The sequence below is a fragment of the Amphiura filiformis genome, chromosome 8 (genome assembly GCF_039555335.1).
Source record: "Amphiura filiformis chromosome 8, Afil_fr2py, whole genome shotgun sequence".
NCBI classification, from domain to species: Eukaryota; Metazoa; Echinodermata; class Ophiuroidea; order Amphilepidida; family Amphiuridae; genus Amphiura; species Amphiura filiformis.
The window spans coordinates 29954597-30015544 of NC_092635.1; the positions used below are offsets into that span (position 1 = coordinate 29954597).

At 35.8% G+C, this 60948-nt stretch overlaps 1 protein-coding gene across 1 annotated transcript; it reads left to right on the forward strand.

Annotated features, from left to right (window-relative positions):
- Nucleotides 1-28761: 28761 nt before the first annotated feature.
- Nucleotides 28762-60297, forward strand: LOC140158928 (uncharacterized). Its single transcript, XM_072182204.1, is given in 7 exon segments — nt 28762-29361; nt 43127-43259; nt 46513-46600; nt 47838-49606; nt 49609-51678; nt 52714-52835; nt 53930-60297. Coding segments are annotated over 6 exon segments (4623 nt in total). The 5' UTR covers nt 28762-28887; the 3' UTR covers nt 52803-52835; nt 53930-60297.
- The last annotated feature ends 651 nt before the right edge of the window (nt 60298-60948 follow it).

Sequence of the window (60948 nt, forward strand, 5' to 3'; positions counted from 1 at the left end):
ATTTAGTATGATATATGATCATTTATTGTTTAATATCAGTAGATTTATTGTCTAGTATTAGAGTTCAGTTCAAATTATGTGGGTAGATCTAGAAGCAACATGGTTACCATTTGAAAACAAATTATGAATAAATGCAATAAAATTTGAATGATTGAAAATGAAAACAATAATGATTTACACTCTGTCAACCTGCTACTGTGACTCGGTTATGAAACATTAATGAATTCATTTTAAATCATTAACTCTTATGCTTCAATCCATTGTCCCATGTTTACGAGAAAGAATTGCCAAAGTCGCGGCTCGTTAAGTTATGAATTTTGCATTGTGATCAAATTTGATTTTGTCATAATAAAGATGAGGCAAGAGGCATGTAGCAGCAAGTCGTTGTACGATGAAAGAAACACGATTCTTGTTTGATGTAGGCGTAGCCACCATACAAAACCCGGAATCATAGAATTTTAGCAGAATAGGTAACAAACCTGTTTGAAAACCATTTAAAATCATAATTAGCTCCAGCGCTAATCATGTTTTTACCGATTTGCATACATGTGGGTGTGTGATCCAGTTGAATTTAATTTTTATAACAGAATGTTTTCTAATAATAAGAGAGCATGCAGTCGGTTAACAATGGTTTTGAACATTAATGAAAATGTTAACATGTTACTTCAAGGCGTATCAGCCAGCCCTATTAATATTATGACTAATTATACCCCGCTGATATTTAAAAAGAACACGCCGTCAGCCCTGCCTTTTTAAACCACGCACTATACAAGCTACAAGCATTGTTTGTTGTTAAGGGTATGGATAGATTGGTTCATAGGGGGACGAAAAGAAGGAAATGACTGTCCGTGTCCAGATAGAGGTTCCCGTCATCAATATTTAGCAGTGATTCGGCTGGTCTGATTATGAAAGCTGAAGCCTAGCTGAGTTGGCTTACAGCCTGGCTCGCTCGTTGTGTGCGATCTGATCTTAATGGAGTAGTTGGGTGGTGGCCATGTTGTTCAATGATTGTGTGACCCTTAAGGGTATCCGTAGGGAGAACACTTTGTTTTACGGCCAGGTCTGGCCAGATGCATGTTTGTTCGCAGTCTACAGGTGTAACTAGGTTGTTGTATATTCTATAATTTTCCTGGTGTGTTAACTGTGATTACATCTAGACACCAGTTTATTTTTTATTTGAACGGGACCCTAATTTAATGAGAAAAACGCCGAAAAAGAGAGGCCCGGCAAAAGCCGATTTGCAGACAATTTTGTAGCTACATACAGCTCATATTCCATATAACAACTACGGAAACCAATCAGTGCCAGAAGTGTTGATTTATATTTCATCCACTTAGGTTTGGCTTAACCCACTAAAAGGTAAAACTTTAAGGCTGATCATTTTAATTATAAATGTAGTGTGTGTGTAAAAGTATATTTCTCAAAATGGAGGAGAGCGCCTATGACTATTGTCCGTTCTGTCTACATGGTCTATGATAATTATTTTCTTACCGAAATATATTCACTTAACACAGACCACGGTTGCCAAACAAATGAGGGCAAACCGCTGGGTCAAATCATTGAAAAGTCGCCTAATATTTTTTTTATCAACCGTTGGTTTCTATGAGATAAAAAACTACCAGAAGTCGCGTAAGCCAATGTTGAGAAGTCATGCAATATTTTTCTTAACCATCAATTGGTGTCTATAGGACAGGAAATTGTCGCGAGGAAAATCTTCAAAACTCATCCTATTGACCTAGGCCTATTACATCGCGGGTTTGGCAACCCTGCAATATATACAGTTATATAACATCGCACCGCATTGTGAGGTGAACGAACTGAATGTTGACATTGTATTCAGTATTTAAAACAAGAACTGTCTTTAACCAGACAATGCGGTTGGTATAAAACATAGCGTGTGATATCATGATATCAACTTCACAAATCTAAAAACAAAAGTAAAGAAATAATTTAGGGCGAAATAAATAAACAGCGTACAGCAGGTGCTATCTTGTCAATAATGATAAGAGGAACATGAAAAAAACCAGCAGAGAGCATGCACCCCAGTAAAGAGTTAAATAAAGCAAGGAAAAATCATAATGTGCAGAAGGCCTACTTTTCGGATGATATTCACAGAAACAAAAATAAAGAACTAAAGATCTAAAAACAAAAGTAAAGAAAATGAGGGCGAAATAAATAAACAGCGTACAGCATGTGATGACTTGTCAATAACGATAAGAGGAGCATGTACCTCAATAAAGAGTTTAAATAAAACAAGGAAAATCATAATGTGTAGAGGCCTACTTTTCGGATGATATTCACTGAAACAGAAAAAAAGAAATAAGTTTAAAGAATTATATATGTTAAGATTAGATAATGAACAATCATACATAAAAATGTGACAGGTGTCTGATGATATTTATACACTTCGAGCAAAAAATAAAGAACTACTTAACACGCGACATAAATAAATAGCCATATTTTATGAACGAACTGAATGTTGACATTGCGGACCAGGATTTGAAACAAGAACTGTTTTCAAAAAGAAAACGCGGTTGGTATAAAAACATAGCGTGTGCTATCATGATATAAACTTCAAAATCTAAAAACACAAGTAAAGAAATAATTTAGGGCGAAATAAATAAACAGCGTACAGCAGGTGCTATCTTGTCAATAATGATAAGAGGAACATGAAAAAACCCAGCAGAGAGCATGCACCCCAGTAAAGAGTTAAATAAAGCAAGGCAAAATCATAATGTGCAGGAGGCCTACTTTTCGGAGGATATTCACAGAAACAAAATAAAGAACTACGTTAGTATGCTTAAAAATTATATAATTTGAAATTAAATAATGCAAAATCATACATAAAAATGTGACATGTGTCTGATGATAATTATACACTTCACCAAAAATTATAAAAAAATACTTAACACGCGACATAAATAAACAGCCATCTATCAAGAATGACAAGAGGAACATGAAAAAACCCAACCTAATATATGAGAGCATGCACCCCAATAAAGAATTGCTTTAAAATAAAACAATGAAAAATCATGACATGTGAAATGTATGTTGATACACTTATAAATAATACTCAAGGGTGAAATAAAAAACACCTTATCTACCGATATTTCCACAGTTAAACATACTCAGTGATCACTTGTACTAAAACAAAAATAAAGAAATACTTCACAAATGATAAGAGGAACACATAAAAAATAAATAAGCGAGCATGTCCCAAAAAAAATTAGTAAAAGATAAAATAATGATAAAACGTACAAGAAGGGGCAAAATATTTGTCGCAAAAACTTATTAAATGCTCATTTGCTCTAAGATATTTAATGTTTGCAATATACTCCTAGTTTATCATTTATTTATTATTTATCTAGGCTTATATATCTTTTATTTATTTAGCGTAAGTGAAAAACTGTCAGGAGAAAGTGCTCAATTCTTTATTGAAGAGCGTTCTAGTAGTTGTACAGAAAATAACAGTTAAATGTTACATGTTTTAGTAGTAACTGGCAGTTTCATGCTGCACACGTCCATATAGGATGGCAACAATCATCAGACTGATAAAACAAGTTCATTTTACAACAAAAAACATTATTGATCAAGAGAATACATAAAATCAATTATTGATTACAACAAATCAGTTCTGTGCTGGAGGTATTGCCAGGTGAAAAGTTGCTAGGTGATGCTGAATTGTTCCAGTTTGTGCTTATTTCTGTGCCTGCAATTGGAGATGAGTTCGGAGCGCTTGTTAAGAGTTAAGTTTCTTTTATTTATTTATCTATTAATTTAGCTATTTATCAATTTATTTCAATATCATTATTATTAAGTGCCTATTTATAATGATATTTAAATCTATCAACATTATGCTTACGTCATCCAGGAGTTATTATCCCACTTGAAATCGCCATATAAACACAAATTAATAAAGAAATACCCAATGGGTGAAATAAAAGCATGATCTATCTTTTCAAGAATGAAAAGAGGATATAAAATATAACAGAGCATGTCCTATAAACATGATAAAGAATTATTTAAAATCGTACAAATGTGAAACATGTAATATGACATATACTTAAGGGATCTGGAATGAGCGTTTTGAGCGTTTATTAGTATTTTTGTGGAAATGAGAGCACATCAGACATATCGAATTGCATTCTGAATACGAAGAATGTCTTTCTCATATCAAATAATTTTCATTTTTTGAAATTCACGATATAATGCAAATTTTATGACAAATTATTAAAATTTGATATTTTTCAAATTTTTGATATATAACAGTCCTCGAAGTAAATTTTATAAATCTAATGACATATTCTTAAAGTGTATGTAGCTGGGAGGAAAAGCCGACGATCAATTGAAAATTTTGACCTTTCATATTGAAGATATGGATTTTATTTCCCAAAAAGACCTTTTGGGGGAATCCATATCTTCAATACGAAAGGTCAAAATTTTCAATTGATCGCCTGCCTTTCCTCCCAGCTACATATACTTAAAGAATGTATCATTAAATTTATAAAATTTACTTCGAGGACTGTTATATATCAAAAATATCAATTTTTAATGATTTGTCATAAAATGTGTATTACATTGCTAATTTCAAAAATCAAAATTATTTGATATCAGGACATTCTTAGTATTCAGAATGCAATTCGATATGTCTGATGTGCTCTAATGTCCCACAATAAATACTGTCCAAACGTTCATACCCCAGCCCTTAACATAAAACAAAATAAAACGGTCATGATAATATGACATTAAGGGCTAACACCACTAATGAAGCGCCTTGGTTGAAATGCACGTGAAAATTAATGTCTTTCTTTGCTCAATTTGAGGCCTTTTTGGCTCTCATAGTTGCCTGATATACCCCGTTACATTTTATTAAGAAACAAGGTAGTATAGTTTCTCTCCATTGATTTTGCAATAGCGTCTCCAGGAGGGGGGCTCAGAGGGGCTTTCAGATTTATGCGGTGGGGGGCTTAATGGCTAAAATCGCCAAAAACCGCCTGATTTTACATATCCTCTAGCGTTGGTTGTCAGTAGATTGCAGTCACTCCTCATCAAGTGTTGACAAAGACAACAGTGGTTGTTGAAACGCATACACAGTAAGTGCATTTTCTTGGATCAGATACTACGAACTCTGGTTTACTAGTTTACTCTACCGATCCTGATGAATTTGTTCAATCAATAACGATCTCTGGGGACCAATCACAAGCCAGATTCATTTAAAGATGCATTACATCATGACCAATTTTAGTTAGGCCAGAAATTGGCCTAACTCTCCATAGAATCCCGTGTTAAAAAGTTATCCGCAATCCAAAGTCAGTAGTCCACTTGGGAAGCTAACAAACAGAGGGCGACGGTGACTGAAAAGATTAGATGTGAAAATCTATCAATTGTGCACAAATAATAATCAGAGTTTTAAGCTTAAATGCAATAGCCAGAAGCACAATTGGCAAGTGGAGTACGGAGAAGTCTAGCTACACCCTGGAAGGGAAAAAAACAGTATTTGAAACGAGGAAATGTGCAATATGACTTAATGTAATACATTAGAAAAGGCTTAAAAGGCAACTATTAGACCCTGATTCATATTTAATCATCATTTAGGCCTGTAAATTAGATTGTCTGTGTAAATTTAGCAGGATCCGACTTTTTATGACGACTTTCAAAATGTGTTACATTTCAGAAACACCAAGCTGTTTGTGAGGTGGCGTTAGCTGTATGGGTTATAGGTTGAACTTTTTACAATATTTCTGGAAAAAAATCCTGAAATCCATATATTAATTTTTACAATGGATGTCGTCATCTGACCTTCTGCTTGCAGAAAGGGGAAGTTTTGAAGAACTGAGTTGTTTTCCCGGCCCCTGTCTGTACAGAAAGTCGGTGGGGGTTATTTACTGGTGTGCACCCTAAAAGGCCCTTGTCATAACCAATGGTGGCGGCATGATTTTTCCCGTGCATGAGGGTTTAGGGAAAATTAAATTATATGTCTAAACTTGAGGTTGCATGTGTAAAACATGGTCTTTTTTTAACGCATGTTTGGGGTATTGAAATGATATTTTTTTGGCTTGCACAATCATGGGAAAGATCCATGTCATACATAAGAGATTATAGGACATACAATACTTGGTAGGCCTAATGATAATGCGTAAACTTTGTACCTGTGTTAGGGAACTGAAATCAGACTTAAAACACAAACGCGTCATTCGAGGCTCTGTCTCACCAGTTGCATTTACAAGGCCCTTGTTATAACCAGTGGTGGCGGATGATTTTTTTCTGGGGGGAAGGGTCACACAAGGTTCTGAACAGAAACGTCACATACGGACCAACCCACACTACCGAGAACCGCGAATGCCGAGAACCGCGAAAGCCGAGAACCGCTCTAGTTTAGTTTCCTGTTGAATCCGTTATGAGGTTTATGTGTTGAGACATTGGTCGTATTATGTCAATTCACAGTGGGTGTAAAAGAGTTTAAATACCTTTTGAAGAAGTGTGCATAAAATTGAACTGCTTTTCAACTCTGATTGACTTTATAAACTCTGATTGACTTTAGGATGATAGTTGGATTGACTTTACTGATTATAAATATTATCAAGTTGTGATTTCGATTGAAGCTGTTCATGTAGGCCAGGTTACATTCATGGATGCACAATATAAAGGGGCTTCTGAACTCTAATTGACACTTTACTTGGCCCATTTTGGTATCAGTTGTGTCAGACAGTTATGAATATTCCTGAGTTTTTGGTCGAAGTTTTGCACTTGAATTTGACCTGTAGATCTAGCCTATATGCACACCCATACTTTTATGAACCCCATGGCTAGGATCCACAACATGCTCATCTATCAGGGGAACAGTTCTTAAACCCCAATACATTTGTACATTCATTGAATGACCTTTGAAGATTTGGGTACAAAAACTCATACTCTGCAACTTGAGGTCAAATTTTGCACTATGATTATGTAATTGAGGTTATTGTACTATGCCATTGGGATGAGGCTCTTGTGATCCACCATAGTGCATGCACTTTGATGGTTCCATGAAGTATTTGTCATTAACATACCAAGTTCAAACGTAGCAGCCATTTATAGGACAAAAGAATTGGTGAATACATTCTGAGGTCTAAACCCTCCACAGGGTGTGTGCACTGATTTTCCAGCTACTGATTGACAAAGAAATACTCTCAATTCAGTTGGAATGTTACCTGACAAAACTTTTGTATCACTATCAAATCAATTACTGATGAACGAGAATGTATAAATAATCACAATTATTTTGGCATGCATTTAAACTTGGAAATTTTATTGATTGAAAAATAAGTTGTCAGTCTCTTGCTTGAAAAAATTGGTCATATTTACATTGTATCAAGTTTGTGCTGATGTAGTGCCAAATGGTCATTGTGTTCACTCAAAATTTTAGTTGTTAATAAATTTCCATATGATAAGGGCCTACATGTAACATAAAACCGGGGTGATTGCAATTTTGGATTGGTCGGCTGGGTCTCCTAAAAAAATTGCTGAAAAATTCTGGTAAAATTGTCACAAATGTTGCTAAAAAAAGACCTCCCCTCTTCCAGTGATAATCCTTCTACGTTTGAGATTTAAATCACAAGAAGTCAGTTTAACACAGTTTTCCATGTCAATTTGGAATAGGCCTATATCATGAACTGTTCTCATATCCATTTATATCACCTGCCATGATACACAGATGGTTAACTGGTATAGGCCCAATAATAACCCTAACCTCAAACTTCATATAAAGTCTCCAATTTCTGCCATTAACAAAAAAATAAGCCTTTATCCAGAAAACCAGCATGAAGCTTACAATCGAAACTATCAGTCAACGTACTCAACGCTCTTTAAAAATGGTTAAAATGGTGAAAAAATGGCTGGCTGTGTCTGTATGACTTGCTAGTATTAACCACTGGAATGGGGTCATGAGCGGTTGATGTCGGGGAAAGTGCAGGTTTAGATCAATACCCAGTGTTCCTGTGATGTTTGTCTGAGTGTACCAAATGTCTCAGCATGCTGGACTAAATTGTCAACATCCTTGTATGATTGTTTTCCCTATATGGGTTCAAGATTTCCTAAGTTTTACACAAAATCTAAAATGGACGATTATATAAAGTCCAAGAATTAATGTAGAGGCCTAGGGGATCGTTTGTTACATGATGGATGGTTAAATGATTACTAGATATGTAACTAAGTTAGTATAAATACATTTTGTTAAATGACAACTTTAAAACATTTCATGATATGAAAGAAGTGACATTTATCAAAGATTATGATGCATGACATCTGTGAAATTGTTTTTATTAAAGGAGGATTTCGTGATCCTAGCATCCTCGTTTAGTTTTCTTTTTATGACATTTTTCAGTACATATCCACAAAAAAAGCCTATTCCCAAAATTTCAGTTGATTCCGATTTTGTGTTTGCGAGTTATGCATGATTATGTGTATTACACTGCTCCATAGACAATGTGTTATAATTCAAATTTCACGATATCTTAGCTGAACGAATTAATCTGCAAGAGATATTTTGTACATAAACATAATGTAGCCAGAGGTTTCCAGCGATATAAAAATCTCAACTTTTTTTGAGAAAAGTGGGGGGATGAGGCTGTGGATCACGAAATGCCCCTTTAAGTTGTAACCAAAAGAAATGATAAATTTCTTCATTGTAGGGCTGGTATATTTTATTGTTTTAGTAAAACAAATATCTTCACATCTCGGAAATAATATGATATTATTTTATTTACCTGTGTGAGAGTGAAATGTAACAGAATTAATACATCAGAGGATATGTATTTTTATCATGTGTGATGCGCAGAACAATGGGAACGAGCGAGAGTGGCTTCAGGCAGTTGGCAGTTACAGCTCTAGTTACAGTGTCAAGCAAGAGAAGGAAAACACACTTGTATCAATCAAATCCTACCAACCAAACTATTGTAAACTGATGGGTTAATTTGCTTCAACACAATATACTATCTTCCATGTACCCAGAGTTGCCAAAACATTTTCTCTTAGTAACTAACAATTTTCTACTCTATGGGACAGGAAACTATCAGAAATCACAGGAGCTAATGTTGAAAATCACCCAATTATTGTTTCTTATTAACCAAATGTTGGTTTCTATGGAAAAGGAAAGTTGCATGGAAAATCTTCAAAAGTCACCCAATTGGACTACCAAATCATGGGTTTGGCAACCCTGATCTTACCTCTGCTGTTTATACAATTGTTGTAAAGTGAATGAAAATCAAGACCTGTTTTTTTTTTTTGGATTGTGAGAATTTTATACAGAGATGGTGTGATCAAAGTATTGGTGTGATGGCATACTGTCTACATGTATGCTGATGGCAAGATTAATGGGGAGTCTTGTTTGTATGTTGACAGTATAGGAGGTTGAATTTCATGTCAGTGACATGAGTCATGTTGCCAAAGATTGAAGATTTAAGATCATTGTTTTGATAAAATTTACAAATTTTGGTTGGAACAGGCAACATGATCAACATTTTTTCAAAATAAATCAATAACTTCTAAGCATATCAACAATTCTTTTTCAAATAATGTAAAATAATTTGTTGAGATTGACCCACCCTGTATAGTAATTTAGTGGGTCACCTCAAGAGTTCAGAATTCCATTGCAGACAGCTTGTTCCAATATGCGCATTATAATCAGCCATGTTTGAAAATCTTTCAAGATATGATATTTTCAAGAATCACTGAACAGGTATTGTATGTTTATTCTAATTTGAATGTATTTCTTGGTTTTAAATTCATAGTATCATAACAAATTTTTGATAAGTTAATTTTGTTACTAGATATTCACTTGCAGAAATGGAAATATATTTTGTGGATATTCTGCTGATAGGAAGGAAATGAGCAGCCTTACTATATGGGAGGTGTATGCCTGGTAGATAGATACCGAGGATGATGATGATTACGATGAGGAAGGAAGGCCAATGATTGGCTGTGAGAAGGCAGCGGCAGGCAGGGCTGAACTATGGAAGTGATCTCCGTTATCGAGAAGCCCAAGGCGTCAAATTCAACGTACTCTAATTGACAGATAAAACATAAGAGGTCTTGAGTTTGATGGAACATGTTGTTTTGATTTATGCAAATACCAGGCCAGGCATGTTAATTATCAGCGAAGGGAAATACTTGGGTGTCTTTGCTTATTAATGGGAGTGAACCTACTTGGTGATAGGAATTGAAAGGTGTATTGTTTTAATAGTATCATTAATCAAGCTCTCCTGTGATATTGTTTATTATTTGAATCCTTAGAATTGTTATCATTATCAGTATGAAGATGTTAAGTTTGATATTACATTGATACTGTTAATATTAAATTTTAATCAGTGATGACAATGTTATTGAATAACTGCTGAAATATCATATTAATGTCCAATAAATATTTATATTAAGATAATCTACTTTATTGTGAGATCTGAAAAAAAAATTTCATGAGGTAATTGATCATTGAAAGTTAAAAATGCAAATGCCACTTTATATCCTGGTTCTAAGGCTAGCTTCAGACTCCGTATTGTACGTACAATATTGTATGTACAATACTTTTCGTGACGTCAAAAAGTATTACACGTGCAATAAATATACGTGCCACGACGAGTTGAATCAGATTAAATAACGCGCTATAACCCTGACGGTTCATTGTTTGCTAAATCCAAGCGAGGTCACCAGCAAATCTATGCAAGAGAAATTTCTACTGCTGCTGATGAAAAATCCTAGAGTGCGTTTGGAGGTTCTTTCTGCACTTTACCAGTAGCCTAATAAATTCATAAAACAATAAAAATCAAATAAAGATTTAGGGCAAATGTTTTTACTCACTGCTCATCTGATCCACTTTCCCAGGAAACTAAATACCGATACTCCTTAGTTTTTCCCTGACTTTCCAGACATAATTATGAGTAAACATCAAATTTAATGTTTACAAAACAATCAAATATATATACATTCTTTTGCATTTTGTACATAAATATTGATATCAATAATGTAAGAGTATGTCTATTTTTAATCATATACTAATTCCGCCATACCCAAACATATCTTATTATGAAATCGTGTAATGGAAGTGGAACCCAAATTCCAATCAAAAATAAAAACAAATTTGTTATCAAATACACTAGGCCTATACATTGTATTATAGGAATTTAATAGATGGTTCATTTTAATAAATAAATAGATTAACACGGGTAATGGACAAGAAATATTTGGCAATACCGGATTTACCAGAGAGCCAGTGGATAAAGAAATTAATTAAAATTAAAACAAATTAAATGAGAAAATGAAAGCAAGGACATTTGGCGAAGTATTGTTTTAGAATTCAAGGAGTCCTAAATGTTATCCTGGCCCCAGGACACTGATTAATGTAAATTCGACCCATAGTTATTTTATCTACTTTTGCCAGCATTCAACCTGTTCAATGTGATTTATGCCTATTTTTAATAAAATTCAAATCTGACGTATCAACGTTGTATCGTGCACAAATTATGATTCGAGACTATTTCATTTGACACGGTTGTATGGATTTCAGAAGATCGGTCCTATAATAGATATCGATTAGAGAATTACAGCAAGAGGCTTTGAGGATGCCGTATCCTCTTGACCATCAACCAATCAGAGAGACATATTTCAGAATTATGTTCGTAGGATTGAAACTCTTTCAACTCTGAAATATATATTTCAAGTAATCTCGTTTCACATTAACACGTTTATGGATGTATTGGGATGATCATAAGTAGGTCTATAACATACACCATCATAACATGCCTCAACGATATCAACATGTAAAAAGCTGTTGCAAATTCATAACACAACGTGTTATAATGTATTATGTTATATGCCAAAACTTTAAAAAACAATGAAAATATCAGTATCAATCAAATCAAAACCATAATAAATACATAGGCCTACAAATAATACTTAAGAAACTGACTAAATCAATATATGACTAAATGTCAGTATAACTGAATCGCTAAATCAATTAATCAATCAGTAATCAATCAATCAATCAATCAATCAATAAATAAATAAATAAACAAATAAATAAATAAACAAATAGGCCTAAATAAATAAATCTATAAATAAATAAATAAATAAGAACTGAATGTGCCATTTATATTATTATTACAATTTTAATATTATTAATATCGTTAGTATTAATAGGCCTTTTAATATTAAGTACAGTTGAATACAAAAAGACATGAAAAGATGTTCATCATTCCGTTACACGAACACTCACTAAATTTACCACTCTTAGAAATTTGGCAACTACGTATCAATTAAGCAACCAATGATTGTAGCACAATATATTTTTTCACGGTACATACTATTTATTGCACGTGTAATAATTTTTGACGTAACGAAAATTATAGTACATACAATATTATACGTACAATATGGAGTCTGAAGCGCGCTTAAAGCATAGGCTAATAAATTATAGCCAGGTTATATATGCCTTCATTCAACAGCTATAAAGGGTAACTGAAATATTCATACTGAAATGTATAACACCTAGCTGTACACACATACATCACTGGAGTCAATAATTTGACTTGTCAAGTGATGTCTGAATTCGAAAAGTCTTGTTTCAGGAATGCTGGTCTATTTATATAGTGTTTACCACTGATCAGATGACCTATAACCACGTGAACAATGTCTGATATTGTCCAATGTTAACCAATTCTTTCATATATCAAATACTTCATCATCATCATCCTTGTCATTTGCAGTTTTTAGAACTCTGATATGATATTCGGGTGTTACCTTTCAGATTTCAATAATGCAAAAGGTCACTTGAAAATGGAGAGTTCTTTCTACAGCTGTGGACCAACTCCCTCACTTCTGTATACAAGAAGGTATTTTAGCTATGAAATGACAAAACAAATAGCTACATAGGATGCCGGATGCCTTTCATTCAATTGCAATTTAGAATTTCATAGGCTTTCTTCAATGTACTTTGAGTAGATATAAAAATAGTAAGTTTCATATCATATGTAAAATTTGTTTTACTGTAAGTGAATGTAGTCAAGTATTTGTGTGGGTGCAAATCTATGGTGGGTGGCAGTTTGTTTCACCGAAGGGCCTCTACAACTTACAAGCGTCAATATAATCATGATAATTATTGTAAACTACATTATTCTTTTATGAAAACTAAGCCTATACTGATCATGTTTGTATGGTGTAAACCTGTAAGGCAACTCTAACCTCCCACCCCCCTCCTTGGTTATGCCACTGGATTTTACTTATGTAAGCATATCCTTCAACTTTGAACTTAAATTGTGATATTTTATGCTGCCACGCCACATTCACCACACACGCCCATCTCTGACATATCAGAAACATAATCGAGCTCCCTGGCAAGCATGGCCTGTTTTAAACTGAGATGATCCCTGCGTTGTGATAGGTGAAGAAATAGTAGAAGTCAATTTGGAATTTTGATCCGTGGCAGGAGAGCGTTAGTTACAGTTGACTTTTAACATACTTTGTCTTCCGTTTGCTACAGCATTGGATTAACACAGGATAGGTTGTCTCCATCTTGATTCTGTACTTTGATCAATTGGCCTGCTGTGCCGATTGGGAGGTGAAGAGGTTTTGATACATATGTTGCAATGTGCCTTTTCTTTGAAGTATTGAATTTTGGATTGTATGAAGCTTTGCATAATAGCGATCCTTGATTTCAGGGTGTAGCCAGGAATTATTTTGGGAATAACCAAATATTTAGATAAATATTCAGACTTTTTTAGGGTGCGCATAAAATTTAAGGGGAAATGTTTTGTGATCTTGGGCCAGATTTAAGGGGATTTTTGGACCATTATTTGGCCGATGGAGCATCTGCCCTCACCCCCCCACCCCCGCCCCCTATGGTCTTGTGAAACCTATAGAAAAGGATCTCTAAGCTTAGAGCCAAAACAGTCCAGTCGATGTCCAGAGCATCCCTTAATAATAATATAGGGTCTATGTCCTGCGTGTCATCAACATACAAATGACTGATACGGAGTAAAATGTGCATTAATGTTTACTTGTCAATTTATTGAGACCTTTGATTAATGATTCTGGTTGAACACAGAATGTTTCACAATCATTTCCTTGACATGCCCAAATGGTTCTCAAAATCAAATTAACTATGCCTCGTCTGCGATTGTTTTTAACTCTTGATTAGATAGTATTTTTCTAAGTGACCAACAGGAAGTGACCACTGACCATTCAGTGATGAATATCTTTCGTAAATATACTCTTTCATACCACCTCCAGCAATATTCATATCAATTGCCAGATGCCCTTGCTTGTCTCTCTATAACGCTGCGCTACCCGCCAATAACAAACAATGAACAAAATTACACATAGTATTCCTATTCATCAAATAAAGAAGAATTTACCATACCGTTGAATTGATCCAGAGTGAATGTCATTTCACTCAGGCAGAATGCCAGAAATGAAAACAATGCTTTGGCCATTTCCTCACGTGCACGCTGTGTCAGCAAGGTGAAATGAAGTATAAAGGTATATAAAAAGCCAAATCTATCTGACTTAGGGTTAGAAGCGATGTGTGAATCTGTGCTGCATGATGGAAATTAAATATAGAAACTCAATAGCCACCTGCGTAAATGCTACTAGTAAGACAATTCTGTGCGGCCTTTTATTTTTAAATATTGTTTAGTATGTGTAATGCACCCATGACTTTTATTGCATAGTTGGCTAAATTGTTAATACAAATACATTTCTCATTTGTCACTGAGATAAAGAAAACAGGTCTTCTCTATTTATATGTATTCAAACCAAAGTAATAAGAAACCATGCTGCAAATAAATTGCTATATTTGTTGTATGCACGTGCATTGTACATAATGAGGAAGCCTGGGAGCTGTCCCTTGCTGGAGGTAAGTCCGACTTATTTACCGATAAAATTGTAACCTGCTAGACAGGTACTACTCACTAGGATCCACAACATGTTCATCTATCAGGGCACAGTTCTTTAACCTCAATACATTTGTACATTTATTATATGACCTTAGAAAATTTGGGTACAAAAACTCATACACTGCAACTTGAGCTCAAATTTTGCACTGTGATTGTTTAATTGAGGTTATTGAACGATGCCATTGGGATGAGGCCATTGTGGTCCATAGTGACTGAAATTGTACTCATCCGGCAGCAAATTTATCTGACATACATGTACAGGAATAGGAGGATGTTCAAACAGACTTGCATGCATGCGTGAGGAAGAGGATCCATATACATCATTTATGTATAGTTGCGATTATGTAAAAAACAAACTCAGAAATGCAGAGCACAGATCTGTGCTCAAAGCACTTATACCAAAATGAAAAACAAAATAGTGACAACACATTAATAAAAGATGACAGAGTTGAGCTGTTATGATGAAATTGACCTATATATGCTTATTGATGTAATTGATCCATTATCGACACAGTTAGACATATAATTTGTATAGATATATCTCTCTGCATGTACCTTTAAATGAAAATTGTCTGTAGATTTTGGGTCTAAATGCTACATACTAATATCCCACTGGACTTGCTGTCAGACATATATTCATATCTATTCCCTGTGTGAGATAACATGGCTACATTTTGTACTTCAATGAAGAATCACTACATGTAATCCCTGTCATGTAAAGAGTTGACAAGACCTCTTGGGGGAAAGTTTGATGACGTTTCAGGATATTTTGAGGTTTCCTATGTTGGTGGTATACTAAGTGAGGCTTACTGAGAAACCGGAAAATGTAAATTGACGATGGCTTTGTTGTTGATAGGTTAGGTTTACAATGAGAAGAGGCATCATGAAAAATTGAAAGGTTTAGATCTGTACAGCTAATTAGCAGGACGGAGGGCGATTTATTTTTTCGTTGTAATGACTTCATTGTAATGTGCATGCAGGATGTGACGGACCTTGCAACATTTAAGTCTTGTATCCATCCAAACACGTTTCTACATCATGTGTCTTATATATATAAATCATCTTTATTCAACATAAAGAAAAACACATATAAAGCCCAGATCTACTGCAACCCATTCCGGTTGCAGGCAAGGCAGGACAAAATACAAACATTTAAATAAATAAACAAAGCTGGAAATACTCATGGCGGGAAGAAAAAGTTAAATAATTTCATTTACATTCCAAGATGTTTCATATCTGGCGATGAAAATGGAATAAGATGACATTAGCGCCGATTTAATCAACTGGGTCTTGAGATCAGAATACTTTGTGGGAAGATTGAGATCTTTTGACAGACGAGTCAGACTATTCTTGTTGTCGGCGTCAATGAAGCCTCTTGAGCCTACTTTGTTGTTGATAGGTTAGGTTTACAATGAGAAGAGGCATCATGAAAAATTGAAAGGTTTAGATCTGTACAGCTAATTAGCAGGACGGGAGGGCGATTTATTTTTCGTTGTAATGACTTCATTGTAATGTGCATGCAGGATGTGACGGACCTTGCAACATTTAAGTCTTGTATCCATCCAAACACGTTTCTACATCATGTGTCACATATAATTGAAAATAGAATGAAATGATAATTTGTTGTCTTTTTCATGTAATGATATTTGGAATATGAATTGAATAATGTTTAATATGATGTGTCGTTTTGTGAAACAAGCGATGAATTAATATAATGCCAAGCAGAAGACATAACACCGTTCATTATACAGGGAATGAACAATATAATTTGTTTTCCAGTACAAATCTGCATTCCTCACTCCCTCGGTTAAGATATCAGACTCACTTCCTTCAATATTGTGAAAATGTATACTGTTTACGTGCACAACTGCACGAACTCCATTCAGCGCTCAACTTATTAAAAGATTTTTTAAGACTTTCTTCTCTTTCACATCAAAAATTATCAGTGAATTTAATACGACCTATTGAAACATGATAGCTTTCATTTTCAGATATAGATTTTGCATTAAATTTGTTAACATATTCAAATAGCTTTTGTTGTTGACTTAAACCGACATATCAGACAGTCAACGAGGGAGTTAAAAAGTACGAGATTAAAGCAGCTACATCTCAACGTGGATGTGCAAAGCACACCGCATCCTCAACGAGCTACTTTCTGACAAAGTCAGGTTTAACAAAACTACATGTCTGCTCAAAATCCTACGAGTCGGGCTTAATTCCAGCGGGATTCAGCATCGTAGATTGTGGCTAAATGCTGCAAGTGGGAAACTTGGGGCTGATAACGCTTGTGCTGGCTGGCAGGCGACTTTGTGTATAGTCATAGTTTAGTCCCGCCATAAGCTATATACTATGGCTGATGTAGTAACATGATTTTTAAATGTTTCTCATGATGCTAGGCTTTCAAACATTTGTCAAATGCAGGTATAAGCTTTCATTATGGGAGATTCTCAAATTATGTGCTATATTAAACTTATTTCATAAAATCTATCAGTAGTAGGTAACTAGGCATGTTTGTTCTTGTTTTATATTTTCAATGTAGTAGATATCCCACAATCATTATGCATGTGTTAAAAATTATTTGATATTCTCTTCAGAAATGTTTAATTCAAATGTGACCGTCATGTCCGCTTTGCAAGGTTAACATCAATGATGTGTGTAACATGATTTTAACATTCATATAACATCCTCATGTTGCACTTTATACGATGTTCTTGCAGCATTTTATTTATCACTTAATGCTCTGTAAGTCATGGTACTTGAAGCATTAAGTACTTTTTATACAGTTTCCCACAAAATGGAGATTCGCAAGTGGCTTTTAAGGTAAAAAATGTGAAAAGTTCAACATTTTATGCTTGTTACTATATTTCTAACACTATATTCAAAGAGCCTGTTGCCTATATTTCTGCTTCTAGCAAAAATTGTGTAGAAATATTTTCGCAACGCAGATGCCAAAGCGCCCTCCCATTTGTAATATGCTCTATTTCAGATTAAAGCCTGGATTTTTAAACTTTGTCAACAATGCTCTCTAAATTTTCAGCTCAAGGGAAACTGAATCAGTTTTAACATTTCAGTAAACAAGGCCACTTTTCATCACCCAGACTTTGGTTTCCAACTTCCCAAAACCTAAATTTCACTCTAACCCCTTTCCATACGTCATGATACATGACATTATAGGCCTACCCTAAATGAAACACTTAATACAAAACATTGTTTGTGTGATATTTTGTTTGTTTGTTTGTTGTTTCTTCGCTTCCTCCAGTTTTACAATATTCTCTTTGGTTTTTGACATGCTGAAAATTAAGTCTTCTGTTAAGGCTCAAGGGTTTTAGATTTAGTAAACAGAGTCTTCCAGTTTTCTATTCTTATCTTGAAAAAAAAAATGAAGACAAGTTTTCTCTTCATTCCCATACAATCAAGTCTCTAAGTATTCAGTGCTGAAGGGCATCTCCCCTTAGTAACCAAATTAAACAACAAATCAAACTCTGTTTCCTTTCTAGCGCATTATCACTTCCGTAAATCACTTCCCGTAATGTTTCAACTCCTGACTTCTTGTGAACTTAAAGGAATATTGTAGCTGTGTTTGTATGCGTTTTTAACATGATACAACAGTGACATTGAAGTGGCTTGTTTTGTGGATAGAAAATAGTTATCATGGTTTAATCCAGCCCCAATATCATGGTTTAATATGATGACACAATGGTTTATAATCGGGAATGTGAATATGGAGACCCAAATATCATGAATATAGAGATGGGCATTAAAGAGACAGAGTGCATATAATTATAAAGACAATAAATCTGCCATTTCCCAAAAGCTTTTAACTTTTCCAAAAGTGCAATGTTTACCATTTTGCAACAAAAAAAAGTTACTTTTCAGTGTTGAATGACTGCAGCCTTTGGACATCTGAGGTCCAAGTCTTCAGTGCATTCCTGGAGTGCCATCAAGTTTAATCTTTACTTAAAATCGCTTGAATTCCCAATATATTTTCAACTGTTTTGGTTTGTCAATGCTGTGTTGTTGTTCATTCTTTATAATGCCGCCCATAATCACATTTTGTTAAAATGTTTGCTTTGAATATTGTGAAGTATCTTGACTTGTGTGGGTCATGACTGTATCATTGGATACTTACAGTAATCCAGTAATGGTTGCTAGTAATGTTAAGTAGGCTTAAATATGCTTTTCATAGGTTGTTGATAAGTGGATGATATTGAGAACCAGGCACTTGACTGGACAATGAAAGGCGCTTCCTTTCTTTGTTGGAATGTCATGTTACTTCCTCCATAAATATTTCTCCAGTGATGAATGGCTACAACATTAAGACCCCTCCAGTATTTTTTTTTTTTTTTTTTGTTGTAATTTCCCTGTTATGACACGCTTATAATAAATGCATGATGAGAGCGCTCACACGGTCAGCACTTCATCATCGTGTCGAAGTCACTTCTGGTTATACACATGCCATGGTAATTACGAAGTCTATTTAGGAGAGCACGGTGGCCGAGCAGAACGGGGTAGGACTCATAATCGGAAGGTTGCGGGTTCGAGCCCCGGCGACGCCATCGTGTTGTGCCCTTGAGTAAGGCACTTTATCTCGATTACTCCTCTCCACCCAGGTGTGAAATGGGGAGCTGTTATGAATACTGTCCATTGAGCGCCGCCTAAAGGTATGAGCATGCCTTGGGCATTGTATGGCAGCTGACATATTCTAATGACGGCGGAATAAATGTAAAGCGCTTTGGTACATGTTCACATGTGAAAGGCGCTGTATAAATACCAACATTTAACATTTTTTATTTTAGTAAACTTGATACAACGACAAAATGTGTGCACACAGGTAATTTTCATCAGCAATTGTGACACAATCGATATCATGCTACAAAGTACAAACTGGCCCAATGATGGAATTTCTTAGCATGCCGATTGATATTGAGCAGACACACAATACTAATTTCATAATACGTTTATGACACTATCATAATCAACAGGAAAATACATGTCCGTGTGGACCGGGTCTGATATCGCTTCATGCCTAGATTTACATGTTTGCTTCTCTACACAAGTTGAGTTACCCAACATTGGGTTATTTTGCCCAACATTGGGTAGACAAATCTTACCCAACCCAAAAGGGTTGCTCATGTGGTACCCAGCAGTTGGAAACAATGGCACTTTTATCTAAATTTACCCTAGTTTATTTAGGCTAAGTTTAAAAAAATATATATTCAACCTTTGATCTGGTGAGGCAAATATTCCACAAAAGCATTGGCAGTAAACAGATATTCACTTTGTTATTGAATAAGTAGTGCTCATATTTTTGAATTATGTGTCAAATATAATCTGTTTAAAAATAAAAGTGACTGATAACCTTGCTATTGTTTCATCCTATATGCCCAATCTCTTTGTTTGAAAACTGTCCTACATGCAGAGCCAAACAACAGAAGAAAACACTTGTTATTTCACCCAAGTTGAACCACAAGCCATTTGTCACCTTCCAATGATCATAATCATGATAATAAAACTATTTTACCAGTTCCAGACCTGCAGTAGATGATACCATTAGTACCCTTTTCTTTAGGTTCAATGAAAGTGTCATAGCTTACTTTTCTTAGGTATGACACCTATTTTAACTTCTGTATCAATGCAATATGCCACTGCATATTTAGACAAAATTTGGCTTTTGAAGCGAGAGTGAAATGAAGCAGCACACAGCTGAAATGCCTTCAGTGAACATGGTGTATAAACAGACCAATAAAACTGCAACTATAAGCAAGTTACACAGAGAAGTACATTTACCTGGCCCTGTGGATATTTTGAATTTATATAAAAGTAAAATATAAATCTCAAAATATAGCATAATTTCTTTGGGATTAGTGTTTTTTATAAAGGAAAAGGATATTTTATTTATGTCATCAAACCCATTTGATGACGTAAATAAGAATAGATATTCATTTCCCTTCTTACGAGAATTGGTAAAAGCACAGATATTGTGTTCCAATATCTGTGGTAAAACTTGTACTGTTGTCATGTTTGGGAAGCATGTTTCATTTAGAAATACTGTCTTTTTCTCCATGAAATAATGACGGGTAACCAATTTTATAGGGTTTTCCCACTTCTTCTTCTTCTTTGTGATACTGCACAACGTCCCTTTTGGAACTAGACGAGCAGGATACTTCGACACAATAATTTGCCACAAACATGTGTTTTCATTTTCAAATATTGGATTTCATTGCCAATACTGACAATTTTGAAGTTGCAATTAATGATTTTGGGAATTCTAGTTCAATGAAAACAACGCTGGGTATAATCTTGCCTATATTGATGCAGTCTTGAATGACCTGTCATATAAACCATCAGGTTCAATTTAAGTTCATCACCCAGAAAGAAATAACTTCTTCATTATTGAATTATCAATATCAGCAAGATGAGCACTGGCGTGTCAGGCTTGTAGTCACACACGCACGTACAGGAAAACATATAACTGATCAATATTATTTGCAATATCTCCATGTTTTGTGTGATTTCTAAAATGGAAAACGTGGCATTTCATTTACTGTACTTTCAGTATTATCTGCAGTTCTGCACATTGGCTGCCTTTGTATAAAAATCACTCTCAATTGGTTCTTCTTACATTGTACACTACCACTGTTCAGTGCCAGAAATGGGTAAGTAAGTGCAATAGCTGCCATGTTTTGATGAGTACAATGTACTGTATGTAAATTGCCAAATGTTCACAGGGCAACTATTGTACTTACCCACTTCTGGCACTCAAAAGTGTTTTCACTTTCTTTTTTTGTTTGTTTTAAAAAAGATAAAAACTGCAACATCCTGTAGTTTTATTTCTATAAAAGTTCTGTAAATTTGTCACTTATCTATTCCACAGTCCATGGTTTGTTCAAGTAAGTGACATTACATGTACATTGTAGGTACCTACAGCAAATGAAATTCAAGAGAAGTAGATAGATAAATGCAATAATTGAATAGTAATGCACAATGTGGTCATGTCAAGTACTCTTGTTGTGCTTCATTTAGATAACCAAGCAGCTTAACTATGATTTCCTTTTAGATAAACCTATGATTCAAGGCTTACCCAGAAACGAGGTGATCGAATTGGATTGAAAACGGACATGCAAAGGTCTTTACACTAAGGCCAAGTAAAAAAAGAAACAAGTTTCTCGTCCGGACTTTTTCAAAAAAGGAGGAGGCAGGGCTTTACTATTTACTATTTTTCATTTTTTGCTATTTTTAACAGTGAAAATGTACATTTGTTCAGCTTGACAACAGGCATATTCGATATACCAAATTTCCTGGTTTATACCGAAACCGATACCGAACAGTTTTTTTTTAAATTTTAAATTTAAAAAAAATGTTTCCCCTACCCTTACACAAATCTTACTACATATACACCCACCCAAGCCCAACTAACCTTTAACCTAATCCAAAACCCTTGCCCTTCTTACCCCCAAAAGGGAATTAGGGGAGAAATTGATTTCACCTGAAAATCGGACCTATATTTAATGTTTTAAAATGCATGAATGTGTTAACGTTTTAATTACTTTTGCCTCATTTCATCGAAATTGTTATTTTTATCGCTAACAAAATAAAAGAGAAACCTTTCACATAAATTTGGAAATTTAAATTTTTTTCTAAAATTCTAAAAATACCAAAAAAATACATTCGAGTACAAAAGCTTTTTTCTTCTGGATAAGAATTTTGTTCGTACATGCAACAGCTTTTTTATTGCAGGTTAGAAATTTGATAAATAGGTCATCATATACAAAATGCATGCATGGGCCTATTTATCAAATTTCTAACCTGCAAGAAAAAAGCTGTTGCATGTAAGAAAAAAATTCTTACCCAGAAGAAAAAAGCTTTTGTACTTGAATGTATTTTTGGGTATTTTTAGAATTTTAGAATTTTTTTTTAATTTCCAAAATTATGTGAAAGGTTTCTCCTTCCTATAATTGGCATTAAAAAAATTGCCATTTTGATGAGATGAGGCTAAATAAAGTAATTGAAACTTTTATAATATATTCATGCATTTACTAAGTTTAAAAGCTAAATATAGGTCCGATTTTGGGGTGAAATCAATTTCACCCATAATTCCCTTTTGGGGGTTGGGGCAAGGGTGTTTGGCTAGTTGGGCTTGGGTGGGTTTGTATTACATGTAGTAAGGTTTGGGGTGGGTTAGAGTTTGTGCAAGGGTAGGAAAAACAGTTAGGTCCAGATGCACAAAATAGTTAGCCCGGTCTAAAGTTAGACCTGGTCTAAGTGCAATTTAATACCAGGAGAAAGGACATTTTCTTTTACTTTTTCTTAAGTTCTTTTGTATTATCTTTGAACTTTGCATTTAAATCTTAAAAATTTGCTAGCTACTTAAGGAAGGAAATAAGAGTAAAGGTCCATTCCTGGTGGAACTAAATTCTGCTTAGACCAGGTCTAACTTTAGACCCGGTCTAACTCTTTTGTGCATACGGACCTTAATAACTTCTTTTAAAAATTTAAAAAAAATATAAAAAATAAATAAAATAAAAAAATCGATTTTTTTTTTTTTTTTTTTTTTTTTGGGGCGCCCTCACGGAGGCGTCCCACAATATTGGCATGTACTTGTGAGTAGCTTCTAATTTCAGTCTTACTAGATTTACTCCGTAATTGTTGTGCTATTTTGCTAAACTTATGCCCTTGCTCAGTAATAAATCCACAATATGCTTGGATTTTATTTTATTATTGTTTTCTGTTATGCATAGGATAAAATGGTGTGTGTATATTCGTTGTTTAAAAGACAAAATTAATGGATTTGTAAAAACACCAAATAAATCGAGACCTTTGACCTTTGTAACCACTTTGACCTTTGTAACCAGTTTACCGCCTCTTAGAACCCGATAGACGGTGACCAACACTTTGGATTACAATAGCCTAATCTGAATGGCATAGTCCAATAAGCTCAAATAAACAATCATAGTGCAAAATTTGACCTAACTTGCAGAGTATGAGTTTTTGTACCCAAAGTTTCAAAGTCAGGCATCTTATCAAGATCAAGATAGTGATAGTGACATAACAATTAACACGCTTATCTTACCAAGGTCTTATCTATCTGCATGGGGTAATTGGAAATTATGGTGTAGCCTATTTGTTTTAAGGATGAAACAACTGGCTCCTTTTGCATGGAAATTAGAACAAATTACTATACAAGCTGTATCAAAAAGTTTGGTACCCAGCAGTTTTGATAGTAATTGAAAAGCCTGGTTCTTCCAAATGCAATATCGGGTCCCCTTAAAATGATAAAATGATCAGACCATAAATCTTTTGTGACTGTTTATGACATTAATCAACAAATTATGCGGATCCTAGATGTGTCGAGGATGTTATGTTTATGAACAAAACGTTACGTTTGTATTTTCAACATTGTTAATCATTGCTACGTGTATGTTAACAAATGAAAGTTCTGTAATTATTTTAATTCTTCAATGCTAAGTTAGTAAGTATTCTTTTGGATATCATCAAATTGTAAATCTCTAGTCAGATTTTCAGTGTGTTAACAACTATGTATCAAAGATGTTACGTTCATGTACAAAACATTAACGTTCTTATCTTGTAAACATTGTATACCCATATAGCTACTTTTGAAGAATGAATGTTCTGTAATTGTCTTTTATCCTTCATCTCTATTAGATTTTCAGTGTATTAGCAAGTAGATGATGTATATGTATCACAGACGTTATGATGTATATGTATCACAGTCGTTATACATTCATAAAAACTTTTCTTTTGGTCAACATAGGGGTAGATCCTCTTCTATACTATCCATCATATACCCCCCTGCATAACGAAATTCAACAATATTCAATATCCAAAGCAATATCATCACTACAATATGCCCCAAAATTGAACTCCCCCACCCCACATAATCGCAAATTGACACGACAGCTTCATTCCAATTCAATTTATTTCATCCAAAACGGTCCTGTGATACACCTTCCCCAATCAAACACATTTGTCTTGCATTTGATCATCTTCTACTCTTCCCTAGAAAAAATCATTATGATACCAAATCCCGGGACCAAATCTAAACACCATGCCATGGAATTCACCATATCACGTCCAAGCTCACATAATTTGGGCGCCCCATTCCTTTTTTAAAGGAATTTTTATTTAATAGTAAATAGTAAATAAAAGGAGGCGGCGGCCAAAAAGGAGGCGGGCGGGGACGAGAAACTTGTATTTTATTTTACTTGGCCTAATGTTAAAGTAACAGATTTTTTCTACATTTTGTGCTTGATGACTGTGGCTTGTACTACTACTACTATATAGTTGTCTAATTTTTGGGCAATGTGCCTTGTTGGCATGTTTTCCTTACATGTTTGGATTTCCTTTAATGGGGAATTTAATAGTCATGATTTAGCTTAAAAGTGTAAACTAAAATGATTTTGTAACTGAGTTTGATAGTTCATGTGCCCATATTATATAAAGTTTAAAATGGACGGTGTCTTTGTCACTTATTGTCAACATCGGACCTAAAGACCATTCATACTCTCACTTAGAAAAGGAAAACCAATTAGAGCAAATGTTATAAAAATGCCAAGACTGAATGGTGCGTACTACGCTGTAAGCGCAGTGCTTTCAGATGTGCGGTTCATTTTTCTTGCCGGTTGATGCACTTAAGTTATATTTGCTCACAGTTTTCCAACATTTTTTCCAATGCGTTTTTTCCTTGTGTATGAAATTGTGCGGCTTGTGCTTTAGACCATAGACCCTAATATAGGGTCTAATATAGGGTCTATGTTCAGATGCATCAACATCTCAGTAAATGTGCATTATTTTGTACAATTTCACTCCCAACAAGTATATGCAGTTTTTATTTAATCTTCTGTACTATGGCCAAGGGGAGCAAATGCCACATTGTTTAAATAAGCACCTATCCGATTAAAATAAAATGGATTTATTTTATCAGCGGAAAAATACAATTTAATACAAATCATAAAAATCATCACAAAATAGCCTGTTCACCGATTTTGTCCATTAGATGAAACTCCCTTTGGGATTGGCATTGGCATTTCCATAAGATATAAATGGGCAAAAGAAAATTATGTATGTACATTTCCATAAAGAACTCTTTAGATATGTTAAACAATTTCCCCATACAAAACAAGCTTGTTGTATATTAAAATTAAAATTCCTCCCTTAACTGATCAATTTTGTTGCATAGTCCAGGCTGGCATTTATTTGATCTGCTAGTCCATATCTTTCTTAATGTCAACAATACATGCAATTGTTACAGTTGATAAACCTTCCTTTGTTTGCTTGTCATTTTATCTACCCAGTGATAAACATGATAAAAGGTCCAGGCTGAGATCAGTAAGCTCAAAATGGCCTTTGAAATATCATACAACAAAGAATTTTCAAGATTATTTAATTTCACAAAATGCTAAGCTTCATAATTTTGTGGATATGAATTTTTCAATATTTGATAAAATGCATATTTACCAAATACTTTGAAGATACTCTAGTTATACTGTAGAAAAAGCGGACAAGTTTGCAGTGTTTTATTTTCGTTTGTTTTTCTGCAAATGGGATTTATGAAATTTATAGACCACAAAATAAAGGTGTGCAGCTGCCATGAAATCAATTGCCATAAAGACATGTGAAGATAATTGTATTGATTACAAAAGATCATTGAATAATTAATATTTAATAGGTCAGTTTAACAAATTATCCTTCTTTTTAATTTGCCCTGTTGGTGGACCAATGTTGGAACAAGTCTTGGCATGATCCTTGTGTTTCAATTTCATGGTAAAATGTTGGGAATATATCAACAAACTTGGTTCTAACTTTTAAAAATTTTGGGTTTTTAGTTGCATGCCTGTTAATAATACCACCATCGCTTTGTTGCATTGTACTTTTGTAGTCATGTTTATATTATGGTAAATTTCATTGCTATTTATTGTAATTTTATATACATTTGTATACTATAAATTACAAAGTATCTTTTTTGGCAAAGTATAGGTAACTATAAAATAATGTTGGTGTTACCAACTGGATTTTAAGATAAATTGCCATTAAGCATTCCTAATCAGCGCTTTGATCAATCATTTCCCCATAAGTAAAATGATTATCGAGTAATTAAATTTGATGGTATCCCTAAGTGGCATGCAGCCCATATTTTTTAGCTTCCCCATTTATCCCCAGCTCGCTAGGTTTAGCGATTTTCCTGTTTATCATGGGTGTTGGTTTCTTACACAGCGCTAACAACCCTGACTAGCACCGAAAGCAGCTGTCTGACGCTGCATGCTGATTGGTTGATTGGCTGAGTCACTCACTCAAACTGTGACTGTCACCATAGCTGGCCCACTGCTGCCTGACTGAGCAAGTATTCATTTACCAAGCCCATTGTGGAACTGGTGATACTGATAATGAGAGTACACAAATGTACAACTAAATTGCTATGCCTTTGTCTGGCTCTACACACACAGTATTTGATAGTGGGCTGATAGGCATGTTTAATATGAACTCTGGATGCAGTAAAACTGACTTTGCTATGGGGGAAGAACAAGGAGCATACATGGACTAGCAGAGTAACCTTGATGGTATGAAATCAACATGTAAATACTGCTTTATTGTGGGTGTGATTTGAATGGTTTTGTTTTTTAACCATTTTGTTCACTGAAAATCACACTGGGGTGAGCTTGTGGTGTGTATGATTAGTTGAGTTGGTCATTACTGCATACACACAGTTGCTGGACCATTTTGTATCATGATTATCTTGTGTAGTCAGTACAGAGTGATATGTTTTGTCACTTTCTTTAGCTCTCAACATCCTGCTTTATTGGAAAATCAATGTGGAACATAATTCATTGTGGAGAGCTGCTGTGTGCTGTTACTTTACTTGGCTACTCAAATAGGATTAGTAATAGCAGAGATCCTTATCAGGCTTTGTGTACCATAGAATTGGCCTGTGGTTTCTGCACCTTGAGTTGGTTGGGTCACTGGCTCAGTCTTTTATGAACTGTACAGTGCACTGTTTGCAAATGCAGAGAGCCAATCATTCTAGTGTTGGCTGCTGGCAGTGAAGGATGTCCCATTGTTCATGCCATTTTACTGATGTATACCATACCACATGTGTTTACCAGATCGCATCTGTGCATGGAGTTCTTGGAATAAAATTAGTTCAGTAAGGATTGAATTGGATTTTTCTAGCCACTATGCAAAGATGCTGTTGACTTTGTTTGTAACAGACACATTATTTATTGCTGTACATTCGGCATAATGAAAATTATATGTGTAAACAAGCTATATTAATTACCATGTATTATTTATATCAAACTTGGAATTGGAATCTTGGAATATATGGAAAAGCTACATGCTTTGTTGTAATGCAGTGCCATAAATGATGTGAATGAGATACATCTTGAAGTTTTCTTGTCATATAATATAGCTTACAAAGATTTGTTTCTTGTCTTATTTTTTCCTGTTACAGATTTAAGAATGATGCCTACAACAACCAATATTAGTACTGTGTGTTTATAATACTACGCCCCATGTCTGGTCTAGCTAGCTAGCTGTAAACCCGGGGAAGGAAATACCGAGGTTGGGCCAGACACTGCGCAGGAAGGAGGTACTTTTCCGTCCCATCTTTGTCACATCAAAATGGACTCAGTTGCTACGAATACTGACAAAGAGGAGTCGACACATGTATCGCCTCAGTATGATAGCAGCGAAGAGTGGGAAATTGGTCTTGGAAATCTGATCATTGACCTAGACGCTGATTTGGAAAAGGACCGACAAGATGGCAGTGGTGCAGGAGGCAGTAATGGCGGTGGTGGAACCTCGGTTGATTCCAGTCCCTTGAGAATTGGCAAAATGAAGATAAAAGGAAAGTGAGTACAAATACTGCAGTGACTCCCACTGGTAAGGGGTCGTTGGAGGGCGCTTACCTCGTAAACAAGACAATAGTTTGCTTAGTAACGATGAAAGTTGCATGTCATCTGGACGTGCTTCACCAGCAGCAATGGTGAAAGAGGAGAAAGTCTCAAAAGGCAGTGGGCGTAGTGTGAATAGTGGAAGTAGTGTGAATGCTAGCGGTGGCCCACCACATAAGCCTGAGTTGAGTGCTACAGGAAAACACATAGATCGGAATATGAACAACAGTACCAAAGGATCTATATCACTGTCTTGTGCAGGGGATAGTATAGGCCTACACCATGGGAAATATAGTACCACTAGTGTACAATCACAGGAAAAGGACACACCAGCTATGGATAATAATATATGTAGGATTAAACCTGTGGATCATAAAAATCAGACTAATGTGTGCAAGAAAGAGAAGGAAACAGCCAGCAGTGGTGTTGGTGGGAGGACGAAGAAAGAAGAGAAAGAAGGAAAGGAGCCGACAGGGAAGAAAGGTGGTGATGGCGGTGCAAAAAAATATGGTGGAAAGAAGAGAGGCGAAAAGGTAAGAATTTGTTTAGCACTTTAAATCATCACTTGGGACACCCTGTAGTATAAATTCAACTCAAATACCTATGATTCAACAGAATTTGAGAACCAGATACAACAAAAAAGTTGGGACATTTTAGTGATTTGTTTTCTTACTTTTCTATGCACTGTAGGGTCCAAGTATTAATCATAAATTGAAAGGAAAAAATAGAGGTCATGAAAAGTTATTTCAACTGAAAAGTGTCTTTTGAAAGACAACATTTTGGGTTATTTTGTTTATGGTCCTTTCAATTTTGTTGTGTTCATAATCACCTGTTGAGTGTGTTTGCAGATCACCCATTAACTGGTGGAAAAAGTAATCTTATTATCATTGCCAGAACAGTGGGAAATCAATGGCCTATTATCTGCTATTGCATTCAAGCCCAAGATCAAAGATAATTATTGGGCTGACAAAGGTCTCTTTCCTGTTAGGAATATTGATACAGTACTTGGCCTTAGACCACATAATCCAGGCTTATTTTCACCTCAAAGAAGTGTGAAGGACCTACTTAAGGTTACACAAAGAGACGTATAAAAAACGTATAAAAGACGTATAAAGTTGTTCTCTAAAACAGAGTTTTCTCAGTAATCAAATATCGCAGCGAGTGAAATGTTGGTGCATTGGATGTAGCTTAACATTTTTGTGTGTGTTATATACAAATTATTAGAATAAATTTGAAAATCCTTCGTTTAAAGCATTTTTACCCACCATGTTCACAAGATCAAAAACACGCTCCATGAGGTTTTTTTCAAATGTGCCCTCCGTATAACTCCCCACCGCGCGATCGTTTTCTTCTCTTACGTATTGTATTACAACCCGCTCAACGAAACACTGTTGCCATGGGGAAGAACCAAATACAGTACCGATTAAATTTTAAAAGCCCGTTTTGGGGGAAATTTTGGAGAATTTGCTTGAGAAAAAGCTGGTTTGTGAAATTATCGATATCTTGATTACTGAGACGTTAATTTAGACATCTGAATACCTACATTATTTCTCAACATTCTGCCAATTGCTATTCCATTTGATTTTCACTCCAAATTGAAGCTAGTTTTGCAAAAACGAGGTTTTCCTCCATCAGTTCGTTCAAAATTTCAGCGCCGACATGCGTGTTTATTCTAAGAGCCATAATGCGGACGCGATTGTAATCATGTAAATTATTGCATCCAATTATAGTTATCATCCGCTTTGAGAACAGTCAATTGCGTAAGTTGATCTATGGCCGAGTGGATAGAGCGTTGGACTGGGAAACTAGTATGAACTATTTTTGTGGGTTCGAGTCTCCGTGTGGCTGAATTTTCTTTCTTTTTTCTCTTTTCTCATTTTTACTTCCTTTCTTTCCTCTTTTCTTTCTCCCTTTCTTTTTTCATTTCTTTTTTTTTCATTTCTTTCTTTCTTTCTTTCTTTCTTTTTCGTTCATTTTCTTTCTCTCTCTTTCTTTCTCTTTTTTTTTTTTCTTTATTCTTTCTTGCTCCTTTCTTTTTAGTTTTATTTGATTGATTCGCTGAGTGCTGTGAATCGTGATTGATTGTTTTTCACTTTATATAATTCAGAAATTTGTAGGCCTGCTAAGTCTGTTTTGTTGATTTTCATCCCAAATTCGATTTACAAATAATTGCTTTTTGATATTTTTGTTGTTGCCTACCCTTACATTGTAATCAGGGGAATAGCAGCATTGATTTCATCAAAGATATCAAGGCTATAAATTCAAAATCAACACATTTTCCAGGGCATAGCTTGACGAAGTTACCCCAATCAATTTTAAAATTTATAAAATCCTTGTGAAAATTGCGGCGGCTTGTGCCACCCCGGCATCCGAGCTCCGGGCACGAGCTAAGCCAAGTTTCATAGCCTGTTCATGTCTTGACCGTGGATCGATATTCTATTGTAAGTAGGCCTACGTCCCCGGTACGCTTGTTCATTTTCTGCATGACTGTTTCTGTTATGAACTTACGCCCCTCTGAAATCAAGCGCATGAAAAACTCTCGGCTAACCTTAACACTGTAATTCTAGTTTCCTTACTTTCTCTGAAATCTATAAACGTCAATACTTGTGTGACTGTGAAGTTGTGCCACAAAGAGCAGTGACATATAGTTTTGAAACAAGGAAGGGGGAAGAAATCAAAATAATTGAAAAGCACTAAATGTTAAAATATTCATAAATAAATAATACAATGTCATGAAATTTTAGTTGACGTAAAAACATGTTGGCCCCTATATTGTTTTATATGCAATGTGTGTTGTTTTAAAATTTGATACATTTTGTGTTTGAAGTTAGGATGCTCCCATCTATATAGGACCCCATACAAATCCAGAAAATATTTTTGTTCGGAGGGGGGGGGGTGCAGACAAAAGATGATTGACCTCTTTGCCATGGAATGCAGTAGGTAAGCCTACAGTATAATTGAGGAAATAGGGAGTAGTCTACCTGCCTAGGAAGTTGACTTGTTCATTATCTGCAGACAGATCTGGATGGAAGGTCATCGCCAGTTTTTGGCACAATTCTCTGTGGCCACACATATAATGCTGTGACCTGATTTATTCATGAAAAGGTACATGTATCAAGATTTCATGACCTATTTTATTGTTTCCTGCTGCATTGATTCCAATATCTGTGATTGAATGGACATTTCAAGGGCAAAGAGCCAGAACTAGCTATGTCCATTTGTTTTCTCAATTACATGTTACCATAGACCATTAATGGTCTATGATGTTACTCACTTCAGCAAATGTATGGATAACATTATGCCCTCCGTAATAAATGCAATACTTTGGCCATTGGCTTATATTAAATTATATGCATGGTCACTTGAACAGTTAGTTAGATGCAAGATGCAAGTGACCATGCATAAACCCCAAAGCATTTATGAAGGGCAGTTAACCGTCCATTGACCATTTGTTACCGAAATGAGTAACATGTAATTGAGAAAACCAATGGACATGGCTAGTTCTGGCTGAAGCCCTCGATATCATGATGATTATCGGAAATGATGCACATGACTGATCATGAACATGAACAAAATGAGAAAATATTCGGTTACTCATTATTTTCATTCAATATTTTTAGTGTTTCTGATATGGCCCAATGGCTCTTGACTACGAGTATGACATACATTTATTCACCCATACATCCTTAAATACATTTGTATACTATAATACATTTTCATTCTTGTTCAAAAATGTGAGACATAAACAAATTGATTTTATGTATGGAAGCAAAAATGACAGTCTGTGTTCTGTTACTATTCGACCATGGAATGCAAAACACCTGTAGACATGAAAATGGCAACTCATGACAACATTGTACAAGTAACATAACCTGTTGATTGGCCAACAAGCCAGGCAGGTACACAGGCAATACACCCCCAGTCCCCCAGTTATGATAGACTCGTCATGTTGAAGCATAGGTTGAAGAAAGAACCTAGCCCAGGGGCTGGCATACATAGGAGACAGAGAGCGCAAGCTTTAACATTTTTATTCAGGTATTGCTAGTAACTATTTGCTCTGCAGATCAATGTAGCTGATAGCATTGCAAGCCATTTCTCATTGCATTTAGGATCAGATAGGGTTGACTTCAAAAGGTAGATGATGTCTGATGATAAAGGCATGCTTTTGTTACGAAGTAGTTGAGAGTGTGTGTATGGTCAATCATGAGAGAGAAAGATTATGGTCAATTTGGCTTCAGTCATGAAGTTACCAGTATATGTAGGCCTATAGCCTAGGCTATAGTATTACTACATTGTATTACAACAATTATTTTTATAGAGCTTTACACCCTTAGTGCTTAATCAATTTTAGGCTCCAGAAAATTTGGAGTAAGTCTGGTGTTTAATTTTCATCCATTTAACACCTCATTTTGTCTTTTTGTAATTTTGTCATTGTTATTTCCCCTAGTGCTAAATATTGTTTAGGCATTCATATATATGGCCTATAACCCACATGGGAAGCATATAGGTGATTGAAATAAAGATGTCCCTTTTGGAATTAAGGGATCTAAAATGAGCGTTTATTGCGTTTCGACAGTATTTTTTGTGGCACATGAGAGCACATCAGACCTATCGAATTGTACTCTGAATATGAAGCATGTCTTTCTGATATCAAATAACTTTCATTTTTTGAAAATCACAATATAATACAAATTTTATGACAAATTATAAAAATTTGATATTTTTCGAATTTTTGATATATAACAGTCCTAGAAGTAAATTATATAAATCTAATGATATATTCTTAAAGTGTATGTAGCAGGGAGGAAAAGCCGACGGTCAATTGAAAATTTTGACCTTTCATATATGGATTTTTTTCCCAAAAAGACCTAATTTTTTTTGGTGTTTTGGGAAAAAAAATCCATATCTTCAATACGAAAGGTCAAAATTTTCAATTGATCGTCGGCTTTTCAACCCATCTACATACACTTTAAGTATAAATGATCAGATTGATAAAGTTTACTTCAAGTACTGTTAAATATCAAAAATATCAATTTTAATGATTTGCCATAAAATGTGTATTAAATTGCAATTTCAAAAATCAAAATTATTTGATATCAGAATGACATTCTTCGTTTTTCAGAATGCAATTCGATATGTCTGATGTGCTCTAAGGTCCCACAATAAATACTGTCTAAACGTTCATACCCCAGCCCTTAAACAAAGAGTAGCCCATTTTGCAGCACACACTGTACTACCTTGGCAATTATCAACCATGGAATGTGGAAAGAAAATTAATGAGGCATTGCATGACTGAGTCTGTGATAAATAAGTTTATTGATTACAATAGTTAAATGGTTATTTATTGAGACAAGCATACTTGTGACAAGTCCTTCAGCCCACTTGATGCTTTTCTTGTTTGTTTGTCTGTATGCTGGAATGAAAAATCCATTTATGATATTTTGTGTATGTATGGTAAATCAGCACTTATCAGGGGATAATTCACATTAATTGTAGTACACCCATCCTGTTGCTTATGCAATTGGGTAATTTTTAAGCCTATCAGCCTCTTGAAACTGCTTTTGAAAAAATGTATGTTGGGGTAGATAAAGAATCAATTGATTTTATAGACTGGATTGATTAGCAATTGATTAGCATTGATAACGTCGATGATATTACTTTAGAATGTAGGCCTTAAACATTTCAAATTGGTTCATATTGTAGAGAGAAAAGATTCATTTTTGTTAACGTCTACTTTTGATTACATGAAGGAATAACCCTACTTTTGCACACCTACTGAAATGAACTGGTGACTTGCATGAAGGTTTAGTGACTTGAGAATTGCTTTGTTGTGTTGACTAGGGGGAACCAATTTCATTCACATGAATATGCTTTATTGCGTTCTCTAGGGAACCAATTTCATTCACAAAATCTGAAAATTTGTATGGTTTGTGTCTTATTGAAATAGCAAAAAAGGAGGGTTCAAACTTATCGGATCGGATTGTATCTGCCCAATATTTTAGATATCGGTATCTGATCGGTTATTGGTAATTTTTTTTTTATTCAAAAAAATTGTTTGTTTTCGGAGACTTTGAAGAACCACTGGGCTTATTCTGAAGTGCTAAGATCATTCACGGTTAATTTGAAAAAAAAATGGGGAAAAAATTACGATAAAATTACAGTTTGTTATCCTTAATATGCAAACCATTATAAATGCATGGAAAACTGATGGATCGGATATCGGCCAATATTATAATATCGGATATTGGATGCCAATCGGTTGAGCCCTAAGGCTGAGTTCACATAGAAGTATACGGTATTCGCTATACGAAATACGCTCATTCGATCAGACTGAGTTCATAAAGGAGTATATTATGTGAACTCAGCCTGATCGAATGAGCGTATTTCGTATAGCGAATAGCGTGTATGTCAGTTTACCCATTTTCTTCGTCTTAACAAATGCTTGTAACTTTACTTCTTGAGGTCACATTGCATTCAATGAGGTGGCATAATGTGCAGAATTAATGAATTTGCCCACATATGGTTTAGGTTTTTAAAATTTGGACGGTATACGCTGCACTAAAATCGAACACGCGCGATTCCCACTATACTATACTATACGCAGGTATACGGCCTTTTCGAATAGCTCTTATGTGACCCGGTACTATGAAATTACCTTGCTTGATTTAATCTATACGCGTGCACCTGCAAAACGTGCATCGTATACCCGAATAGTATACTTCTATGCGATCGTAGCCTTATGTGACCCGGTACTATGAAATTGCCTTGCTCGATTGAACTATATACGAGTGCACCTGTAAAACGTGCACCGTATAGCCGAATAGTATACTTCTATGTGAACGCAGCCTAAATAAGACTGGAGCATTCATTTATTCTTATGGATGGTGAGTGGCAGGATTGCTTCAAACCTTGCAAGAAATTTCAAACTAGAGATCAAACATTGTTCATTCAATAAAATGATGGTTTATTATAAACCTCAAATATCAAGGCTTTTTTCTCTAGATTATTTTAAGGCTCAATTTCCAACAAAAAAAGCACTCCACTCAAAGAAAGGCACTTCCCTTGAAAAGTAGAATGAGGTGAAAATATCCAAGGGCTACTACTTCATATTGGAGAGTGACCAATTCAATGAAAGTCAATAGGGTTTTATTGTGTTGGAATTTATCAATAGAAACACAATGTTATGTTTGATCATTGGATCTTGTGACAGGTGTTTGCAAAGTATTTATGTTTTAGAAATGGTTTCTTTGAATGTAATTTGCATAAGCTTATTTGGCCAAGAGCTCTCTTCTTTTAGGCTGTAATTTTCCAAATCATTTGTACTTTTCTTTACACCATGTGGTAACTTCCTTGTGTGTGCACTCAGATTGGCATACAGTGATTCTGTACTGCTCATGTGACTTCTTCATGCTTTAGGTACACATCAATACTGTACATCAATAAGAAAGCCAGTTTGCAATTCCAGAATCATGATGCATTATGGGTAATATTTGCCAATTTTTTTGGAGTTAAAAACACAAGGAGGCTGCAGTGCGTTTGCAATGGCGGCGAACTTTGCACTTCCTTCAAAAACATATTTTTGTAAAACATTTATTCCTACATACATGTATGTTAATATTTCCTGTGAAATACAAGTTTATACAAATTTCCTGTGAAGACCAAACTGTCAGCGAAATTCAAGTCTGTATATATATCAAAGCTCCCGCATGCATTCACTTTTCTTAGCACATAAAAAAAAAAGCATTCCGCATTTGTTTTTGAAACTGCCAAGGGCTAGTATGAGACATAGCTATCATGTTTGCATGCTTTTTGGTACACATTGATTGTACATGTGTACAAATGAATTGAACAGGCATGCTATACCATAATGATGACATAATCAAGTCCATTACTTTATGTGGAACCTTCAACATCCTCTACTATGGTTTAATATTGTGCTGCAATAAGTTACTGAAATGGAATATTGTTTTCTGATGTACATATCCAGTTGAAAGAACTTCAGCCATGCCATGTTTACGTAATTAGTACGTCATAGAGCGTGTTTCTACAGGCGCACCGCTAAGTTACCGCTAAATGGATAACGCTATCTTACCGTTATCTTACCGTTTAACCTGCTGTTTCCACAGACAGGTTTTTGCCGTTAGCGTGTTCATACCGTTTAATCTGAATGACAAACATGTTTTAAAAGTGTATTTTGTCCGGTAGTATGGCCAGAATATTGCATCGTAAGCCTAGAATTAATGCTAGAATGGATTGTTTAATGGTTGATTATTGCTAAATAATCACTTTTTTTTGTTATATTTTGCAAATCAAGAGGAAAGTTTTACATTTCACACAGTTTTTCACTATTTTGTAGCATTTACAAATTTCCGTGAGCAAACCCCGAATTCCGTGAGTTTTTCTGTTTTTTCGTATCACGGATAAATTGTGGCTTTACATAATAGTTTGGACTTGTTATGTTGCCCAGGCTGTTATTAACGTTTTTGTCATGTCGTCTGTCCAATTAACATGTTGATTAACAGCCATTTTGCTGAATAATCGGCAAGTTACCGCTTAGGTCTGTTTCCACAGAAAATCTACCCGCTTCGTCAACGGCAAAAACCTACTCTAACGAGGTTTCCGTTGGCGATGAAAAGGCGTTGCAAAAAGGCGTTGGAGGCTGTTTCCACAGGAGTGATTAACGGTTCCATACCGTTTCCAAAGCGGTATTTGGCTCTGTAGAAACACGCTCATAGAACCTCTATTTCCTCATGTGTGGATCCTATGCAAATTTCCTCATTGTTTCCATCTCATCTGACCAGCACATCTTCATCCAATCAATCATATTAATTTTAAGCTAAACAAGTTTTATAACAAAATCAATTTATTGAAGGGTTGTATCTGATTATTTCATGCTCTGTTTGCTATCTTTTTGATACATTGAGGCCTACCATTAATAAAGCAATACATTTCCAATTAAAGGGGCATGGTCCTGATTTATGTCATGTTCTGTTACTGTGGTTACATTGAGGCCATACCATTAAAATAATATGTGATGCGATCAAGCAAAATCAATTTTACTGAGGTACATACAATGTACATGTAGTGAGAAAAATATGAGTTTTTTCTTTATGCCAAAATCACAGTTTCGATGAAGAAAACCCAGGAGAGAGATCAGGCTGTTGATCGGGTCTGGTCACACCCAGTAGAGTCCCATTGTTTACATCATAGACTCTAGAAAGTAACTACAGTCTATCAGCGTGTTTCTACTGAGCAGACGGTTGCGGGTTAATTCGAGTGAATTCGGGGTGATGCAAGGAATACGCGGTAACGGCCCCAGTAGAAACAGATCGGGTGAAGGTTAATGCGCGGTAATGCGAGTGAATCCGTCAACCACCTATTGAGGTGGTTAATAGTGGTTATCTGCGTATACGTTCGCAGTAGAAACAGTACGGGTGACGATTTTGCGGGTGACACCGAAGTTAGCCTATCACAATACAGTGTGAGCATTCAAAATTTGACCTTGAAAGGTCACAAAAACTATTTGCTGGACTTCCGCCTTCCCCACTAAATATGTGGGTAGTGAATTGTTACCCTGCATTAACAGCGCAGTAGAAACGACCCAGTGAATGCGAGAGGATTGAAATGCGGGTGAAGGTGAATTCGCGGTAATGCGAGGTGCTCAGTATAAACACGCTGTATGTTTACATGGTATTGGTAAATTAGATTTGGAATTCATGGTTATTTTTCATAATTTCCCTAGCTTTGGCAGACACCATGCCCTAATAAAACCTGCACCCATCCTTGTTGAAGTTATAAAGATAAAATGATATGGGATAGGCATATTTATAAAGATATTTGCCAACAAATATGTCACAACATAACAACAAGCAACATAAGAGAAGAACATAATGCATACAAAAATTATATTATGTACTGATACTAGCTATAAATTTTAGTGTCGTATTTCCTTTCAAAATTCAATCAAATTGATATCTAGGTAAAATACCTCAGGTGAAATATATGTTATGTCATGCATGTTAAGAAGCAATTGGATCCGTTGACAATGAAAATTCACCGCAGTGTGAAATTTACATAGCAACAGAGCTGCATGTAAACAAAGTATACCTGGACTTGTTTGTAAATAAGCAATCATATTGCATGAATAGTTGACAAGAATGCTAAAACTGCTAATCATCAATCCCGGAGTATTCAACAGATTGACAGAAATTGTGTATACAACTTATACAACAAGATACGTAAAAGCACATTTTCTGCAATTTTGATTTTTTTTTTGACGATGCATGAAACTTGTTTATAGACAATTTCATGTTACCAGAGCAGAGATACATATGTAGAGTCATCCGTCTTTCTACTCCTGATCAGTCGATATAAAAGTTCAGCTCATTGCTGCTCATCAAGTTAAAAAAAGGTTATAAAATCAGGGACTTCTATTTTCTGTAACTATGAGGTGTACAACATTTGAACTTGGCAAGCACATCACATCTTTTGGCCCTCCAATTTGGACACAACGATTCTACAAATGTTACACATGGTCCCTGTGATATATCAAGTTAAGCTTAACTCTGCTGCATGTCTCCTGAATCTAAAAGAGACTTGAACACTTCAAACTAGAGCAAGCAGCAAGGCTGGTAAGTGTAGATTGCTGGCTAGTTTTCAATATTGTGAGGCCTCCATTCAAAATGGGTTCAACCCTTCTGAATGCTCGCTTTTTCTAGGTACTTTGCTCCAACTTGTTTTTCAGGAAGCTGACTCTTATTTAGTATGGTTACGCTAGGGAAGCCGGGACTGGCTGCTAGGCTGAGGCTTTCAGCAGTTTGCTCTGTTCAGGGATATGGATGGCTGATGCCTTGCCGCTATTAGTACTATGAGGAGGTCAAACGTGGTTCATACGAGTTCAGTGTTGACATGATAGCTCACATAAATAGTGCATGCCTATTCATTTCCACGTGTGGTATTATTTTGGCTAGAGATTTTAAAAAGTTGCATTCTTTGTTGTTTTATACGGTACTTATTAAAGCAAAGACCCTATAACACATACATTCAAATTTTTGAATGGTTCCAGTTGAAAATTCAGTTTCAAAATAACTTGGCTAACACAAGTGTCAGTCTTTTCATTCTCAATATAAAAATTCTTCCTTTCAACTTATGATACAAATCAAATTTTGAAAGATTCAAAGCTCAATATGTATATCTGATTCTTCATCTGATCATCTTGTACTAATGCCACTTTGTTTACTTAAGTTTATTCATACATTGTTTGGTTATAGAATACCCTACCATTTATTCCATTTACCGATTATATCCACAGTTTGTTCCTAAAGATATTAAAACCCCACAGTGAATTCTTAAGGAATTTCAAATATTTCACAGACCTGTGGAAATGTGCACACATGAACAATGTAGACCTGAAGAAATAATGTGGCTTCAAATAACAGAATATCAAAACTACAAAAAAGGTGACAGTTTAACTAGAACTAATTATTTCTCTATGTACAGTCTAGTCAATGATCATTATTGTGTAATTACAGAATAATAATATGTGCAAACAAGAATCACAATAACAGTATTCAGGAAGGAAAATGAAACCTATAAACCCAGGAACCTAACAAACAAACTGACCTTCCCATAATTTCCCAATCTTTATGTTCAATGTTGGTGAAAGGGCTTGTGGGATTCATGATGAGGAGTGTGGTTTGGTTGTGAAGTGTTATGAAACTATTTAGAATACTCAGAACAAAACACCAAAGTTAACTGATAAAAAAAATGTTCTTGCTAGACAATGTTAACTGTGCAATAAGAGAAATAAATGTGCAAATTGCAGCTTGTATTCGCCCATCGCACAGTTCCTCCAATTATGTGAGGAGAGCGTTGATCTGGCAGCATAACCTGGGCAGTATATATGAATGGGAATTGTACCAGTCATATAACAATTTTAAAACATTGTAATTCTTGCTTTCATGCATGTATTGCCAGTTTGAGACTTTCCTTCCTTGGATATGGCAGATCCGTGCCAATAGGCGAGTATAGGAAATAATTGTTTGGAGATTGACTTTTGGTACATGGTGTTACAAGTTAAAAGCACAAGACACTAATTTTGATTACAGCGGTACTAATGTCCCTGATTAAAAGCAGAAAATCAATAACGATATCAGATTTAATTTTGTGATCAGATTTATAATTTATGGCTTGTTGATTTATGATTGGTATCATTCATGTTTCACATTCCACACTATCTTCTGCTTTTGCTTTAAAACGATGTTGCAAATGTAATCATTAAACTGAAATTGTTGTCAATTTTAATGTGATATTGATGAATTACACATTTTGGATATGTGGTGTTCCCAGAGAAGCAGTCATTCAGTAGAAATGATTGGCATAAATTTTATATAGATCAGTAGAGAGAATAGTTAGAGTGTCAGATTAGATCATTTGAACTATGGATCATGACAAAAGGCAATTTACTTCATGAACTATTATACATAGATGGGGCTACAGATTAGTATACCATAAAAATTGCATTGACTGTGGTTTGGTTAGCTAGAATTGTTAATCAAATGGATTCAATACTATTTAGTAATTATTGTTCCCAACCAAAAACACCTCAGACTGTATTAAGCATGATATTTTCACGGCACTTTAATTTGCCGCTTTGGAAGGACATGTTTCTGCGATGTGATTTTTGTTTGCGAATTTGTACTTTTCAATATAGATCTACGATGTAGGCCTATAGAAGAAAAATATTTGCAGGCGTGAACATTTCGGGCATAACCGCACTCCCGAAATTTGCCAAAATTTTTGTGCATGCAAAGATTTCTTGCTTGACAATATATTTATTCTAAAGTACCACACAGACTGTTTGAAAACACATTGTATAGTGTAATTGTACAAACAATGTTCTCTAAAGGACATTCACACCAACAATAGGGCAACCATAATACAGGGTGTAAATAACCTTGGTTCCTTTGTTAAAGATTGGTGGCCTGAGGCAATGGACATTTTACTAGCATACATAATTACATCTTCTTGGAGCTTGAAAACTAAGCTTGAAAACCCGAGGTGCTGATTCCTCCTTCCTATCACAAACCCTAGCAGGCACATACGCAGGGGGATTGGAACGGTCCAAATTATGAGGAAAAGTCCACTTTTCACAAAATCACCCCCCCCCCAAAAAATCCACTTTTCAAAATCAGCACCCCACCCCCAAAAAATCCTGCGTACAGGTACAGGCCTGGACGTACTAGTGTACTCGTGTCATCTTTATGGATCAAGTTATTCAAGTATGACATACTGGTAAACAATTTACAAATTACAATGTAGTCAATTTCCAACTTGTTTGTTTGTTTGTTTGTTTCTTCTTTTGTCTTCTGCCCACTAGATTTTGTTGCCAAAACAACAAACACTGCTGCCTTTTATTCATAATCTACAGTGTGAAAAGACACTTTGGTTTCAAATTTACACAATTGTCATACAGTGTCCAACAATTGATTACATGGATGTTTCTTGCATTGTGAACTTGATTGTGTTGAAAAATGAATAAGGACGTTTATGGATCAGCAGTTCCAGCAGGGGCAGGATGTCCCAAGATTTATGCACTGCAAAATGATCCATAAATTATCAAAAACTCGTTTTAAAGCTATTTTGTTTTGAAATAAGTATGCATATTTTAAAATGTAATGCCATGCAAAAGCATAAATGAGCCCTGTTTGTGAGATTTTAATCTTTTTGTTTTATAGCAAGGTTACCACTGGATCATTAGAGTTATGAAAGCAAACACATTTTGACCTTTCATTAATTATGTTTTCTCTGTAATTGAACACAGGTGATTATATCAACAAGTCCCAATGTCAAGATATTCATAATTAAGCCAAAGAATGCGCTATATTAAAATTGAATTATTCATAATCACCAACTTCCTAATTTCATCATAGAAACACACATTTTCAAGTTAGTATTCCTGTTAAAGTGGTAAACCCTTACTACAAAATAATTCATGAAACTCAAATATTCTGCAACTAATTGCATCATTCCCAATGAGAATTTAAATATAGACATGAACTGCATTCTGCATTAAATTTCCATGATTTTTCAATTGTCAGACTTCATTTTACATATTGATTAGATTACAAATTTATACACCTTTTGTACTTCTTATTTGATAACAAAAAGAGGACATTTTCAGTGACCCTGCATATTTTCTAATATCTTTTCTAATTGGCTATGTGGTTCTAGGAGTGTGCATCAATATCAATATTATTCTCTGTTTTAATACTATTCTTTGTTTCCTTTTGTTCACAGGCTTCTGTCAGTAATTCTATAGCAGTTGGAACCAGTGATGCAGGAACATTAACAGAACCAGAATGTTTAGGACCATGTGAACCAGGAACTTCCGTTAACTTGGAAGGAATAGTGTGGCATGAAACTGATCAAGGTACGTACGGCTCATTATTGTCCGAATAACATTAAAGGAGGATTTCGTGATCCCAGCATCCTCTTTCTAGGACATTTTCCAGTAGAAATCCACGAAAAAAGCTTATTCCCAAAATTTGAGTTGATTCCGATTTTGTGTTTGCGAGGTATGCAGGCCACTGTTGTAATTTCGTTCTGGTATACCAGAACGAAATTAAAATTTGACGATATTTTTACTAAACGAATTAATCTGCAAGAAATATTTTGTACATAAACATTATGTAGCAAGAGGTTTCCAGTGATATAAAAATCTCAACTTTTTTTGAGAAAAGTGGGGGGATGATGCTGTGGATCACGAAATGCCCTTTTAATTACTGACACATAAATACAGGTGAAATGCAGACCTGTTCATAATTTGTTGCCAATTTTATGCTGAGAAGGCAGTCAAAATGAGCAGTGATGTATCCTGCAGTTCTATAAAAATATAAAAATTTGATTCAGTTGCAATTCCGTGTCAAAATTATTTGCCAATCATTTGAGCGGTGAAGTGCTACATGAAGCATGTCCTGATTCTAGCTTGGTTGTAGTGTATGTGGATATTTCCAGTAAACCACAGTTCAATCATCTTTACCAAACTGTGACCAATTGTGCATTTGGCATTTATCATGATTATACCATATTTGAAATATAGTGTAAAAAACACATTCAATTGAATGCAAATATATTTAGTTCTGCTTTAGCGATATTATTGAATGAAAATATCATAAATCTGCTTATGTTTTTTGCCATTCCTTTTCCTGGATTAAGATAAACATATCCTGCCTCATTTGATGATCAGAATATTCCTTTATATTTTTCACCCTTTAAAAGGACAAATCACACAATCAAAAAATATGAAAGGAGCTCTTGTATTGAAAGACATAATATACTACATGGTGTTTCTGCCTTTGATGTAGGCTAATACTAAAGTTCTTTCAACATAATTATAAGCTGGATGTATGGTTAAAAAGGGCATTTCGTGATCCACAGCCTCATCCCCCCACTTTTCTCAAAAAAAGTTGAGATTTTTATATCACTGGAATACTCTGGCTAGTGGCTACATAATGTTTATGTACAAAATATTTCTTGCAGATTAATTCGTTTAGCAAAGATATCGCAGAATTTGAATTTCGTTCTGGTGTACCAGAACGAAATTACAACGTATTGTCTATGGAGCAGTGTAATACACATATCATGCATAACTCGCAAACGCAAAATCGGAATCAACTGAAATTTTGGGAATATGCTTTTTTTTGTGGATATGTACTGAAAAATGTCATAAAAAGAGGATGCTAGGATCACGAAATACTCCTTTAAGAAAAAGATAGGCCCAAATATATAACCAATCCACATTTTAGTTATTTAAGCCTCATCTATTAGTAGGTACAAAGTAGAGGTCATGGATTCACACAACATTAAATTGAATGGATTTTATTGGTACTGCAGGCCTATTCTATTCTGTTTCCAGTCAATTCTTAGGAAGAACATCAGAACATCACCAGAGTGTTATTAAACCATACTACATTTGACTACATGTACATACTTGCATTTGGAATGATCTGAATTTGAGATAACTGAATTGATGACATGAGGAAACAGGGTAGATCCTCAATTGCAGGATGTCACAAGCTAGGCGTTAACAGTTTGCACATTTAATACAGCCAACATGTCTATGTTTCTATATTCCCAGGAATGTGGGGAAGGACAGTGTTGCACTTGAAAAAACAATTAGAATTCAATAGAAAGTGAAATTATGTAAAAAAAATTTTTCTTTGGTCCTATTTTTTAAAGAAACATTATTGGAATTCAGTAAAAGTACCTTTTTCTCATTTCTAGAATATTGTAAGCTGCTGTTGATCACCATTGAACAAGTTGAAAGCAAATGTTTTTGCTTGTCAGGAAAGTGCCACATATATTATGACCTCCTAGCCTATATAATCTAAATGACCTTTAATATTCACATAATTTGATTTACTTCTTTGTGATTTATGTGTGTGCAGGTGTTGCACATGTAGGGTGTGTGAAAATGAAAATAAAGTAATCAAGAAAATCAAAATTAGTTTTAAAGATCTGATAGATTACAATTGATTTCCATAATCTGAGCATAGGTATTGGAGGAGTAGGGCTGGCTGGTTGAGACAATAGTTGCACATAGAATCACATCCAGATTATCTGTAATGATAAAATATGTGATACCACTTCCCTGATTAGACCATTGATATTCACCATGTTAACAACCCAGACAAATAAATCGTTTGTGTCAACATACTGGTACCATTAGAATGTCACCAGACATCAAAACTGGGACAAAAATAGTTGCTTACCAGCATCAGCAGTGCCATTATAGGAATTTTTGTTGGTCATGTTCAAAAAATTCTTAAAATCTTTTCATTATTTGTGTCAAACAATGAGGTGAACATTTTGGTTGTACAAGAATTGGGGAAAATATTTGCGAGCAAATATTTTAGTGGGTAAAAAACTTGTGTGGTTGAGTATGCAGTGTCAGCAAACAAGGCTAGCCAATTTATATCATGGAAATGCATTATGCACACACAATCCACATATCCGTGGTGCTTGTTTGTGCCTTGTACACAAGATAATACAGGCAATGTCGCATACATGTGACCATCCCATGTTCCTTCCTGTGCACATTAAGTACATTAATACAGGTAATAAAGCAACCAAATTGTTTTCAAGATTATCCGGATTTCAGGTTTATCTAAATTACTGTGGAACGTGTCAAAATGTGTTGTTGTTACATTATTTAATATATTAAATGGCCCAGAACCAGGCCAAATCTTGTGGAAGGACACTCAGTTTATTTACCAATGCATTTTGGCATAGCTTTGTTATAAATCTTGGTATGGCTATCCATGAGTGTTTAGCTGAAATGTACACAAAAATGAAATGATTTCATCATCATTATTGTAGGATTGGGTAGGAAAACAAATTTTGTTGAAATTATGTCAAATTAACATGAGAATGAATTTTGAATGGGTTTGGAAACTTAAATATCTTCATTATGATGATTATCATACTTTCAACTTTAAAATTTGTAACCATGGTATGATGGTAAGGAGAGAACTGGTTCTGTCCCAGAGGTTTTTTTTTCTTTTCTGTCTAGTAAATCGCAATGTTTTTTTTTTGTTCATTTACTCGCATATTATTTGTCACAATTTCAGGAATTCTCCACACTAAATGTTCTCTGTTATCTTGTGTCTTTCACCTTTCTGCAGGTGTGCTAGTTGTAAATGTTACCTGGAGAAACAAGACATACGTTGGGACGCTTATGGACTGTACCAGACACGATTGGGCCCCACCTAGGTATGTATTACACACTGACAGACTTGCTAGCTGCCTGCATAGCCAGCTAGCTAGCCGGCTGCGGGATTGGATGGTAAAAATAAAACAGCCGGCTTGTTTATCTCGTTGGCTGGTTGGTTGGTTGGATAGCTAGAATACAGTCTAATAGAATCTCCTATGATAAGAACTTGATCTGTACTCTGTATGCAGTCAAGGAAACAGCCCTGGAAATGGGGAGTATTGAGTGGGGTATTACTAGAGAAGATAACATGGGCAAATATGTGACAGATTATATGATTGTACAATAGGTTTTCTGTATGAGCTAGGCAGTTATGGGTTTGAAAATCAAGTCAAATGTTGTCAGATGTGAGTAACGCACATGTGGGAATATGGTGAGGTCAGTCCAAATGTGCAATTTGTGAATGTTTGTATGAACATGAGGAAGGTACCCTGGGCAAGGTACATGAGACTAAACTATTCTGCATGTTTTTTGGGTATGAAAAACAAAAACATCATAAAAGAAAATTCCTGGCAAGTTATATTAAATAATTTGTACCGTGTTAAAACACATTTGAAAGTAGTGAAAGTGAGCATTTCAAATGATTAATTAAGTGTTTTCTGATCTGGGATATTTTGATCATTAAGAACAAGTAAAAATATGCATGCTAAGATGGGAACATGTGTTTCAGCTTACTGCTTACTGATTGATGGTTCAATAAATGGAAATAGGATTATTTTAACATTGTAGTTTGTCAACATGAAATCAATTGCACCTCTCCCTCTCTCTGAACATCTCTTGCCATTTCATGGAATCATTATAATATTTGACCACAGTTCCGTGCCTGTCCACAGCGAGCATTAAATTGTTGCACAGCAATTTTGATCAATTTCCTTGTTTGCTGTATTTTCTGACATCTGGCAGTCATCACAGTAATGATGCATGGTAACACGTTCAAGTAAACAGTACTGGATTGCTTATCATAACAAATTTGGTGTCAGAGTACTTGATCTGTTCTTCTTCCTTCCTGCACAAGGTGTCGAGTTACCTGAGCAAGAGAGGGCGACATTTTATATTCAAATGTAGTTGCTCACAAGAGGGCAACATTGCATTTAAAGAGACGTACAGGCAGTGAAACTGGTGTGATTGAAAGTGTAGAGTGTATCCCATCATGATGGTCAAGCAGTGTAAGGCTTTTGTTGTGCAGTATACTAATAATTCATTTTTGTATTTTTATTTTCTTTGTTATTTTATCTTCAGGTTTTGTGATTCTCCAACCAGCGACATTGAAAACCGATCCACAAAATCATGTGGGAGACCAAAGAGAGGACGTGCCAACAACAACAACACCAACAGCAATGACATGAGCAATTTCACCGAGACGCGGTCATCCATTCACAGTAAGCTACGTAACGCCCAAGCAGCAAGCCAACCAAAAGGCCGCAAAGGAGCAAGTGCAAATGGTAGTAACCGAAGCTCGCCAGTGGATAAGCCACAGGGGAAACGCAAGCACCGTCCATCCGAAGTAAGCGCAAGTTCCGGGGAAGATTCTAAATCTGCGAAAAGACTGAAAAGTAGTGCCAAGCAGAATGCAGTATCGGATCCAATTCCGGATAGCAATGGACTCATTGAATGCCCGGAACCTAATTGTAACAAAAAATACAAGCATATCAACGGACTTAGATACCACAGTCAGCACGCCCACCAAGACGATAAGCCTGATGACGACGATGAAGATGATGATCAAGATAGTGAAACCAAGTCAAGCTCTGATGAGAGCAGTTGTATGTCCACACAAATGGACAGTGTAAAAAGTAAAGATTGGAGTGATTCAAACAGGACTTCAGATACTTCCAGTAATGATACCAAAGCTTCACCTGCTGTTACCGTGCAAGCAGAACCAATTACAGAAACACAGCGGCAATTACAGTATAGTACTGCAGCAGCAAATGCTGCTGCAACTGCTGCAGCCAATGCTGCTGCTGCTGCAAATCTGGACTTATTACAGCGTGGTAAAGAGTTGTTGCACAGTGGCAAAGAGGACAGTTCTACCAAAAAAGGACACAAGTTGGCATCAGATAAAACTAGTCCGAAAATGTTACATGGCAATGTAGGCAAATCTAAAGATTCCATGCCTGCGAAATCAAAAGGTGATTCGTCAGAGAAATCTGGTGGAAAGCAGAAGAAGGGCTCAACAGAAAAGGACCTGTCGGTATTTGATTTCAACTCTGCCGTGGACTCTGATAGTATTCCAGAACCATTGGGTTCAGACAAACATGTTAGTGTTATCCGTCCGATAGCAGAAATGTCAGCAACTAGTCCTTCGAAAGAATCCATTACTACTCCAGCAAAGTTGCAGGACGTTATACACACCACAGCTCTTCCAGGTTCAGAGCACTTGGAAGAATTTCAGAAACCTAGTAAAAGATCCGAGAAGGATAAGAGCAAGTCTAGTGATCGTAAAAAGGGTAAACATGACAAAGTGCCTAGTAGTAAAGTGAAACCTACCCGTCCAGTCACAGCATCTCCTACTCCACCGCAACTCGTTGCTGTACCAGCCAACATGGCTGCCAAAGGTGCAGTAACCACGGCAACAACTCAACCCTTGAAATTGCCACCTGCCAATGGCAAACAAGCTATAAGTCCAGCTCTGAAACCAATTCAGCCCAAACCAACAGTCCAGAGTGAAGGGAATGGGAAGGAGAAGAAAAGCAAATCAAAAAAGAAGTCAAAAGATAAAGACAAGGAGAGGGAAAAGTCCTCTTCATGTGCCAAAGACAAAGAAAGTAAAGATTCCAGCAATGTAAATAATAAGCAGAATGTTCAACCTGTACAAGGATCAGCCGTAAAACAGCAACTGGTCGCACCTGCAATTGCCTTGCCCATGGCTGTCCCAAAGCAAGCACTTCAGCAACCAGGAGCAGTGTTGCCAGACACCTGTATCTTGCATCAAGCACTCACACAATCAGGCATTGGACCTGAAGATGCAGAAAGAAACTCTCCTAGCGTCACCAATGCAGGTGATGTCCCTAAACAGACCCCAGTGGTCAGGCACCAAAAGATCAGTCAAAAGATGTAAGGCCACTATTTCAAAACAGACCGCCTATGCATGGAAACATGCCTGAAATTCCAAAACTGATACCAACTAGCAGTGTTGTCAATACAGCAGGGCGTGCTGTTGGCGCTGTGCAACCACAAATGCCATCACATACGGCGACAAAACCTATACAACCTGTCCAGGAGAACTCTAAAGTTGAAAAATCTACACTTCCTATGCCTCAAATCAAGGCCAATTTGTTGGCAGAAACTGATACCAATTCACAAGACGCAGATATTAGTCAAAACGATGATCGGGCACGTAGCCCAGCAGCCTATTCAGATATATCTGATGCTAACGATGAAACTGAAGTATCACCATCAAAAGCTTTGAATGAGCGTGACCCCTACTCCTTTCAAGACGCATCAAGAAATCAAACCAAAGTAGTCCCTCCGCGCGATGAGCCTCGTATCCATTCCAAATCTTTGTACACTCCGTTGTCAGAAGTTGGCAGAGAAAGAATGCCTGATGTCTTGCAAAAAGCCCAGCAGGATTCGCATAGAACTGTAGCTCCACCTCTTGTGCAGCCACCATTCAAAGGTGATGGTGGTAGTGGTGGTAAAGAGGGTAGCCACACTGAAGGGCCAGATGCAAAGAAACCACGTAAAGACACTAGTTCACCAAGACTACCTGCTACAAATGAGGTAGGGTATAATAGACCTCCAACGCAATCCTATCCTGGGCAATATCCACCATACATGTCGGCTGGTTTTGTTATGGATCCGCAGTATCATATGCATTTGCTAAACACAGATCATCATTACAGGCAACAGCATGAACAGTTTCGCCAAGAACAAAGACAAATGTCAGAGAAAGAGCGAATGGATAGAGAGCGCAGCACAAAAGATAAAGCACCACCTGCTACTGGGAGTAGTAAACCACAAGAAGAAAGGACAATACCGAGAATTAAAACTGAGCCAATAACCCCTCCTAAAAGACCTGTTGACATGGGTCAGGAGAGGAGTAAAACTGATAGACCATCTAGTGCTGAGAAATTGAAAAGAAAACAGTTGGACTTTAACAAAGGTGGTGCCGAAAATGCAGCTAGTGCAGAAGTTAGTAGTGAACGTCCACAGGACGATGTACATATACCACGTTCTAAAGCGTTTATACACCAACAACATCAAGAGGAGATGAGACAATACTATATTTACCAACAGAAAGTGCAGGAGCAGCAAAAATACGAAGAAGAACAAAGACGCAAGCTCGAAGAGAGCCGTGCTAATCCAGAAAATGTCGGTAGTCAGAAGGAGAAAGAAAGTAGAACTGAACGTGAAGAGTCACAAGAAAGGCATAGATCGGGGAAAACTCCGTCCCCACAACTTAACCCACCAAAGAACAGAAGTCCAGGTCCTCCAGCTGATGAAAGGAAGATTAGGGGCTCCCCAAGTCCATCACCTATGAGCAAAGATCCTAAAGGTATTATGTCGTCAAGTTCTTCCAGGAAGGTGTTAGATTATCCTGCCTATTTACAGCATACCCCATATGGACCAGTGCCCATGCATCAAACCCCTTATGGGGCCATACCTATTGATCCTAACCACCCAGCATATCAACATGTCAACCCCCTTATATACCAAGCATATTTAGGCCATCACGGTCACTATCCACCACCATCAGTGGTGAGTCCCATGTGGAAATCTCCTGATGAGAAAATTCATGAGTTTGAACGCAGCAGAGCGATTTCCCCACATCAAGCATCGTCAAGTAGAGGCCCATCACCATCTGAACCGCCACCCAAAGCCTTAGACTTACTACAACAACATGCTTCTAGATACTATAATTCACATAAACACGATAGATCAAGATCACCAGATACAAGTAAATCAAGGACTTCTTCACCACAGAGAAGACCAACATCGCCCAGAAAAAGCCCTGAAGCATCAAGTTCAACAAAAGAGCATGACAGAACAGACTCAACTCCAATGGTTCATCAGCACATGCACACACACCAGCATACACATGTGGGTTTTCCAACAGTACTACCACCATACGATCCTTTTGGTAAGTCAATAACTTTAAGTCTACTACAAATCTTGTCAGTACCAACTGAGATTAGACCCAAAGAGTTCCGACTCCACCATGTTTATAAGTCGCTCATAGAAAGCAAACTAGTGTAGGTATGGATTATGATGCCAGGCACCTGCAAAACTTTGATTTACAGTGCCGATAATATGTGCCAAGTGTTATGTGCAGCAAACCTTTGTAATGCCTAAGATTGAAGGTGCAAAATATCATTTGATATCAGGATTTTGCAAATAAATGCTGGTGGTACACTATTTTGGTCTCCATGCCTGAATATAGTGAGTGTATCATAGCAGTAATGAGGGTTATGCATGCTGCAATTTTGAGTTTGTACTCTTTGGGTCTAATCTTGTACTAATTACTACTAACACCAACATTTTAATTGTATATGTGACATGGTCTGGTCCATGGGGGCCAAAGGAGGCATTTTTGTAAAATTTAGTTACTTTAATCATTTATCTTCTACAAACATTAGGCTATCATATACTGAAAACACCAAAGGTCTAGCATACTTGGTTCTAAAGTTATGAAGTTTTGTGACGTCTATTTTCTTATGTATTTCATTACTTCCATATTTTTGCCTTTATCTCAATTTCAAATTTGACGCCTTTGGCCCGCATGGACCAGATTGTGTCACATATCAAATCCATCAGCTAGTCATAGTCCCTCAGAACTTAAGTTCAATTTCACCGCTGGTGGTGTACTGTTGTCTTTATTATACACAATTACTATTGTCCTGATTGTGATGTTGTTGCATGTTTGAGCTGATTGTCATGATTGCGACTTTATTAATTTCCTATGATCTGATTCCATGTTTATAATGACAACAGAATAAAATGGTAACATCAGTCAAAGTTGCTCAGGATGGTAAACAGAATAGTACCAAGGTGGTAAAATAGGCAGTGTCAGTTTAAACATGTATTCCCAACCGATTATGAAGATATTTTGTGTTATATATAATTCAGTTATTAGTTACTAATGTTAATTGGTACCTGTTGTTTTGTGTATCTGTAGTAATTGCCAGTCAACAAGCAGCAGCTGCAGCAGCGGCGGGAGTCAGTACGCCGTATTCAGTCAGAAGAGATGCGATGCCACCAACATAACCCATTACATTGGCAGATAACCAATTCCATTGTGTAAGTTGTATTTCTAACAGTAGTTATTGCTTGCTTATCGTCACTGGGCGGGAAAAACCTCATATGTACATTTGGCCCTTGAATATGGATGAAGCAAACCCTTCAATATAAAGTCTACACCTACAAGGCTTTATTCATGTTCAAGGGCCAAAAGTAAATATGAGTTTTTTCCTGCATGTACTTTGGCCCTTGAACATGGATAAAGCAAACTCTTCAATATAAAGTCTACACCTACAAGGCTTTATTCATGTTATGTTCCAAGGGCCAAAAGTACATATAAGGTTTTTCCCGCCCAGTGACGTTATATAATATCTCAGTCATCCAATCTGAATGAAGTGAAAAGGTGACATACTTCAATGCACTCCTGAGCAAATGCCAGTATCAAAGGTAGGGTAGATTTCACTGACATTAGGATGCATCCATAGTACGTTAAGCCCCTGAGCACTACCTGCCAATCTAACATTGCCTCTGCTTGATCAATTACATGATATCTCTACTTAAATCACCAATCAGAATGGAGCTTTGCAAATAATTCACCCAATTTTTTTGCGTGGTGAAATAATTCTAACAATGTTGCTGATTGGTCCAATTGATAATGAAAACTTCTTTTTGGCCAATTGGCAGGTAGTTCTCATAGGGTTAAACACATTGTAATGTATGATGGATTCAATTTTGCAAACTGAAATACAATCATAACAGGAACTCATTGAAAAGTTATGATGGATACAGATTATGATCAAAAACTGAAAAGTTAGTATTTGAAGCCAGTTAGAATTGGATAAAATGGCAATTTGAAAGAATTAACTACAAATCCAAGTTTACAAGTGCAAAGATCAACAATAGTCAAAGTTTCAATGTAGAGCAAAAACTAGTTTCAGTTGGCACAAATGTCATAACTGTGACTTGGGTGTTCACAGGGGAAAAAATACACTGATTTCCTATGGCTTTTGGTTTAGATGGACCCTGCCAGACCCACACAATTGCTGATTTCAAGTGAAAAATGGCAGTAAATAAATCTTGCATAGGGAAGCTACTTCTTTCCATTTATATCCATGGTTTGTTAATGCTTTCTATTATTTCTGTTTGATTTACAGAAAGAAGCAAATGTTCAGCATTAAAGGGACCAGTCTATAAACAGTGAGAAATTCAAAGCAAAGGCAATCACTTTAGAAGGCTGACTGGACATGGTCAAGTAGAGCTCAAAGCAGAGTAGAGTTTCTTTGGCAACTACAAAACAACTACAGACATATTGATTGGACTTGGAGTTTGACTTAAAAGAATCCAGATTGGAATACATAGCGGTTCTTAGCAAGATTTTGCCTATCATTGTTGCATCCTTGCAGACTACCAGTAGATTTAACATGCTAAATTCTCATGAATAATGTATTGGATTGATTCGAGTGATCACAAACTGAGCATGAGTGATTTTGATCTTTTGGATCATGTTTATATTTCATGACACTAGTCAGATGGTAGAGGTCACTTCTACATGTAGAGGGTAAGCCCTGATGTAAACTCCACTATTGCACAACTCTACAATGCGTTTTCCATGGAACCATTGTATGATGAATAAAATGTACTCCATGTAATACGCATTTAGGTACGCATTACCGTTTCCTAATTACCCTTTGCACGGTCACAAAACGAGGTTCTTCACACAAAGTTCATGACTGCGTGTTGTGTGTACGCTTCGCAAAAGCCTTCTAGCGCATTGCTAGAGAAGCGCTAAAATCAAAAATGCACTTTCTGTGCATGCATTTGCAGTGAGAACCTTGATTTGTTAGCAAGGTGATGGATCCGTGTCAGGTGTGAATAGGTGGTGACTTAACCATGGGCAATCAAAAGCATACAATGATGTACATGTAATGTTGCAATCTTAAGGTCGGTACAGATCTACTGTTTGCATTGTTGTATGGAGACTGGTTATTGTTTGCATAAGTGGAGCGTACATCAGGCATAAGATACACATTTAAATTGAAGGAGTGATAAATAATTAATTCAAGATATTTCGGATATTGTAATATTCCAATACCGTAAAAATTCGCCTAATGGCACCATGGGCTCCCTTGACATATGTGGAATTTTAGGCACAACCTAAAAATAACCCACCAGCAAATAAGGACACCGAATCTTAATTCTTTTTTGGATTTTAGAGGAGGGAGCTCTCTATTTGCAGATGAAATTTACACCAAGGTAAAGGAGCCCATGTGCACCATTGCGCGAATCTTTACGGTATATGTCATCATTCTACAGGTCACCAATAAAACTCACTTTAACCCCCTGAGCACTACCTGCCGATCTAACATTGCCTCTGATTGGTCAATTACATGATATCTTCATTTTAATCACCAATCAGAATGGAGCTTTGCGAATAATTCACCCCAATTTTTTTGTGTGGTGAAATTATTCTAACAATGTTGCTGATTGGTCCAATTGATAATGAAACTTCTTTTTGGCCAATCGGTAGGTAGTTCTCATGGGGTTAAATTTTAAGCTTGCCTGTTGACGTGAAGTATGAAATCACAAACAAAACTGCAGTATGTTTATAATCTGCACTTAAGGAATATAAATAGGTGGACGGAATGGTTTCATTTGTAAGGATGTGGGAAATATTGGATTATCACTCATGAGGATTAAAATTGTGTACCTCCAGTATTTGTATCTCATTGCTTAAATTGAATGACTGTTTAGTGTGAGTGCTGGGCATGCATGGCCAAATTTCATTGTAATCAGAATACACAGTGAAATATCTTGAGGTACACTGTTTTCCACTCTGAGAGTAACTTACAAGTATGACAAGCTATCTACTCAGGCTTCAACATCAGTGTAACATACATTCACTGAGACTTTATATTTCAGGCCTAATGGGCTATTCCAATTGAAATCCATACACCCCAAGACATGACCTTATTCTTTCAAATGGGGTTACCTGAATGGTGACTTCATTTACAATCTACACCCCCTGTGTGGAAGATTAAGGTCATGTCTACCATAGGGGGTGTATGGATTTCAAATGGAATGGCCCAATAGATATTCTTTGTAAAGAGTTTAATTATTATCGGGATGTCTTCAGTCAAAATCAGTCAGAACTTAGTCAACAACATGGAATGGATAACACCTGTAAGCTTGTGACAATTCTATGGACAGAAGTCCAACTTTAGAAGGAGATCCGATACTTCTGAGTAAGTTCTGATAGATTTTGACAGACCGTTCCACTTGTTGCTCAGGTGCTACATACTGTAAATGAAAGAGATTGACATCATTCTATATAGTTGTATATCAGTACACCTGTTTACAACACAGTTGATAGTACACCCATTGTAAGGTTGCTAATTGAAAGAGGAGGGTTGTTTTGTAAGATGTTGTGAATACAGAGAAATACTTGTACAGAAATGGTCTATGCTTTCATATTGACTCAGTCAAACCTCACATGTTGTATTACATATTGTATCTTGTTTTTACACATTCTCAAAGATAATCAGTTTTGAAACTAAATAGCTGTATTAATAGTCTGTTTAGTGTAGTCTGGATATGACCAGTGCCATTTTCATACCAAGCCAATTTTTCATGGAATATAATGTGGTAACTGTAATGTTCTTAATGGTGTACTCAAATTTAATCAATCTTTTGTAAAGACTGATATTTAACTCTGAACATTTTGCCATTGTGATAATAAACATGAATTCAGGTATAAGATGTTGCATCTTTTTGTTCTCCATCACAAATTTCTGCTCTGTGCTGAACGTCAAAGCCAGCTTTTGATGTGACATCGTTGCTACTTTACGCATTGTCATTTTCAGCTACATTATTGTTATTCTGCTCAACGTTAACACTAGGATCCACAACATGCTCTTCTATCAGGGCACAGTTCTTTAACCCCAATACATTTGTACATTCATTGAATGACCTTTGAAAATTTGGGTACAAATAAACCTCATATTCTGCAACTTGAGGTCAAATTTTGCACTATGATTGTTTAATTGAGGTTATTGAACTATGTCATTGGGATGAGGCCATTGTGGTCCATAGTGTAAGATACTTACAGGTCTGCATGATGTTGAAGGTTGATAAACATCAAAAGTAAAAACTTCAAATGCTGTTGCCATAATACAGCAGCATGTGGATGTCACAGTGGGCAAAAATGAAAAGAGTATAAATCTGGCTTTAAAAGGCTAGCAGAGCTCATCTCTACAATACAAAGAGTGGTTGCAATATGTTGCCAAGCTCAAATTCTAATACACTGGTGTTTTTCTCAGAACTGGTATGTAATGTATGACCTAAAGCTCTAACAGTGTAAAGAGTGTTTCACCCTCCGAGTGTTTTTGAATCCGAGGGTGAAATTTATGAACTGGTTATTGGTTTTTGCTCAATACCAAACTGGGGATGAATTCTGGTAGCTTACTTCATGCGTACAACAACTGTTTTAACTATTTCTAACCATTATTGTGTGAAGCCTTTACCATGTGGCAAACACATCAAAAATATTGTTATATACATGTAGGGTTAGCAGTGACATTTTCGTATGCTGCGACCCTCTATTGAAACCTTATTGTAGATAATGTGATATAAAACAAAGCTTCAATTTTTGTGAAGTCTTAGTTGCTTTAACTAAAAAAAGTAACTCCAATGATGAAAGTACTGTATTTGACAATGCTTTTATAAAGCTTAGTAGTGTAAAAAGATGAAGGTGGCCAGATAAGCTGTTCACAATGCACTTTTTCCACTATGTTTTGTTCTATATTCTTTGTATAAGTTTTTTTTCTTTTTCTGTAAATCTTTTTGTCTGATATGCACATAAATATATTTTGATTACCTTCAATTCAAATTGTTTCTATCATATGCTATATGTATTATTTTTTTCTCTTGTTTGTGTTTTAAAAGAGTTATTACCAGCACCATGATTTTAACCAACTAAATGGTAGTAGCGTAGGGTGGTGAACCAATGGTTACCAGATCTTGAGCAGTATCCTTGTATGGGTTAATTAAGGATTTGACAGCAGATCATGCAGCCTATTGTACCTGAGATCAGCTGTTTGAGATGAAAATTTAATTTTTTTCAAATCTGATTGCTGTACCTGTACAATATGTAGCAATACCGTAAAAACTCGATAGTTTGCATATGTGCTTACTATCGAGCGCTTTTGAAAAACATGAAATGGTACCAAAGTCTGGCGCTTTACCAACTGAAATTATGGGATTGAGACACATTTGCAGGTTTACTTGTTCGTATATAACTATGTGTATCGATGATTTGCTCAAAACCCTATATGCTAACTATCAAGTTTTTACGGTATTTGATCAATGAGCTAATATTTAGCACATATCATGAAGGTGTGATACCAGCATGAAGTGAACATTCTTTGCTTCAGCATCATTTTGATAATATTCCCATGTCAGGATACTGCCAAATTGTTTCCTCAATAAAGAAACGATCATCAAGAACCATTTTTTAAAGCTAAGTCAGTGTAGCATTAAGTTTTATGCCTTAATTTGATATCTGTTTTGTACAATAAATATCGCACAAATTTAGCATTTATTCATTGTATCTCATTTGAATAAAGTATAACTACCAAATCCACTTCAACTTGAAGCATAAATAAAGTATAGCCATGAAAACTGACAAATCCTTAGCTATGTTGGCATGTTACATGATTCAATCACTAACCCACACCTGTGTCTTTGATTGGCCAATTGAAGTAGCATGCATAATCAGTAATAGCAGTATCATAATTCATGCTTTCAAGTTTGGATATTTTCAAATAGACATACCAACAATCTCACCAACTGTCTTATCATTTTGCAAGATTTTGTGAGGCAGGTATCTCATTTATAATTGCTGTAATTTCTAATTTGTGGACTCAAACATGGTTAGTTTGATGTAACAGATATATTTTACTCGCTCAAATAATAATTATTAATACCATTGTTCATACACACTTATTTTGTAACTCTGTCAGAATTATGGGTGTATAAAATATGTGATGTTTATTACAAATATCAACATGATGTCTAGTAGTATGACAACAGCAGTAGATACAGGAAGTTAAGTTGGGGCTGTACCTTACCTTTACACCAGTCAGTCAGGCTATAACATTACCAGATGGACTTTCAAAGCCCAAGCTGTTGCATTGCACTTTTGTAACGCATCACCTGGGTAACTTCCAAATACCAGGAGCCATACAAACTTGTTCCCAGTAGCATAACCCAATCACTACATCAAATAAGCTCAAATTGTGGCCTCAAATTCTGGAACACAAGTTTTTGAGCGTAGAGGCATGTTGGGTTAAAGCAAGCATTTTTACCTGGTTCCCAGTGTAACAGTAAGCACCAGGAGAATTTGTGACACACACAAAAAACGCTTGGGTATAAGCGCAAGTTTTAGGTTCGGCCGTGAATTTTAAGATTTTTCGAAGATATCCATTTTTAAAGTATTTATTTTCCAAAAAACTTAGTTTTAACAAAATTGGTGATCTGCAATACAATCCATGCAGAAAAAGTATAGAAAATAGACCATAGGACTTAAATTATAATGAATTCCAACTCTGTGCTGCGTAATTTAATTATAAAAACCTGCAAATTTGAACTTTTTTGGGAAAATGCACGCATTTTGGGAATATTATGGATAAATTGCGCAAATCATAAACTGGTGCGCGAAATTTGCTCTCAAAAATCTCACATTTTTCCAGTGCTTAAGTAACAGAGAATTGGCCTGGTAGTCTATTGGGGTACAGCCCTGATGTTGCTCTTCATTCCAAGTGCACACTCACTTTCAACTTATCCTCAAAAGTATCATTACCGTACATTTGATAGAAAATCAGCTAATTCAGTAACCAATCATAGTACAGTATTTGCAATCAAGCATTGTAGGGTTGTCACGTTAATCATGTAATATGAAGCAAATTTTCAGAAATTATTTGTAATAATAGTCACCAGCCGTGTGTGATGTAGTACTTAAATGAAAATGAGGCAAATTTCACTATTTGATTGTATCAATTTATCCATTTCAAGTTTTATACTCGGCATGAGAGAACTTGTGCTCACTGTATTTAGTAGGATCTTCCATGTCTTTGTGAGGTGTATTGATATGTTATCAATATTATTGGATATTCACATGTGATTAATATTGGTTATTGATATCTGATCAATAATGGGTTGATCATTCATCAATATCAACATGTATTGACTAGTGGTCAACATCAATCTGATATTTTTTGGGATATTGATATTTTGATCAAAATTATTGGGTATTGATAATAATTATTAATATCAATATATTGATTGGTATCAATTTGATATGATTTCACATTGACAACTAGTAAACCACCTCTGCATTTAAGTAAGCTGAGTAAAGTGTGGTTCTTCTCTTACATAATATATTTTTGTTGTTTCTAGATTTGCATTATAGCAAGTCAGTGGAGTGAGAAGAGAGTGGGAGGAGGCTAATAAAAAAGACAAATCATAATATTGTTGTTATTGTGTTTCATTCTTGTGTATAAGTGTTTACTATTGCACACACACACTTACAGGACCAATGGGTAACCCCATACACACCCAACACAGTTAAGCTGAATTTATACTTGACTGCTTTTGCAGAAAAGAGATTCTCACATATGCCGTATGTTAACTACCATTTTCAGGGCATCAAGCTGATTAATCGTTACCCATCGCTTTTGAATGCATCAACCACTTATTTTTAGATTCAACCACTAATTTTTAGATTCCAAAATCAGAACTGATTAGTATTGAAGTGAGCCATAAGTATATGCTGTATATTATACAGCATCAGTGCACTGCATGCTTATGGTGCTATGCAGGGCATGCTATAACAGGGATGCTGTGTAATATTATGTAGGATACAGCACAGTGCATAGTAGTTGGTATAATATAAACAGCTCCTCATAGGAAACCCATACAATCCTTATGAATGCTGTATTGCTGTATTACATTATACAGCATCAGTGCACTGCATGCTATGCAGGGATGCTGTATAATATTACACAGCATCAGTGCACTGCATGCTATGCAGGGATGCTCTATAATATTATACAGCATCAGTGCACTGCATGCTATGCAGGGATGCTGTATAATATTACACAGCATCAGTGCACTGCAT